General features: G+C 45.7%; 1 protein-coding gene and 1 long non-coding RNA gene across 3 annotated transcripts; one reads left to right on the forward strand and one right to left on the reverse strand.

Moving 5' to 3' along the window:
- Positions 1–15,434: 15,434 nt before the first annotated feature.
- Positions 15,435–45,631, reverse strand: LOC101733642 (up-regulator of cell proliferation-like). Of its 2 annotated transcripts, XM_031893541.1 has the most exons (15): positions 45,529–45,631; positions 43,394–43,441; positions 42,100–42,201; positions 40,772–40,870; positions 39,118–39,219; positions 38,708–38,806; positions 38,302–38,403; positions 37,200–37,301; positions 36,884–36,982; positions 36,478–36,579; positions 35,752–35,853; positions 35,436–35,534; positions 35,056–35,157; positions 25,458–25,559; positions 15,435–20,977 (listed from the first exon to the last, which is right to left on the reverse strand). In XM_031893541.1, the coding sequence occupies exons 1-15, from the start codon at positions 45,596–45,598 to the stop codon at positions 16,233–16,235; spliced, it is 6,075 nt and encodes a 2,024-aa protein (XP_031749401.1). In that variant the 5' UTR covers positions 45,599–45,631; the 3' UTR covers positions 15,435–16,232. The 2 variants fall into 2 exon arrangements, with proteins under 2 accessions (XP_031749401.1, XP_031749402.1); XM_031893542.1 differs by lacking the exons at positions 35,436–35,534; positions 35,752–35,853; positions 36,478–36,579; ... (5 more) ...; positions 40,772–40,870; positions 42,100–42,201.
- On the forward strand, positions 35,783–39,226 carry LOC116407695. Its single transcript, XR_004220504.1, has 6 exons — positions 35,783–35,903; positions 36,496–36,629; positions 37,218–37,351; positions 38,320–38,453; positions 38,726–38,856; positions 39,136–39,226. It is a non-coding gene; the product is annotated as an uncharacterized LOC116407695 (long non-coding RNA).
- Positions 45,632–71,290: the final 25,659 nt, after the last annotated feature.

The following is a 71,290-nucleotide window of genomic DNA, read 5'->3' on the forward strand; positions in this document are numbered from 1 at the left end:
CCCAGAGCTCTTTCCCCAGGTAGCGCTACCTGCCCCAAAGTCCATTCCCCAGAGCTCTTTCCCCAGGTAGCGCTACCTGCCCCAAAGTCCCTTCCCCAGAGCTCTTTCAGTTTCCCCAGGTAGCGCTACCTGCCCCAAAGTCCCTTCCCCAGAGCTCTTTCCCCAGGTAGCACTACCTGCCCCAAAGTCCCTTCCCCAGAGCTCTTTCCCCAGGTAGCGCTACCTGCCCCAAAGTCCCTTCCCCAGAGCTCTTTCAGTTTCCCCAGGTAGCGCTACCTGCCCCAAAGTCCCTTCCCCAGAGCTCTTTCAGTTTCCCCAGGTAGCGCTACCTGCCCCAAAGTCCCTTCCCCAGAGCTCTTTCAGTTTCCCCAGGTAGCGCTACCTGCCCCAAAGTCCCTTCCCCAGAGCTCTCTCCCCAGGTAGCGCTACCTGCCCCAAAGTCCCTTCCCCAGAGCTCTTTCCCCAGGTAGCGCTACCTGCCCCAAAGTCCCTTCCCCAGAGCTCTTTCAGTTTCCCCAGGTAGCGCTACCTGCCCCAAAGTCCCTTCCCCAGAGCTCTTTCCCCAGGTAGCGCTACCTGCCCCAAAGTCCCTTCCCCAGAGCTCTTTCAGTTTCCCCAGGTAGCGCTACCTGCCACAAAGTCCCTTCCCCAGAGCTCTTTCCCCAGGTAGCACTACCTGCCCCAAAGTCCCTTCCCCAGAGCTCTTTCCCCAGGTAGCGCTACCTGCCCCAAAGTCCCTTCCCCAGAGCTCTTTCCCCAGGTAGCGCTACCTTCCCCAAAGTCCCTTCCCCAGAGCTCTTTCAGTTTCCCCAGGTAGCGCTACCTGCCCCAAAGTCACTTCCCCAGAGCTCTTTCAGTTTCCCCAGGTAGCGCTACCTGCCCCAAAGTCCCTTCCCCAGAGCTCTTTCCCCAGGTAGCGCTACCTGCCCCAAAGTCCCTTCCCCAGAGCTCTTTCAGTTTCCCCAGGTAGCGCTACCTGCCCCAAAGTCCCTTCCCCAGAGCTCTCTCCCCAGGTAGCGCTACCTGCCCCAAAGTCCCTTCCCCAGAGCTCTTTCCCCAGGTAGCGCTACCTGCCCCAAAGTCCCTTCCCCAGAGCTCTTTCAGTTTCCCCCAGGTAGCGCTACCTGCCCCAAAGTCCCTTCCCCAGAGCTCTTTCCCCAGGTAGCGCTACCTGCCCCAAAGTCCCTTCCCCAGAGCTCTTTCCCCAGGTAGCGCTACCTGCCCCAAAGTCCCTTCCCCAGAGCTCTTTCAGTTCCCCCAGGGGGCGCTACCTTCCCCAGTCCCTTCCCCAGAGCTCTTTCCCCAGGTAGCGCTACCTGCCCCAAAGTCCCTTCCCCAGAGCTCTTTCAGTTCCCCCAGGTAGCGCTACCTGCCCCAAAGTCCCTTCCCCAAAGCTCTTTCAGTTCCCCCAGGTAGCGCTACCTGCCCCAAAGTCCCTTCCCCAGAGCTCTTTCCCCAGGTAGCGCTACCTGCCCCAAAGTCCCTTCCCCAGAGCTCTTTCAGTTTCCCCAGGTAGCGCTACCTGCCCCAAAGTCCCTTCCCCAGAGCTCTTTCAGTTTCCCCAGGTAGCGCTACCTGCCCCAAAGTCCCTTCCCCAGAGCTCTTTCCCCAGGTAGCACTCCCTGCCCCAAAGTCCCTTCCCCAGAGCTCTTTCCCCAGGTAGCGCTACCTGCCCCAAAGTCCCTTCCCCAGAGCTCTTTCAGTTTCCCCAGGTAGCGCTACCTGCCCCAAAGTCCCTTCCCCAGAGCTCTTTCCCCAGGTAGCACTACCTGCCCCAAAGTCCCTTCCCCAGAGCTCTTTCCCAGGTAGCGCTACCTGCCCCAAAGTCCCTTCCCCAGAGCTCTTTCAGTTTCCCCAGGTAGCGCTACCTGCCCCAAAGTCCCTTCCCCAGAGCTCTTTCCCCAGGTAGCGCTACCTGCCCCAAAGTCCCTTCCCCAGAGCTCTTTCAGTTTCCCCAGGTAGCGCTACCTGCCCCAAAGTCCCTTCCCCAGAGCTCTCTCCCCAGGTAGCGCTACCTGCCCCAAAGTCCCTTCCCCAGAGCTCTTTCCCCAGGTAGCGCTACCTGCCCCAAAGTCCCTTCCCCAGAGCTCTTTCAGTTTCCCCAGGTAGCGCTACCTGCCCCAAAGTCCCTTCCCCAGAGCTCTTTCCCCAGGTAGCGCTACCTGCCCCAAAGTCCCTTCCCCAGAGCTCTTTCCCCAGGTAGCGCTACCTGCCCCAAAGTCCCTTCCCCAGAGCTCTTTCCCCAGGTAGCGCTACCTGCCCCAAAGTCCCTTCCCAGAGCTCTTTCCCCAGGTAGCGCTACCTGCCCCAAAGTCCCTTCCCCAGAGCTCTTTCAGTTCCCCCAGGGGGCGCTACCTTCCCCAAAGTCACTTCCCCAGAGCTCTTTCCCCAGGTAGTGCTACCTGCCCCAAAGTCCCTTCCCCAGAGCTCTTTCAGTTCCCCCAGGGGGCGCTACCTTCCCCAAAGTCACTTCCCCAGAGCTCTTTCCCCAGGTAGGGCTACCTGCCCCAAAGTCCCTTCCCCAGAGCTCTTTCAGTTCCCCCAGGGGGCGCTACCTTCCCCAGTCCCTTCCCCAGAGCTCTTTCCCCAGGTAGCGCTACCTGCCCCAAAGTCCCTTCCCCAGAGCTCTTTCAGTTCCCCCAGGTAGCGCTACCTGTCCCAAAGTCCCTTCCCCAAAGCTCTTTCAGTTTCCCCAGGTAGCGCTACCTGCCCCAAAGTCCCTTCCCAGAGCTCTTTCAGTTTCCCCAGGTAGCGCTACCTGCCCCAAAGTCCCTTCCCCAGAGCTTTCAGTTTCCCCAGGTAGCGCTACCTGCCCCAAAGTCCCTTCCCCAGAGCTCTTTCAGTTTCCCCAGGTAGCGCTACCTGCCCCAAAGTCCCTTCCCCAGAGCTCTTTCAGTTTCCCCAGGTAGCGCTACGTGCCCCAAAGTCCCTTCCCCAAAGCTCTTTCCCCAGGTAGCGCTACCTGGCCCAAAGTCTCTTCCCCAGAGCTCTTTCAGTTCCCCCAGGGGGCGCTACCTTCCCCAAAGTCACTTCCCCAGAGCTCTTTCCCCAGGTAGCGCTACCTGCCCCAAAGTCCCTTCCCCAGAGCTCTTTCAGTTCCCCCAGGGGGCGCTACCTTCCCCAGTCCCTTCCCAAGAGCTCTTTCCCCAGGTAGCGCTACCTGCCCCAAAGTCCCTTCCCCAGAGCTCTTTCAGTTCCCCCAGGTAGCGCTACCTGCCCCAAAGTCCCTTCCCCAAAGCTCTTTCAGTTCCCCCAGGTAGCGCTACCTGCCCCAAAGTCCCTTCCCCAGAGCTCTTTCCCCAGGTAGCGCTACCTGCCCCAAAGTCCCTTCCCCAGAGCTCTTTCAGTTTCCCCAGGTAGCGCTACCTGCCCCAAAGTCCCTTCCCCAGAGCTCTTTCAGTTTCCCCAGGTAGCGCTACCTGCCCCAAAGTCCCTTCCCCAGAGCTCTTTCCCCAGGTAGCACTACCTGCCCCAAAGTCCCTTCCCCAGAGCTCTTTCCCCAGGTAGCGCTACCTGCCCCAAAGTCCCTTCCCCAGAGCTCTTTCAGTTTCCCCAGGTAGCGCTACCTGCCCCAAAGTCCCTTCCCCAGAGCTCTTTCCCCAGGTAGCACTACCTGCCCCAAAGTCCCTTCCCCAGAGCTCTTTCCCCAGGTAGCGCTACCTGCCCCAAAGTCCCTTCCCCAGAGCTCTTTCAGTTTCCCCAGGTAGCGCTACCTGCCCCAAAGTCCCTTCCCCAGAGCTCTTTCCCCAGGTAGCGCTACCTGCCCCAAAGTCCCTTCCCCAGAGCTCTTTCAGTTTCCCCAGGTAGCGCTACCTGCCCCAAAGTCCCTTCCCCAGAGCTCTCTCCCCAGGTAGCGCTACCTGCCCCAAAGTCCCTTCCCCAGAGCTCTTTCCCCAGGTAGCGCTACCTGCCCCAAAGTCCCTTCCCCAGAGCTCTTTCAGTTTCCCCAGGTAGCGCTACCTGCCCCAAAGTCCCTTCCCCAGAGCTCTTTCCCCAGGTAGCGCTACCTGCCCCAAAGTCCCTTCCCCAGAGCTCTTTCCCCAGGTAGCGCTACCTGCCCCAAAGTCCCTTCCCCAGAGCTCTTCCCCAGGTAGCGCTACCTGCCCCAAAGTCCCTTCCCCAGAGCTCTTTCCCCAGGTAGCGCTACCTGCCCCAAAGTCCCTTCCCCAGAGCTCTTTCAGTTTCCCCAGGTAGCGCTACCTGCCCCAAAGTCCCTTCCCCAGAGCTCTTTCAGTTCCCCCAGGGGGCGCTACCTTCCCCAAAGTCACTTCCCCAGAGCTCTTTCCCCAGGTAGTGCTACCTGCCCCAAAGTCCCTTCCCCAGAGCTCTTTCAGTTCCCCCAGGGGGGCGCTACCTTCCCCAAAGTCACTTCCCCAGAGCTCTTTCCCCAGGTAGGGCTACCTGCCCCAAAGTCCCTTCCCCAGAGCTCTTTCAGTTCCCCCAGGGGGCGCTACCTTCCCCAGTCCCTTCCCCAGAGCTCTTTCCCCAGGTAGCGCTACCTGCCCCAAAGTCCCTTCCCAGAGCTCTTTCAGTTCCCCCAGGTAGCGCTACCTGTCCCAAAGTCCCTTCCCCAAAGCTCTTGCAGTTCCCCCAGGTAGCGCTACCTGCCCCAAAGTCCCTTCCCCAGAGCTCTTTCCCCAGGTAGCGCTACCTGCCCCAAAGTCCCTTCCCCAGAGCTCTTTCAGTTTCCCCAGGTAGCGCTACCTGCCCCAAAGTCCCTTCCCCAGAGCTCTTTCCCCAGGTAGCGCTACCTGCCCCAAAGTCCCTTCCCCAGAGCTCTTTCCCCAGGTAGCGCTACCTGCCCCAAAGTCCCTTCCCCAGAGCTCTTTCAGTTTCCCCAGGTAGCGCTACCTGCCCCAAAGTCCCTTCCCCAGAGCTCTTTCCCCAGGTAGCGCTACCTGCCCCAAAGTCCCTTCCCCAGAGCTCTTTCAGTTTCCCCAGGTAGCGCTACCTGCCCCAAAGTCCCTTCCCCAGAGCTCTCTCCCCAGGTAGCGCTACCTGCCCCAAAGTCCCTTCCCCAGAGCTCTTTCCCCAGGTAGCGCTACCTGCCCCAAAGTCCCTTCCCCAGAGCTCTTTCAGTTTCCCCAGGTAGCGCTACCTGCCCCAAAGTCCCTTCCCCAGAGCTCTTTCCCCAGGTAGCGCTACCTGCCCCAAAGTCCCTTCCCCAGAGCTCTTTCCCCAGGTAGCGCTACCTGCCCCAAAGTCCCTTCCCCAGAGCTCTTTCCCCAGGTAGCGCTACCTGCCCCAAAGTCCCTTCCCCAGAGCTCTTTCCCCAGGTAGCGCTACCTGCCCCAAAGTCCCTTCCCCAGAGCTCTTTCCCCAGGTAGCGCTACCTGCCCCAAAGTCCCTTCCCCAGAGCTCTTTCAGTTTCCCCAGGTAGCGCTACCTGCCCCAAAGTCCCTTCCCCAGAGCTCTTTCCCCAGGTAGCACTACCTGCCCCAAAGTCCCTTCCCCAGAGCTCTTTCCCCAGGTAGCGCTACCTGCCCCAAAGTCCCTTCCCCAGAGCTCTTTCAGTTTCCCCAGGTAGCGCTACCTGCCCCAAAGTCCCTTCCCCAGAGCTCTTTCCCCAGGTAGCGCTACCTGCCCCAAAGTCCCTTCCCCAGAGCTCTTTCAGTTTCCCCAGGTAGCGCTACCTGCCCCAAAGTCCCTTCCCCAGAGCTCTCTCCCCAGGTAGCGCTACCTGCCCCAAAGTCCCTTCCCCAGAGCTCTTTCCCCAGGTAGCGCTACCTGCCCCAAAGTCCCTTCCCCAGAGCTCTTTCAGTTTCCCCAGGTAGCGCTACCTGCCCCAAAGTCCCTTCCCCAGAGCTCTTTCCCCAGGTAGCGCTACCTGCCCCAAAGTCCCTTCCCCAGAGCTCTTTCCCCAGGTAGCGCTACCTCCCCCGAAGTCCCTTCCCCAGAGCTCTTTCCCCAGGTAGCGCTACCTGCCCCAAAGTCCCTTCCCCAGAGCTCTTTCCCCAGGTAGCGCTACCTGCCCCAAAGTCCCTTCCCCAGAGCTCTTTCAGTTCCCCCAGGGGGCGCTACCTTCCCCAAAGTCACTTCCCCAGAGCTCTTTCCCCAGGTAGTGCTACCTGCCCCAAAGTCCCTTCCCCAGAGCTCTTTCAGTTCCCCCAGGGGGCGCTACCTTCCCCAAAGTCCCTTCCCCAGAGCTCTTTCCCCAGGTAGCACTACCTGCCCCAAAGTCCCTTCCCCAGAACTCTTTCAGTTCCCCCAGGTAGCACTACCTGCCCCAAAGTCCCTTCCCCAGAGCTCTTTCAGTTCCCCCAGGTAGCGCTACCTGCCCCAAAGTCCCTTCCCCAGAGCTCTTTCAGTTCCCCAGGTAGTGCTACCTGCCCCAAAGTCCCTTCCCCAGAGCTCTTTCCCCAGGTAGCGCTACCTGCCCCAAAGTCCCTTCCCCAGAGCTTTCAGTTTCCCCAGGTAGCGCTACCTGCCCCAAAGTCCCTTCCCCAGAGCTCTTTCAGTTTCCCCAGGTAGCGCTACCTGCCCCAAAGTCCCTTCCCCAGAGCTCTTTCCCCAGGTAGCGCTACCTGGCCCAAAGTCCCTTCCCCAGAGCTCTTTCAGTTCCCCCAGGGGGCGCTACCTTCCCAAAGTCACTTCCCAGAGCTCTTTCCCCAGGTAGGGCTACCTGCCCCAAAGTCCCTTCCCCAGAGCTCTTTCAGTTCCCCCAGGGGGCGCTACCTTCCCCAGTCCCTTCCCCAGAGCTCTTTCCCCAGGTAGCGCTACCTGCCCCAAAGTCCCTTCCCCAGAGCTCTTTCAGTTCCCCCAGGTAGCGCTACCTGTCCCAAAGTCCCTTCCCCAAAGCTCTTTCAGTTCCCCCAGGTAGCGCTACCTGCCCCAAAGTCCCTTCCCCAGAGCTCTTTCCCCAGGTAGCGCTACCTGCCCCAAAGTCCCTTCCCCAGAGCTCTTTCAGTTTCCCCAGGTAGCGCTACCTGCCCCAAAGTCCCTTCCCCAGAGCTCTTTCCCCAGGTAGCACTACCTGCCCCAAAGTCCCTTCCCCAGAGCTCTTTCCCCAGGTAGCGCTACCTGCCCCAAAGTCCCTTCCCCAGAGCTCTTTCAGTTTCCCCAGGTAGCGCTACCTGCCCCAAAGTCCCTTCCCCAGAGCTCTTTCCCCAGGTAGCGCTACCTGCCCCAAAGTCCCTTCCTCAGAGCTCTTTCAGTTTCCCCAGGTAGCGCTACCTGCCCCAAAGTCCCTTCCCCAGAGCTCTCTCCCCAGGTAGCGCTACCTGCCCCAAAGTCCCTTCCCCAGAGCTCTTTCCCCAGGTAGCGCTACCTGCCCCAAAGTCCCTTCCCCAGAGCTCTTTCAGTTTCCCCAGGTAGCGCTACCTGCCCCAAAGTCCCTTCCCCAGAGCTCTTTCCCCAGGTAGCGCTACCTGCCCCAAAGTCCCTTCCCCAGAGCTCTTTCCCCAGGTAGCGCTACCTGCCCCAAAGTCCCTTCCCCAGAGCTCTTTCCCCAGTTAGCGCTACCTGCCCCAAAGTCCCTTCCCCAGAGCTCTTTCCCCAGGTAGCGCTACCTGCCCCAAAGTCCATTCCCCAGAGCTCTTTCCCCAGGTAGCGCTACCTGCCCCAAAGTCCCTTCCCCAGAGCTCTTTCAGTTTCCCCAGGTAGCGCTACCTGCCCCAAAGTCCCTTCCCCAGAGCTCTTTCCCCAGGTAGCACTACCTGCCCCAAAGTCCCTTCCCCAGAGCTCTTTCCCCAGGTAGCGCTACCTGCCCCAAAGTCCCTTCCCCAGAGCTCTTTCAGTTTCCCCAGGTAGCGCTACCTGCCCCAAAGTCCCTTCCCCAGAGCTCTTTCAGTTTCCCCAGGTAGCGCTACCTGCCCCAAAGTCCCTTCCCCAGAGCTCTTTCAGTTTCCCCAGGTAGCGCTACCTGCCCCAAAGTCCCTTCCCCAGAGCTCTCTCCCCAGGTAGCGCTACCTGCCCCAAAGTCCCTTCCCCAGAGCTCTTTCCCCAGGTAGCGCTACCTGCCCCAAAGTCCCTTCCCCAGAGCTCTTTCAGTTTCCCCAGGTAGCGCTACCTGCCCCAAAGTCCCTTCCCCAGAGCTCTTTCCCCAGGTAGCGCTACCTGCCCCAAAGTCCCTTCCCCAGAGCTCTTTCCCCAGGTAGCGCTACCTGCCCCAAAGTCCCTTCCCCAGAGCTCTTTCAGTTTCCCCAGGTAGCGCTACCTGCCACAAAGTCCCTTCCCCAGAGCTCTTTCCCCAGGTAGCACTACCTGCCCCAAAGTCCCTTCCCCAGAGCTCTTTCCCCAGGTAGCGCTACCTGCCCCAAAGTCCCTTCCCCAGAGCTCTTTCCCCAGGTAGCGCTACCTGCCCCAAAGTCCCTTCCCCAGAGCTCTTTCAGTTTCCCCAGGTAGCGCTACCTGCCCCAAAGTCACTTCCCAGAGCTCTTTCAGTTTCCCCAGGTAGCGCTACCTGCCCCAAAGTCCCTTCCCCAGAGCTCTTTCCCCAGGTAGCGCTACCTGCCCCAAAGTCCCTTCCCCAGAGCTCTTTCAGTTTCCCCAGGTAGCGCTACCTGCCCCAAAGTCCCTTCCCCAGAGCTCTCTCCCCAGGTAGCGCTACCTGCCCCAAAGTCCCTTCCCCAGAGCTCTTTCCCCAGGTAGCGCTACCTGCCCCAAAGTCCCTTCCCCAGAGCTCTTTCAGTTTCCCCAGGTAGCGCTACCTGCCCCAAAGTCCCTTCCCCAGAGCTCTTTCCCCAGGTAGCGCTACCTGCCCCAAAGTCCCTTCCCCAGAGCTCTTTCCCCAGGTAGCGCTACCTGCCCCAAAGTCCCTTCCCCAGAGCTCTTTCCCCAGGTAGCGCTACCTGCCCCAAAGTCCCTTCCCCAGAGCTCTTTCAGTTTCCCCAGGTAGCGCTACCTGCCCCAAAGTCCCTTCCCCAGAGCTCTTTCCCCAGGTAGCGCTACCTGCCCCAAAGTCCCTTCCCCAGAGCTCTTTCAGTTTCCCCAGGTAGCGCTACCTGCCCCAAAGTCCCTTCCCCAGAGCTCTTTCAGTTTCCCCAGGTAGCGCTACCTGCCCCAAAGTACCTTCCCCAGAGCTCTTTCCCCAGGTAGCGCTACCTGCCCCAAAGTCCCTTCCCCAGAGCTCTTTCCCCAGGTAGCGCTACCTGCCCCAAAGTCCCTTCCCCAGAGCTCTTTCCCCAGGTAGCGCTACCTGCCCCAAAGTACCTCTCCCTTTGGAATAGGCAGTTGCTCCCACATAGCAGGCCTCAAGAAACACCTGTCCTCACACAGGGGACACACACAGGAGACTTTCATTCCATTACATTATATTTTAGAATAATAGTTTTGGAGGCACTTAAATACTAGTAAATACATAGGATCTAAGGCTTTTTATTGGACACAGTAGATTGAGAAGTGATTTGTTTATCAGCAGATAAAAGATGGCTGCGCACGGCCGCCATCTTGACATGGGCAGCGTCAAGTCTTGACTCTTCCTTCCCCAAAACCCTCACCTCCTTTTCACTAACACTCAGACTCTGTGTGGGTTGAAAAGGCTGCAGCCAAGTTTAGGAGATCCCTTGTTAACCAGAATAACAAATCCCAGAGACCCCTCCCCTTATCTTTTTTCCCTCCCCTTTAATCATTGGCTAATCACCACCACCCCTATCCTCTGACCTGCACATCTTCCGCCATGGCTCCTACTGCCTAGTCTTCCCCTTATTCCTCACCACTAGCTGTGACTAGTTCCTCTCAATAGGGTGGGAGGGCAGGGCTGTTCATTAAAATTGGCGCCAAACCCCCTTCCACTCGCCCTTTTTATTACCTCCCATACCATCTATCAATCACTGCCTGGACTACAAGCCCCATGAGCCCTTGCGCCTAAAACTTCCTGGGTCCTCATCCATGCCCTGTCATGGCCGTCTCCCTTCACCTTCCTCTGGTCCTAAAGGGCCTCCTTTTCCACTGGATGGAAATGGTCAGAACACCTTGAGTGCTAGTAACCTAAAAACAAAGTTAATGTGAATTTCAAAATGTCATTTAATAGTTTTTGTATTTCAAGGGATATTGTCAGTGCATAAGTATCCCTTTTATTCCAATAGCTCTTAATTATTTACACAAGCTTTAATAACATTCCTTTATTATCTGTCATATTAGAGGTTCAGATTTCATTAACTGATATTGTGGTGTAAACTGCCAATGTAACTTAATTGCCAGTGGAAAAAATATAAAAATGATCTGCTAGATGTTCCCTCAATGGGTACTTTGCATTAGTAATAATGTAACAGGTAGGCAAATGAGGACTGTGCAAACGCCACCTCCAGCCTGCAGATGGCAGCCTTAGACAATCTGGAAACAGTAAGGCTGATACCATGTGACTTTGCAAGGAGAGATGGGAAAGAGGAAGTCAAGATAATAAGGCAAGGAGAGAGCATGCACAGAGCTGGCTGCAGGGAGAGAGAGAGACCCCCTGGGGTGCATGGTTGGAAGAAGTGCAGGAAAGGCTGCACCAACTGCAGGTTCCCCTTAGTGTGCCAGTAAGTGTCAGTCAGGGAAGGATTTTACTCTCCTTGCACCTTAGGACCATTAGGTTCCAGTTCCAATAGGCCCTCACTGTAACTAGTGCAGACTTAGGGCCCAGTTAGGGATTTAGGGAATTGTTTTATAAGAGCCAGAAGGTTCAGTAGTCAGGTCCCTTCTCTGATCAGAGTAGGTTAGAGCCCCAGGTTCTGGTGCCCGTTAGAGTCAGTCACCCCTGCTTAGTTAGTGGCCCAGTTCTACCCAAGAGGAGAACCAGGACTAAATATTGGGAACACTGAATAGATTTCCATCACCGGATTATAAATCTAATGTACTGGATCTTCTGGATGTCACACCTTGGGTTACAGATAAGTGGCACCAACATAAAGTGTACACAACAAGCAGGCCTGAACTCTCAGTTATATGTGGTCAGGGCCGCCATCAGGGGGGCACACGGGGTACAGTTGTACCGGGCCCGGACGATGATCGCTTTAAAGGGGGCCCAGCCGTGATACAGTTTTTTAGCTCAGGCCCCCTTTGAAGAACTCCGGGCCATGCCATTGCTTCACTGGTGACCAGCGGGAAATTTGATAGGTTGCGCCCCGTGCGTCCGTACGCACGGCGCGCAACCTTATCAAATGTTCAGATGCAGCGTGGAGCCGTCAACAGGACGCAGACGGAGGAAGTCACGGAGGAAGTCGCTGAGGCTGGAAGAAGTTGGTGGAGGGGTGGGGAAGCTGAGGGGAGCCGGAGGAATTCGCTGTGAGGCGGGGGGAGCTGAGGGGACCCGGAGAAACTCGCGGGGGAGCTGAGGGGAGCCGGAGAAAGTCGTGGGGGAGCTGGAGGAAGCCACTGGGGGTGGAGCTGGAGGCTACTTGGGGGGGAGCCGCAGGAGGATGCTGGGGGTAGCTGGGGCACATAGGAAGAGGGGGGAGCCGGAGGATACTTGGGGGGGAACTGAAGTATGCTGGGAAGGAGTCTGGGTGGGAGCTGGAGGATGCTGGGAAGGAGTCTGGGTGGGAGCTGGAGGATGCTGGGAAGGACTCTGGAGGGGAGCTGGAGGATTCTGGTGGGAGCTGGGGGGGAGCCGGAGGATACTTGGGGGGGGGAAGGTGGGATCTGGAGGATGCTGGCAAGGACTGGGGGGGGGAGAGCTGGAGGATTCTGGTGGGAGCCTTAGGGTGCTTGGGTGGGTGGGAGCTGAAGGTTGCTGGGAAGGACTCTGGGGGGAGCTGGAGGATGCTGTGGGGGGGGGGAACTGGAGGATGCTGGGGGGCCCTGGCTACCAATTTTTTAGGGGGGCCCTGGCTACCAATGTTATAGGGGGCCCTGGCTACCAATGTTATAGGGGGCCCTACCAATGTCTGTGTATCCTATGTACTGATGGGAGGGGCAGGGAGTGGGAGGAGGGGGCCCAGAAAGTTTTGGTGTGAGGCGCCCCGTGATTTCTGATGGTGGCCCTGTATGTGGTGCACCACAGGGGTTAACAAATTGTATAACTGTATTGGTTTGTTCTTACTGATATTATTTGTACTTGTTCTCTTATGGTTTTCATTTACCTGTTCCAGTAAAATAGAGAGTCTGCATTCACTCTCACCATAAATTCAGCAAGTGTGTCATTTCTACTTTGTACCAGGCTATTAAAGGAACCCATACCTTGCCCGGCTACCCAGAAGGTAACATAATTTGGTACAATAAAACTAGAGAGATCTCCGTTACTTCAAAATGCTGCCAACTTGTACAGTAAGTATTTAAAATGCCCCATGTAAGTTCAGAAAACCTCAATGATCTTTGGGACAATAATAGTGTAACCTGCTTTCTGTTATTTCAAAAGAAATATTTCTTTTAGGCTTTGAAAAGCCTGTTCCTCTGTTATCAGGAGCCATGTTACAGGCAGATCAGCTGGTTTTGCCTCATATTCTTCTGCAAAGTCTTTATTGAACTGCTTAAAAATATATTTCCAGTAGTCGGAGGCTGTGATGCTGGGGTCAGGCTGAATGGCCCAGTCTGGGTAGAATTTGCGGTATTCTTTGTATGGGTGGGGTTTCCATTCTGTATCTGAATTCCTAAATGTCTTCTCAGTAAAAACACTTGTTGAACATATTCTAGTAACTAACTTGCGGCTAGAGGATTTTCTGTATTGTCCCAAACCTTGAGGCCGTTGCACAGAGGCAAAGTGCTCCTTATGGTCAGTACCTTTGATTTCATTTCTATTAACCGTTTTAACAACAGAGAATAGCTCCTTCTGTCCTGACCTCTATGGGTTGTGCTGGTCAGTTTGGGATTGCAGCTGTTGCCAGTCTGTATACCAGAGTCACATCTTTGGGAATCCCTATTTATCCAACCTTCTTCTTTCCTCATAGAATTATTATTAATTCTTTTTGTATGCCGACGTAACCGGAAGCACTTGCAAGTTATGTGCCCTATTTTCTTGCAAAAATTACAGACCAAAAATTCATGAGAATCGGCCTTCTTTAAACCTTCTCCTCTCAGGGATCATCTCTGCTTGTCAGTAGATTCTGAGCTGCGTGACAGAAGTTCCAATCTATATTTCTCAATAAAAGCTATTGTTTCTTGGAATGAACTGCAACTGGATGCATGCACAATAACTACAGGATTAAGAAATATACATTTTTGCACAAATTCATTGATCATGGCCTTGGGTGCTGGTTGATTTGCATCAGTTAATTCCATGACCAATCTGTAGGCTTTTTCAAACATTGCTGAAAATGCAAAAACATCATCCTGCAACTTGCATGTCTCAAATCTACTGATCAATTCTGCAGAAGGAATCTCACCATTAGTGATTAAAAACAGCTGTTCATTTCAAACTCATTGCACTCACCATCAATACTGGTCTGGCAACCAACTTGTTATAGAAACAGGCAGCCATCTTTTAAACATGGTATTTTTTGTGCTTCTAAGAGATCCTATTTGGAGCAGTAAGTCTCAAATATGTGACTGTTTCCTATTAAAGTGATACTGACATGAAAAAAACAACTTTTTAAAATATATAAATCTACATAAAAAGTTGCCTATAGGTCGTGTTGATAATTTTTTACTGAGAGGGCTGCTTTTGTAAGTAACAACTAACTCTATGCCCCCATAAGACTGTGCCCCCAATTGCCCCCATACACAGGGCCCCCCTAACTCTATGCCCCCATAAGACAGCGCCCCCGTTAGACAGTGCTTCCTCCAGGGTCATCTTTCTCCAGATCTTCTTCGGCTTCTCCGGTGACTTTGTGCACCTCCGCTGATAATTCCCAAATGCCTTCTCACTTGTGTCTCCACGAGAAAGGAGACAGGCCCTGTCCCCCCTTGTGCCCCCCTGATGGTGGCCCTGAGTATGTCCCTACCCCCAAGTATCTATAAAAGGCAAGAGCTTATGTTAAAAGGTGTACTCAGTGCTTTCCCAAATTAACTTACAAGTATGAATGAATGATAGGTGTACATTTCATATGCTGTATGAATATATTTTTCAGTTTCGGACTAATTTATTAAAAAATTCCCCCCAAACCCTACTAGTCCCACCCATCTGTTCCACTTCCTGCTGCCTCCTGTGCAGGGGAGCCAGCGGCACTCAGGACACAGCACTGTAGGATAGGAACCAATCAGCAGCTAGGCTGACCCCTGTGAGTGCAGGGCTGTGATTGGCTCTCCCGCTCCTACTGTGCTTCTGGCAGGGACCGTTAGGACACGCCCACCCCTCATGTGAAACCCAGACAGGGACCTGAGAGGATCTATAGGGAGCTTCAATAAAGGGGCTATTGTTACAGATAGGGTTAATGTTTAGCCCAAAGGGAAACCAGCACCGGATATTATTCATAATTGCCTACAGGATTAGGGGATTTTCATTTTTCATTTTCATTACATCTCCTTTAAAGGGACACTAAACCCAACCGTAAAGCTGTCCCACTGTGACCCCTACTACTCTATAGAGAAGGGATCCCCAACCAGTGGCTCGGGGGCAATAAGTTGCTCCCCAACTCCTTGGATGTTGCTCCCAGTGGCCTCATGCAGGAACTTATTTTTGAATTTCTGGTAAGGAGGCAAGTTTTGGTTGCATAAAAACCAGGTGTACTGACAAGCAGAGCCTCCTGTAGGCTGCCAGTCCCATAGGGGCTACCAAATGGCCAATTATAGCTCTTATTGGCACCCCAGGAAGCTTTTTCATGCTTGTGTTGCTCCCCAACACTTTTTTCATTTAAATGTGGCTCACAGGTATAAAAGGTTGGGGATCCCTGCTATAGAGGTTGATAAAAAAACGTAATTACACATAGAAACCAATTGGCCAATGAGAATTCTACTGACCCAAAACTTCATTATAGATGCAAGAGAAGTGACCAATGAGAATGCTGATTCCCAGCACTGTGTCAGGCCCCTTGCTGGTACCTTACATATAGAGATAATGATGTCATTTTCCCGTCATTATATGGCACAGGAATCAGACATGGGGATAAAGGGACAGACTTGTTCAGTGCTGGGAAACTGTGCTTAATGCTCCCAACTCCAATTGCAGGAACAGAGAACAGGGAGCCAGATTTATACAGATCAGCTGGGATTCTCATTGGAGGATTCTTTTGCATTTCAATGCTGCCAATGCGGGCCCTAGAGAGCTGGGAAAGTTTTATTGTGCAATATTGCTTTAAGAATACAACCCTGATGTTGCTGGACTACAGCTCCCAGCATGCCTCACCCTTCATTATATGTTACATTATTCTGGGATTTGTAGTCCAGCAACAGCTGAGTAACGTTTGGTTGAGTTGTGCTGTGCAGCAGGGTTTAGTGCCCCTTTAATTGCATTTATTAGCCATTTCTATATAAAATTAGGGGTACTGTGGGACAGCATTACAGTTGGGTTAACAGCCCCATTACTGTAATAATACATTACAAATCAAAATTACTGCTCATTTAAAAGCTTGTATAATAAGAGATTATCAAGGGATGATAGATCGTTTCTAAGTAACAACATGATGCTTTTTTTTAACAATTCAATTTTATTGAACATTGTGTATCATAAAGCAGTACATAGAGCTGTTATCTAATATTTCTAATTACATTGACAAGTGAGAGTATCAAACAGTTTTAGTACAGGTCCCATTAAGATATATATGTACAGCACCCTTACCCCTTGGTACCTGCAAGAAAGTGTTGCCCATGGAATATACCTACTTCCTGCAAACTGCAGTAAAAGCTGACATTAACCTGTATTATCATGTAACTAACAGAGAGAGAGGGGAGAGGAACCATCTGTAAGTAAGGCCATGTGTTGGCTACAAAGTTGATTTTTAAAGAGAACAAATTGGGGGAATATTTTTACCCCAGTGGAAGTGCAGGTTAATAGAGCCCACACTCTGGTTGGGGAAACAATACCATTTTGTGCAAAAAATGTAAATGGTACTTAGTGCCCCAGTTCGCTCATTATGTGCCTGTGTGTGAGACCCAGCCCTCCAGGGCCAATTAATATGCAACATAATCCTTTACTGGGAATTCTGCATGGGAATTAACACATTTCTGGAACTTTTAACTGAATTAAAACAATTAGTCATATGGACCCAAGAAAAGTGATTATAAAAAGTGATTCAAATACCATAAGTGTCCAGACAATTAAAGCTGCCAATGTTACTGAATTTCAAGTGAAAAAAATGTTGAAGTAAAACATACCCCTATTCCAGCTAAAGAATCCCCTAAATGCATTTTGTATTTGTAAAACATCACTCTTACGTTAACCGCCAATAGTAAATGTTATGAACTTTGGGAATATAATACTGTAACCTGTTTAATTTCTGTTATTTCAAATTAAATATTTTTTTTAGGCTTTGCATAGCCTGTTCCTTTGTTATCAGGAGCCATGTTACAGGCAGATCAGCTGGTTTTGCCTTGTATTCTTCTGCAAATTCTTTATTGAAATGTTTAAAAATATATTTCCAGTAGTTGGAGGCTGTGATGCTGGGGTCAGGCTGAATGGCCCAGTCTGGGTAGAATTTGCGGTATTCTTTGTAAGGGTGGGGTTTCCACTCTGTGTCTGAATTACTGAATCTACAGTCACTGACAACATGAGTTGAACATAATTCTATAGCCAACTTGTCACTAGAGGTCCATCGATATCTTCCCAAACCTTGAGGCCGATGGACAGAGGCAAAGTGCTCCTTATGGTCAGTACCTCCAGCCTCACAGGGGACCCCACAGAAGGGACACTGCTTCCCACAGCCAAACACCTTCTTAAACAGCTCTTCCTCTGGTTTCATTGTGAGTTTGGCAAGTACTGATTCTGTGTTGGAAGATCCAATCTCTGAGCTGATCTGTTTCTCTGTTTCTTCTAGAAAAAACTCAATGTCCTTTGAGAACTGTTTGACATCTGCTTTGTTTTGGAAACTGACCAACTGCAACTCCATCTGGGAAATGACTATTTCACTTTTTAACATCTCACAAAAGGCTTTTAAAAACTCTGAGACAGTAGGAGGGCCTTGTAGTTCTTTAAGCGCGCTCCTGATTTTTTTACAGATATCAGATAAAATGTTTGTTTGCAACTTTTCTAGACCTTTTTCATAAGTATTCAGAATGTATTGTTTCAGCCATTTCTTCACAAACCCCTCATAAGCATTAATGTAGGCTACATACTGAGAGAAATCCTGGTCTGTCAGCAGTTTCTCAAGTACATGTGCCTGAAAGAAAGTGCGGCTGCTCAATTCTTTAGAACCTTTATTAACCAGAATATCATCTACAATATCCTTCCCCAGATGCTCATAAATCTGCTTGGTTATTGCCGGCTTCAGGCAGAGCTCACAGAACTGTTTGGCTCGACTTTGTGTTTCATCCTTCTCCTGGAATAGATGTTTAAATGTTGTGAAATAATGAGGCTTTAGAGTTCCCAGACACAACATAGGATCCGTCTTCAGAAATCTCTCATGCATCATCTGGAACCTCCGAGCTGCATCCCCCAAGATATGGAGCTTTATATCCAAATCAAACTGATTATTAATGTGCAGGTTTTTTACATCTTTGTCCCGGAGCCTTTCATTGATTATATTGAGTAATTCTTGGCAATAAGTCCCATCATAGTCTCCTCCTGTATTATCCTTCTTTGTTACATAATCTGAACATTTTTTTATTAAACAGGAAGCAAGACTGTCTGTTTTAATATGACATTCATTGGTCCAGTATTCTTTGATACGTGAGAACCATTTCATGTCAACATGCTGTTCTTTAATCTGGAATTCACCCTTTCCAAACTCATCAAAACATTTTATATTAAGAATTTTCTCCATTATAGCGCTGCCTTTGTTGGACAAGTCATGTTTGAGCGCCAGTAGCATTTCTTTCGTAACATTAAATTTTTTAAAAAAATACTTTGGCAGCTCAGCGATTGTACTTCCCCACATATTCTCAAATTCCTTTTCTATGTCATCATCCCCAAGCCGACTTTCCCTTTCTCTGACCTGTTTTAGGAGATTAGTGACTTTCTTCTCAATAATTTTTTGATAACTGTCCTCTATATTCTTTATTTGATATTTACCTTTTTGGATTATGATGATCTCCTCAATCTTTGCTGTGACAGAATGTTCCAGTTCCTTCCGAAGAAAATTCACTCCTTTGGAGAAATCTTCTCTGTACTTTTCAATCAGATGAACATTATCCGTTTTACTTTCAAAATATTTTTTTAACAAATCTAACATATTTTTCTCTTCTTTGCAGAGTAAAGAAACCAAATCATCTTTAAACCCACTGCACATTTCAGGCTGCAGTTTATCTGCTGACTGATTCTTGATACTGTTCTCAGTGCTAATGAGCCAGGTATGAACCTGTTTGCGGAAGTCCCATTCCCACTGAGAGTATTTCATTGCTAACTGATTGTAAGCTTCAGCTACCAGGCTGTTTCTGAAACTGAAAATAAAATTTTCATACTTCACAGAATTCCATAAGCTTTTTATCCATTCAGTAAATTCAGGAATATTCTGGGGTGGCTGAAGACTTTCCTCTTTCTCCATGAATTCAAACAAATATTTTTTCAGTTCATACACATTCTCACTGTAGCCAGAGCTTACAGAAGCCATGGGTGGGACACCGTACCAAAGCCCAGGAATGTACCTGTTGTCTCTTTCAATGTTATAGGACATGATATCAGTAAAGCTGTTAAACCCATTTTTTTTTTCCATGTTGGCTGCTGTTCTTGTCATCTCATCCAGCTGCTCCAGGAGCTTCTTTCTGTCCCTCATGTTATTATCATCAGCAGAAACATCACTCACATTCTGATGCACAAACTGGCAGTTGGGTTTCTTCCCTATTTGCTTCATTCGGAGAAATGCATGAACCACAATCTGCAGTGTATCTTTCATTTCTGCTGTATTCTCCATGGCCATATTGATTATAGTGATATCACTGAGCCCAACCACTAGAGTCGCCAACTCATTGTCATGTTCATAGCTGCCCTCCAGAGAAGCCAGTTCTGGAGCCTTCAGACCTTCAGTGTCAATCACTAAAATAAACTCACAGCCCAGGTTCTTCAGGAAGTCTTTTTTCACTTTAATCAATGTTAAAAAGGCTCCCCGTGTGCATCGCCCACTGGACACTGAAAACTGCAGCCCAAACATGGTGTTCAGGAGGGTGGATTTCCCTGTGCTCTGCACTCCCAGCACTGTGATTACTCTCATTCTGCATTTCCCTCCTGTCTTCTTATCCAACTCAATCAAAAGATCAGTTACCCACTGTAGGGGGATATTAGAGGCATCTCCATCTATCAGCTCCAATGGGAACCCATCCAGCAATAGATCAGCAGCAATTCCTGGGAGATTACAGAATTGTATGTTATCTGGTTTGATTTTGCCTTGACTCACCATGGAACATTCTGCCTCATAAAACTGCCCCATCTCACGTAGGAAATGTTCGACTCCCAAAGAACTGTCAGATAGTTGCTGATCTAACTGTTTTAGTTCGTCTTGATTATTTTCTTTATTGTTACATGTTTTCTTGTATTTTGCTTTTAGCATGGAAAGACGGTTTCTAGCCACTGAGTCAAGTGCAAATTTCATCCATTTCAGAAAATAATGTTTTTCAGTTTGAGACAAATGTGTGATGGCAGAAATGAACTTACTCATAGAGTCAGGCAGGAAATGCTGGTTCTGTTCCTTGTGTAACTTGTTAAGTTTCTTGGTCAGCTGAGATCGGTATTCTTCTGGGTTTTTATCCCCTTGTTTTCTCATTCTGCACAATTCCTTCTCTATCTGGGCCACTTGCTTCCACAGATCCCCTTGTAGTTTCATTGTCTCTTTCTTATATTGTACCACATCTTGTATCTCTTTATTTATTTCTTCAGCATATGTCTTTGCTTTCTGACATTCCTGGGAATTTTCATCCACTTTGAATTGAAGTTCAGTGGCTGTGTTTGATAAATCTTCCAGTTTTACTCTCTTATCATTTTTTTCTAAAAATTTCTTGACTATACTTTGTATATTGCTCACTAGCCTTGCATCATTTGCTCTTTTGTCTTTTATTAGTATTTGTGATTTTCCAATATGTAGTGAACTCTTTTTTAAGGATTTCACAGTCTCTTTACTGACACCTTTGCCACTAGGAGTAATGATGAAATAGAAGTTGGGGTTGGATTTACTACACTGGGCTAATAGCTCACACTCTCTCTCATTAATGCTCTCAGCAAATACAAACACTGCTGATGAGACCTGGGTTAGGAAGCGGAATTGGGTCCAGTTAGACTCGATGTCTCCACGCATATTAGTAACAGCAACAGGTTCTGGGAAAATATCAGTATTTGTTCTTCCAGCAGGTAAAAACCAGGAGATTTCCACTAGGCCATCAGAGATTTCTCTTTTAATATTTCCACCCTCCATATTTTCATGAACAAAGAAGTCCTGGTACTGCTGAGCTGGGCTGAGCACTTGGTTGAGGATTTTAGATTTGGATAATTTGCTTTGCCCCAGTCTCACAAAGGAGAGCAATGGCATTTCTACTTGAACCAGGTTTTCTTCTACAAATCCTTTACTGTCTGCCAGAGTGTGGGGTCTCCATCTCTTGACAATGTCTCTCATAGCCCACAGCATGAAGGTGCATTCTGGGCCATCACCAGCAGGGAGCAGCAGTGGGACAGCAAACTGACAAAGGGACATTTTGGATAAGATGTTCTGCTGTAACAACATATCTGAGCAATGCAAGAGAGCACACAGACTGTCTAATGGATTAATGGAATTACATTTATCCTCTTTACTATAAAAACCCAAATTCTGAGATACATATTTTTCTGTGCTATCAGAATCTTCCATTGAATCCATTTGTAGAAAATGTTCTCCTTCCCCTACACTATCAGAGTCTGACCCCGAATTCTCAGAAATATCCTCAAGTTGAATAGTTCTTGCAGTCCTGTCCAGCGCCATCAGTTTCCTTAGGAGAGCCCAGGGCAGGTCTTGTACAGTCTGGGGGGCAACTTCATTTATATTCTCCTGCCCAACGTCCAGGATGTCCCTCAGGGAGAGCTTAGACTCTTTATAGGATTCTATCATTTCATTCAGGGTGTTTCTGTTTTCTTAAAAAGAAAAGAAAATATTCATATAATCTGTTATTTTCCAGCATGTGTGTGCATATGTACATTTAGGTATGTTATGAACAGAAAGAAAAAAAAAGTCAGCACACATGTGAGAGTGATATATATCTATGTCTCTGAAAAAGAGAAAGATGTGACACTGATAATGAGAATTAGAGAATTCCCTGAGGGATCCACTACAGGGTGTGTCGCAGAGGTGAAGGGAGATTCCTGCCAGTCTGCCCGCAGGAGAGTGTGAGTCTGAATATACACTCGGTATGTGTTGCATGTACCAATGGCCTCTGAAGCTGTATTGTGAGTAACCCTGTGGCTGCAGAGACAGCGCTATAAGGGAGTAACTAAAACACTCAATTTTAGACGTGCAGACTTTGCCAGTATAAGGGCATCTCTGCAATGTGTCAACTGGGAAAGGCTTTTCATGGGGTTAGGCACAGAAGGAAAATGGAACATCTTTAAAACATTGCTTTGTAGGTATACACAACAGTATATCCCCCTTGTAAGCAAGGAGAGGCATCGCAAAGCAAAACCTTTATGGCTGAATAAAAGTGTTATTGTCGAGGTTGGTAAGAAAAAACGTGCTTTTAGGGCATTCAAGTTAGCTGGGACAGCGGAAACTTTCATCAGGTACAAGGGGGCAAATAAAGCATGCAAAAAAGCTATCAGGCAAGCTAAAATAGAGATGGAAAGGGATATTGCAGCTAGGAGTAAAAAGAATCCAAAATTATTTTTTAATTATGTGAATAGTAAAAAAATGAAGCAAGAAGGGGTGGGAACTTTATTATCACGGGGGGGTAAGTTGGTTGATGAGAATGGGGAAAAAGCTGAAATTTTGAACTCTTATTTTTCATCTGTCTATACATCTGAGGAGCCAGATAATGAAGGCTTCCCTTGTAATATGCCCAGTGCTAGTAATTTAGCTACTGGCGCATGGGTCACTCGGGAGGGAATTCAAAAGAGACTTGAACATGTAAAGGTAAACAAAGGTCCAGGGCCGGATGGGATTCATCCCAGGGTATTAAATGAGCTGAGCGCTGTGATTGCCAAACCTCTTCACTTAATTTTTCAGGATTCATTGAGGTCTGGCATGGTGCAGAGAGACTGGCGGATTGCTAATGTGGTGCCATTATTTAAAAAGGGATCCCGTTCTCAGCCTGAAAACTATAGGCCTGTTAGTCTGACATCAGTAGTAGGAAAACTTTTGGAAGGGGTAATAAGGGATAGGGTACTTGAATACATTGCAGTTCACAATACTATTAGTTTGTGCCAGCATGGTTTTATGTGTAACAGATCTTGCCAGACTAATTTAGTCGCCTTTTATGAGGAGGTGAGCAGGAACCTTGATGCTGGAATGGCAGTTGATGTCATCTACTTGGACTTTGCTAAAGCGTTTGATACAGTACCTCACAGAAGGTTAATGATCAAATAAAGGAATATTGGCCTAGAACATAATATTTGTAATTGGATAGAGAACTGGCTGAAGGATAGAGTACAAAGAGTGGTTGTAAATGGAACATTTTCTAATTGGACCAGTGTGGTTAGTGGAGTACCGCAGGGGTCAGTCCTTGGGCCTTTGCTGTTTAACTTGTTTATTAATGACCTGGGGGGGGGCATAGACAGTATTGTTTCTATTTTTGCTGATGATACTAAATTGTGCAAAACTATAAGTTCCATGCAGGATGCTGCCGCTTTGCAGAGCGATTTGACAAAATTAGATAACTGGGCAGCAAACTGGAAAATGAGGTTCAATGTTGATAAGTGCAAAGTTATGCACTTTGGTAGAAATAATATAAACGCAAACTATCTACTGAATGGTAGTGTGTTGGGGGTTTCCTTAATGGAGAAGGATCTGGGGGTTTTTGTTGATAACAAGTTGTCTAATGCCAGGCAGTGTCATTCTGTGGCTACTAAAGCAAATAAAGTGCTGTCTTGTATAAAAAAGGGCATTGACTCAAGGGATGAAACTTAATTTTGCCCCTTTATAGGTCCCTGGTAAGGCCTCACCTTGAGTATGCAGTGCAGTTTTGGGCTCCAGTCCTTAAGAAGGATATTAATGAGCTGGAGAGAGTGCAGAGACTGCAACTAAACTGGTTAAGGGGATGGAAGGGTTAAACTATGAGGTGAGACTGTCGAGGTTGGGGTTGTTTTCTCTGGAAAAGAGGCGCTTGCGAGGGGACATGATTACTCTGTACAAGTACATTAGAGGGGATTATAGGCAGATGGGGGGGTTCTTTTTTCCCTTAAAAATGATCAACGCACCAGAGGCCCCCCCTTTAGATTAGAGGAACGGAGCTTCCATTTGAAGCAGCGTAGGTGGTTTTTCACAGTGAGGGCAGTGAGGTTGGGGAATGCCCTTCCTAGTGATGGGGTAATGGCAGATTCTGTTAATGCCTATAAGAGGGGCCTGGATGAGTTCTTGAATAAGCAGAGTATCCAAGGCTATTGTGATACTAATATCTACAGTTAGTACTAGTGGGTGTATTTATAGATATGGTAGGTGTGGGTTGTGTGTGTTGGGTTTACTTGGATGGGTTGAACTTGATGGACTCTGGTCTTTTTTCAACCCTATGTAACTATGTAACTATGTTCTTCCCCCAATAAGGGGTAATTATATCTTAGTTGGGATCAAGTACAGGTACTGTTTTATAATTACAGAGAAAAGGGAATCATTTAACCATGAAATAAACCCAATAGGGCTGTTCTGCCCCCAATAAGGGGTAATTATATCTTAGTTGGGATCAAGTACAGGTACTGTTTTATTATTACAGAGAAAAGGGAATCATTTAACCATTAAATAAACCCAATAGGGCTGTTCTGTCCCCAATAAGGGGTAATTATATCTTAGTTGGGATCAAGTACAGGTACTGTTTTATTATTACAGAGAAAAGGGAATCATTTAACCATGAAATAAACCCAATAGGGCTGTTCTGTCCCCAATAAGGGGTAATTATATCTTAGTTGGGATCAAGTACAGGTACTGTTTTATTATTACAGAGAAAAGGGAATCATTACCCATGAAATAAACCCAATAGGGCTGTTCTGTCCCAATAAGGGGTAATTATATCTTAGTTGGGATCAAGTACAGGTACTGTTTTATAATTACAGAGAAAAGGGAATCATTTAACCATGAAATAAACCCAATAGGGCTGTTCTGCCCCCAATAAGGGGTAATTATATCTTAGTTGGGATCAAGTACAGGTACTTTTTTATTATTACAGAGAAAAGGGAATCATTTAACCATTAAATAAACCCAATAGGGCTGTTCTGCCCCCAATAAGGGGTATTTATATCTTAGTTGGGATCAAGTACAGGTACTTTTTTATTATTACAGAGAAAAGGGAATCATTTAACCATTAAATAAACCCAATAGGGCTGTTCTGCCCCCAATAAGGGGTATTTATATCTTAGTTGGGATCAAGTACAGGTACTGCTTTATTATTACAGAGAAAAGGGAATCATTTAACCATGAAATAAACCCAATAGGGCTGTTCTGCCCCCAATAAGGGGTAATTATATCTTAGTTGGGATCAAGTACAGGTACTGTTTTATTATTACAGAGAAAAGGGAATCATTTAACCATGAAATAAACCCAATAGGACTGTTCTGCCCCCAATAAGGGGTAATTATATCTTAGTTGGGATCAAGTACAGGTACTGCTTTATTATTACAGAGAAAAGGGAATCATTTAACCATGAAATAAACCCAATAGGGCTGTTCTGCCCCCAATAAGGGGTAATTATATCTTAGTTGGGATCAAGTACAGGTACTGTTTTATTATTACAGAGAAAAGGGAATCATTTAACCATGAAATAAACCCAATAGGGCTGTTCTGCCCCAATAAGGGGTAATTATATCTTAGTTGGGATCAAGTACAGGTACTGTTTTATAATTACAGAGAAAAGGAAATCATTTTTAAAAATTAAAATTATTTACTTGTAATGGAGTCTATGGGGCACATTTACTAATCCACAAACGTCCGAAAAGCGTCCGAATGCGTTTTTTTCATAATGATCAGTATTTTGCAACTTCTTCGTGAATTGTTGCAAATTTTTCGAGCGCTCAATACAAAAAAGGCGCGACAATTCGCAAAAGTCGGAATGGCTATGCAAAAGTCCCGACAATTCACGAAATTTGTAATGGCTATGACAAAGTCACGACAATTCGCTCAAGTCGTAATGGTTACGAAAAAGTCGCAACAATTTACGAAAAAGTCGTAACGGCGACAAAAAAAACGCAAAAAATACGAAAAAGTCGCAAAATGTTTGTTTTCCAATCCGAATTTTTCTCATTCGGATTCGGATTCATGCATTAGTAAATCAGCCCCTATGGGAGATGGCATTTCCATAATTTTGAACGTTCCTGATATGGGTTTTCTTGATAAGGAATCCCATACCTGTATTCATTTTTTGGGGAAGGTTTTCTTTTTTGGGGCAACTGTATATTTAATTTACGCTTCTGACAATACCTTTTTCTTCTTCCTCAGATAGGCCAGTAGCTTCTTCTTCCTGCCCAATAGCCGTCTCTGAATCCTGTGCTGTTGCTGGCCCCTCCATGCCTTTAATGGTGCCTGAAAGCAGAATGTGAATATCAGAAGGCATCTAACACATACGTATTGGGGTATGATATTGTGCTACACTCTTAGTAACTGCTCTGGAAATCACCAACTAATCTGCCTTGGCCTCTAGATGTATCTTAGAAATCCCTGTCCTTAACCCTTTTACTGCCAGCTGTTTTGGTCAAAGCGGAACTTGTATTGCCAGACAGTTTTTGAACATTTTGCACTGTTTCACTTTAGGGGCCTTTCCTCGGGGGAATTTTAGTTTACCAAGGAAAACAATATATCGTTTTTTTCAGAACAACCTAAGCTTTCAAAATATGGTAGAATTTTTGTGTAATTCCAATTCTGTAACAAGATATAGGCTTCTAAATATCTAAAAATGCAAAAAAAATATCAAATTTTCCATAATATAATCACATATACTAGAAACAAAAATTATTTTATGCACGAATATACAACTGATTTGGAAAGTCCCATGTCTCCTGAAGGTGCCAATACCAAATATATATAGTTTTATGGAGATTTCTCACTTGTATAGGTCAAAAACTCCCAGCAGTACACTACCAAATTTCCAAAGCACTGCTCCAGAAAGCTGCATACTTTAGATTTCAAGGCCAAAAATTCCACTAACAGAAGGTTTATCCCAGAAAATTGTACATTTTTGGAAAGAACAGATTCTGGGGAATGCAGAATAGGCACAACTGTCTGTCTGCTCCAAACTATCAAGTCACAATGCTTTCCTAAAGTTATTGGTTTTTATCAAAATTTGTGATTTTTTTTAAAAATCGCTTCAAAGCTTCCAGTCTATAGTATCTTATCTCCTACAGGTCATAAAGTAACCAAATAAAACACCCTAAATATGAACGCCAGGGGTCCACTGAACAGTTTGATGCCCAATATGTATAGGTTTACCTAAGTATGTGGCATGTAGGGGCCCCAATGTGAACATACCCCCATATGTACTGTCATTTCTATCATTTAAGCTTCTGCAAAATCAACACATTTACATCATTATATGTGGGATAAAGCTAGTAAAAAGTACGCTCACCCCAGAAAGTCATATATTTTTGGAAAGTACACATTCCCCCGAATCTAAAATGGGTACCCATGTCTTTCTACTCCAAAGTACCAAGCCACACAGCTTTTCTAAAGTTAGCAATTTTGATGACATTTCCAAAAATCCCCTCAAAGCTTCCACTTTGCAGCACCTTATCTCCCACATAGCATTAGGTACCAAGATAAAACACCCAAAATTTGAACGCCAGGGGTCCACTGAACAGTTTGATGCCCAATATGTATAGGTTTACCTAAGTATGTGGCATGTAGGGGCCCCAATGGGAACATACCCCCATATGATCTATCATTCCAGCTCCTGCGAAATCAACACATTTACATCCTTTATGTGGGATAATGCTACAAAAAAAGTACACTCACCCCAGAAAGCCATATATTTTTGGAAAGTACACATCCCCCCGAATCTATAATGGGTAAACATTTCTTTTTGCTCCAAAGTACCAAGCTGTAAAGCTTTCCTAAGTTTGCAGATTTATATGACATTTAGAAAATCGCATAAAAATGTTGCAATTTGCCGCATTTATCTCACACAATTTCTTGATAAAGATCAGATAAAGGCAAGTCACCCCAAATAGGAACACCTATGGTCTACTGAACAGTTTGATGCCCAATATGCATAGATATATGAAAGTCTGCGGTGTGTACTGAACCGAAAATGAAAATAGCGCATAAGGATTTCTCGCCTGCCAGCTCAGCTTTTGCACACAGAGCCCCCTGTCAGTGTATTATGTGCCGAAACTTCCCCTAACTATACAGAGACCCCCAGAAAACCATATATTTTTGGAAAGTACACATTCTGACAAATCCAACATGGGTAAAGAGTCCTTTCTACACCAAAGTACCAATCTGCAGAGCTTTCCTAAAGTTATTGGTTTTTATGACATTTCAGGAAATCGCCTAAAAATGTTGCAATTTGCCACATTTATCTCAAACAATTTCTTGCTTACAAAGGCAAGTCACCCCAAATAGGACCACCTAAGGTCTACTGAACAGTTTGATGCCCAATATGCATAGATATACCAAAGTCTACGGTATGTACTGACCCCAAAATGAAAATAGCGCATAAGGATTTCTCGCCTGCCAACTCAGCTTTTGCACAGAGCCCCCTGACAGCGTATTATGTGCAGTAACCCCCCCTAACTATACAGAGACCCCCAGAAAACCATATATTTTTGGAAAGTACACATTCTAATGAATTCAAAATAGGTAAAGTTATTTTTGTACACCAAAGTTACACCTGGCAAAGCTATGCTAAAAACAGATTAGGAATACTTACCGTATATACTCGAGTATAAGCCGAGTTTTCCAGCACTCAAAATGTGCTAAAAAAGGAACCCTAGGCTTATACTCGAGGCAAGCAGCAAGTTACCTATCCATCCGGTGTGCACACACAGCTGTCACGTCGCGCACGCACCCCCCCCCACCGTGCGACGTGCGCCATGCGCCATCTCCAGCCATCGGGTGGGCACTGGCCAAATAATCCTCTCCAGCGCTCGGGTGCGCACCGGCCATCCCGGTCATGACGTGACGTGCGCACCCGATTACAAGAGAGGATGAATTGGCCAGTACGCGCCCGATGCCTGGAGATGGCGCACGTCACGTCGCACGGGGGGAGGGGTGGTGCGAGCGAAGTCTTAAACCGAAGTCTGACCATCTCCCTCATTTAAAAGAAAGCAACATAGAGCTTGGCAACATAACTGTGGCATCATTAAGATGCACCCACAACAAGACCCTTAGAAAATGGTTCATCAGGTCTATAGCCATCAAAGTCAGCCTTTACAACATACCTTCAGCGGGTTTGCCAGTAGCATGACCTGTGTGATGGCTGCGTGGGGTTGGATAGGATTAAATGGTGACAGGTCTGTCCCAGATGGAGGCTGCAGTTTTACTTTCATGGTCTAAAAGTGAAGAAGAGTGAAAGCCATTTACCTGAACCCTTTTTACAAAAGGGTAAAAAGGCGGACCCTCCTTGGCAAAGTGCAGGAGGACTCGGAAGCCATTTTTGTCATAGGCGGTGACAGAAAGAAGTGAGCCTGTAATGTTAGATGGACCTGAATTTTTTTTTGCCCTATTGATTTTAACTCAAGGGGCCCGATTCACTAAAGTGCGATAAAATGCGCGCTATTTATCACGTCTTAATTTTCGCGACATGATTCACTATAAGCCTACTTGCGCTATTTTACGCGCGGTATTTCATGCGATATGTTTGTCGCGATAAATAGCGTGCGTGGTATTTTCCACATGCACGCTATTTATCGCATGCGCTAATTGTCGGCAGCATAAAAATGGCGACATTTTGCCCTGGGAGAGCACAGAGTGCTAGAGAGGTGCTGTATAAAAGTTTATTTGCAAAAAAACCCCAAAAAACTATAAAAATATAAGTAAGAAAAAAAAAAGAAGTGCTAGAGATAATAAAATGGGGGGGGGGCATTTAAGAATATTTAGCCAAATACTTAGGGGTCTGTTTGCTAAAGTGGCTTAAATTAAGTGGGGGATTTTAGACACAGAATAAATGGCAAATATGTTATGGGCACTTTATTAAACGGGGACAAATATAATATTGCAATTATTCTGGCAACAAAACATTGGATTGGCAGTTATCCCACTCGCCAGAAAATACGCTACGTACTAATTAGCGCAAGTTTTACTATTCAGCAAAATGGGCTAAAGGCTAAATTGTTGGCAGAATATTTGCAAACATTTAACCCATATAGCATATTGATGTGTTACTGATAAATGTAAGAGTGTAGGGGAAACTACATGAAAGTATAGAATACCATATCAAGGAAGGATAAATAATTAGACATTACTCAGTTCAAAAGTAGAAAAATCTTACTTAAAAATTTTACTTAAGCAATAAAATATTAAAATAAAAATAAAAAAGGGGGAAGGAAAAAAAAACTTAGGGCTTGCTGCCCTTGAGTTCCTCAAAGTCCCTCCTCAGTTGTGCCACTTCCCCCCAGAGCTGGGCCAGCTCGGCCTTCATTTTGTCCAGGTCCTCCTGCATGGACCGATGTGATTGGCCTTCATTGCCAGGAGAACCTGGTGGCTGTGATCCGGGGGGCTGGGGGGGGGAACTGAAGGGCCGGGGAAACTGGGGGCAAAATGGGGGAGGAGTAAAGGGGGGGTGTCCGGGGCCTCCATGGCCTCGGGGGCCTCCTCCGCCTCCTCTGCCTCCTCCTCAGCCTCTGGGCCTCGGGGGCCTTGCTTAGTCCTGGGGCCTGGATAGGTCCTTGGGCCTCGGGGGCCTGGCTGGGTCCTGGGGCCTCTGGTGGTGGGGCCAATGCTGGGGCCTCTGGGGCTGGTGCAGGTCGGGCCTCGGGCCTCGGGGGCCGGTGAGCCACAGGAGGCTGATTTGCCTGGGGTTGGGCCTGGGGAGGAGGCGCCAGCTGAAGTTCTGTGAGATAGTATTGCAAGATGTTATTTTGTGTAATATATTATACATATATATATATATATATATATACATTCATACACCATCATAAATAACGGGGCCCCTCACAACAAAATTTTTTGGGCCCCCCTCCTCCCACGCCCCCAATGGCCCCCCAATGGCCCCGCCCCTCACATCAATACAAAGGACACACAGACATTGTTAGCCAGGGCCCCCTAAAACATTCGTGGCCCTTCCCCAAATGACTCACACTATGGGCCGCTCCCTGCTGCTTCCCCCCTGCTTTAAACTCATTTATGCATATGTATTTGAAAATAGATGTGTATATATATATATATATACAATACAAAGTGCTGGGAAGCTGCACACCATAAGAAACAATAATACCCGGGTGCCTGGGGCAAAACAAAATCTAGACAGGCATGGGGTGACGGCACACACAGGATTTTCACAAGGAGTCACAAAGATGTGAAATAATATTCAGAGGTTTATTGTGACCAACGTTTCAGTTCCTCACTGGCATTATGGTTGAATGTGATGGACGTATGTCTTTTTTCAACCCAACTTACTATGTTACTATGTTACTTTCATCATCCCTGACATTTCTTACATTTGTACCTTTAGTTCAAATTACTTGCTAAATCTTTTACTGAACGTATACTGTAACAGCATAATAAAGTACAATAATTACCTTCTCTAATTTCAGCCACCAGGTCTGGACTCCTGCGCTTCAGGTCAGACCACAGATGCTGGAGCAGGCGGGGGTCCACATCAATTCCGAAGCCCCCGTGCAACCCGGCTTGGAGGTTGCGCAGGATGGCTCTCTTCCTTTCGTGGACCCCTAAGTCCCCCAGCGGTGGGTCATCATATCCTGCACGCAGGAGCATGCTGATGATATAGCGCCTCTCCCCTGGTAGCAGGTCAGAAACCCCAGGCATGGTCCTCTCTGTAGTGTGGCTGCAGGCTCAATGACACAAAATGGCCCCAAGTCGCACATGTCATGAGATTACAAAATCGTCACAAAATGTCCGCAAGTTGCGAGATTACAAAATTGCGATAAAAAAAAATTGCCAAAATATACATAGTAATGTATTTTGCGCAACAAAATATTCACCGCTACAGTACAGTACATTATCGCGACAAAATATTCACCGCTATAGTACTGTATATTAGTAGCGAAATTCCATACATGCCAAGACTTTAGTAAAATTGAGTAAAAAGACACAGACTGAATAAATAACACTGTAAGTCCATATTTTATTGCCAAAAACTCATTTACTGTACTTTTCTATAATTTTTCGCCTGCCTGTAGTAGGTGTTAATTTTCGCATAGCCGAATGAGATATTTAGCGCACAAAAGTTATAGTGAATCATGCGATCGTATTCTTTTCAGCGCGGAAATTAACGCATGCGCTAAAACTAGCACGAGAAATACTGCATGCGAAAATGGCGACTTATCACGTGTGATAATACTATGGTGAATCACGCGCTAATTACCGCGACTTATTTAACGCAAAAAAGCGTGCGATAATTTTTATCGCACTTTAGTGAATCAGGCCCAATGTCTGTTATTTTTCCTGCTCTAGAAGCCTATAGCACAGAATTAATTTTAAATACCCAAAGAAGTCAAACACATGTTAATGAATAGAGACATTGATCAAAGAAACTAATACTTTAATAAATGTGCACATTTAAAAAATGTTTCCTGACAGTGAGCAAAGTGTTAATAACAACAGAAAATATTTGGAACAGCTGGGAATCCCTCAGTATTTCCCAGTTCGATGGTTAGTATATCTATCTCTGTGTTTCTGCCATTGGGCATTTAGATGGATGGCCGGTTGGACAAGTAATCCGGCACTGCCCTTACTACTCTGCCCTTACTACTCGGACACAAGCTAGTGTGCAGGTCTGTTAAAAGAAATGGATGCCTAGGCTTATACTCGAGTCAATAAGTTTTTCCAGTTTTCTTAAGTAAAATTAGGTACCTCGGCTTATACTCGGATCGGCTTATACTCGAGTATATACGGTATACAGGGAGAAAATGCGATAAAACCACAAAAATTGTGCAAATCAGTGAAACAACAAAATAAGTCACATGCCAGTGTAATTAGTGGTCAGAATATCTGATCTAATAGTCACGCTGTCAAAATAAACAGTTTTTAGGTAAAAGAAACTAAAAACAAAGTGGTAAAATGAAAAAAACAAAACAAAAAACAAAGTGTTTGTGTATACATGTGTGTACATGTGTAAAAGTTGTGTGATAGTGTGTAAGTGTGTATATGAGTGTAAATAAGTGTATATAAATGTGAAAAATGAAAAAAAAATGCTAAATTGTGTGCTGTAAGTGTATGTAAGTGTGTATAAATGTATGTAAGTGTGTGTGTAAGTGCAGAAAAAAAACCCTTACCTGTCCTGAAGCACCCAATCCTCCATGCTGCAGTGGGCCGGTGCTGGGGGGGGAAGCAGGAAGCAGCAGACGCAATGCGATCGCGTCTGCTGCTTCCAGGAGGGTCCTGCGCCGATCGCGTCGCAGGACCCTCATGACAGCCCCCTGGCTCGTTGCCCAGGGGGGCTGTCATTGCTAGAAACTCTCTGCAGCGGTGGCACATGCCGCCGCTGCAGAGAGAAGCCTTTAAATGCCAATGACGTATGGGACACGTTGTTGGCATTTAAGCCCTTTTACTGCCACGACGTATCTCATACGTCATTGGCAGTAAAAAGGTTAAAGGCAAAAATATTTTTTATTCTGTTTTAAAAATTTTAAAACCATGGATACATGGTATAGTATCACATTCTCACTATCTGTCCCGGTTATTAAAGACAAAGCATTTGTACCCATGGGGCTAATATGCAGCCCCAGTAAATAATCCTAACCAAGTCCAATGCAAATAGGGTTGCCACCTAACCGGTATTTCACCAGCCTAGTTGGTAAATTACTAGCCAGGGCCAGGACTGGCATTACAGATTTACAAGCATCTTTGTTCCCTCTCAGCCTTGTTCCTTCTATTATTGGTCAGAACAGCCAAGAAGAAAAGGCAGCAAACATTCACGCAAATAAGCAGGTCCAGTTTGTTGAAAAGCAATAAAATACCCTAATCCTAATGGTGACTGGGGGTGTCTGTTTATCAATATCTACTAACATAACCTTTTTATTTATTCCCCAGAAAGACCAGCAGCTTCTGCTTCCTGTACAACAGCTCTCCCTAAATCCTGTGCTACTTTATGGATGCCTGAAAGCAAAACATAAATGTTAGATGATGTTCAACACATATAAATTGGTGCTTGGTATAGTGATACACCCTTGATACCCGTACTGGTGAGTGGAGAACACAGCATATGCACTTATGCAGCTAATATGGATTGATCCCAATAAGCCCACATCTTTGTGAATTGGAATAATCTGCATTCTTTTGGGAAAAAAAGGGGTTGTAAATGAAACTCGGAGACTACTTTGGGTAAGTAGTCCGGAATGGGCCTGAGGACTGCCTTGTCCTTGTGGAAGATCAAGAATGGAGATTTGCAAGACAGAGCCACTATCTCTGAAACCCTCCTGGCCGAGGTGATCGCCAGAAGAAATACTGACCTACAAGTCAATGTAGAAAGGGGTATGACATTAAATGGCTCTAATGGTTCTTGAAGAACTGTCAGCACTAGGTTGAGGTCCCAGGGAGGTACTGGATGGCAGTAAGGAGGTACCAACCGAGTTACCCCCTATAGGAGGGTTTGGATGCATAATGATTTGGTGCTTATAAAGTTTGGACAGCGCAGATACCTGAACTTTGATTGAACTGAGGGCTAGGCCTTTATCCATTCCCTACTGCAGGAAAGAAAGAAGACCTGTGAGTTCCTGTCTAAAGACTCTGATCATGCAATAAATGTACACCATACCCCATGAAAATTCCTGGCAGAGACTGGTTTTTGGGCACGTAACATATTGGGAACAGTCTCTGATGAAGCCCCTTTTCTGGCTAGGATTAGAGCTTCAAGAGCCATGCTGTTAAAGTCAGCCACCATAAATTCAGGTGGATGATTGGTCTTTGAGAAATTAGATCTTCCTGTAAAGTTAGTTGCAGAGGTTCACCCACTGCCATTAACACAATGTCCAGAATGGACTTTGTGCCCTCCTGCTTGATCTTCTCTAGTACTCTGGGAAGTAGTGCCAGTGGTGGGAATATGTAGACTAGTTTGAACTGCCATGGAATCACCAGAGCATCTGTACCTAGTGCCTGTGGGTCCCTGCTTCTTGACACAAACAGAGGAAGCTTGTGGTTTTGGCAAGGCGCCATGATGTCCACTTGGGGGAGTCCCCATTTCTGGACCAGGGAGAGGAACACCTGTTTATATAGGCTCCATTCCCCTTGATCTAGAGTATCACAACTCATGAATATGCCTGCAAATTTTTGAACCCTGGGATGTGTACCACTGACAGAGCCATCAAGTCGTCCTCTATAGTAGTCCACTGCTCCCCATATCACCAAGCAGTGATTGGACAAAACAGCACACACATATATGAAAGTAATATGTATTTGTTGTGAAAAAGTTTTTGTATATGAGGATTATATGCATTCATTTGGAAAACTAAAGGGACATAGTTAAATAAGTTAAAAAATTACTAGGCCCAGTTTCTTGTAAAATGATCAAATAGTATTAACCATATGGTAAATGTTATGGGAGGTCTCTATATTTGAGAAATTCTACAGTCAACACTACCTGTCTGTTCTTCCAAAGATTTGACTGAAGCCTCTCCTTCCCTTACATGAGTTCCCTCTATATCCTCTGCTCCTGCTGCTGCAGGGCTGTCCCTATCTGTGCCGGTGCCTGAAAGCAGAATGTGAATATCAGAAGGCGTCTAACACATACGTATTGGGGTATGATATTGTGCTACACTCTTAGTAACTGCTCTGGAAATCACTGATTAATCTCCCTTGGCCTCTAGATGAATCCAAAACTCCTTCTTAAAAGTCTTGTTTTCATTTTTTTCAGGAAGGTCTTTTTTTTGGAAGAAACTGTATATTTAAATTACTCTTCTGACATTACCTTTTTCTTCTTCCTCAAATAGGCCAGTAGCTTCTTCTTCCTGCCCAATGGCCGTCACTGAATCCTGTGCTGTTGCTGGCCCCTCCATGTCTTTAATGGTGCCTGAAAGCAGAATGTGAATATCAGAAGGCATCTAACACATACGTATTGGGGTATGATATTGTGCTACACTCTTAGTAACTGCTCTGGAAATCACTGATTAATCTCTCTTGGCCTCTAGATCAGTACTGTCCAACTGGTGGCCTGCGGGACCCCCCTCTGTGTGGCCCCCCAACTGTCTGGCTGCTTTGATGGCTTACTCTTGTTGAAGCTTTAATTTCTTTTATTCATTCTGGATAATGGGTCCTATACCTGTATTTAATTTCATCTTCTGACATTACCTTTGTTTTCTTTTTCAGATAAGTCCTTAGCTTCTTCCTGCCCAATAGCTGTCACTGAATCCTGTGCTGTTGCTGGCCCCTCCATGCCTTTAATGGTGCCTGAAAGCAGAATGTGAATATCAGAAGGCGTCTAACAGATACATATTGCGGTATGATATTGTGCTACACTCTTAGTAACTGCTCTGGAAATCACCAACTAATCTGCCTTGGCCTCTAGATGAATCCTAAAACTCCTTCTTAAAAGTCTTGTTTTCATTTTTTTGGAAAGGTCTTTTTGGGGGGCAACTGTATATTTAAATTACTCTTCTGACATTACCTTTTTCTTCTTCCTCAGATAGGCCAGTAGCTTCTTCTTCCTGCCCAATAGCTGTCACCGAATCCTGTGCTGTTGCTGGCCCCTCCATGCCTTTAATGGTGCCTGAAAGCAGAATGTGAATATCAGAAGGCGTCTAACACATACGTATTGGGGTATGATATTGTGCTACACTCTTAGTAACTACCTTATTAATCCCGTTTGGGATTTGCTTGTTTCTCAATGATTATTGTACTTGTCTAATAAAATAAAAAAATTTTAAAAAAAAGGAACTGCTCTGGAAATCACCGATTAATCTCCCTTTTCCTCTAGATGAATCCAAAACTCCTTCTCAAAAGTCTTCTTTTAATTTTTTTGGGAAGGTCTTTTGGGGGGGCAACTGTATATTTAATTTACTCTTCTGACATTACCTTTGTTTTCTTTTTCAGATAAGTCCTTAGCTTCTTCCTGCCCAATAGCCGTTACTGAATCCTGTGCTGTTGCTGGCCCCTCCATGCCTTTAATGGTGCCTGAAAGCAGAATGTGAATATTAGAAGGCATCTAACACATACGTATTGGGGTATGATATTGTGCTACACTCTTAGTAACTGCTCTGGAAATCACCAACTAATCTGCCTTGGCCTCTAGATGAATCCTAAAACTCCTTCTTAAAAGTCTTGTTTTCATTTTTTTCAGGAAGGTCTTTTTTTTGGAAGAAACTGTATATTTAATTTACTCTTCTGACATTACCTTTTTCTTCTTCCTCAGATAGGCCAGTAGCTTCTTCTTCCTGCCCAATAGCCGTCACTGAATCCTGTGCTGTTGCTGGCCCCTCCATGCCTTTAATGGTGCCTGAAAGCAGAATGTGAATATCAGAAGGCGTCTAACACATACGTATTGGGGTATGATATTGTGCTACACTCTTAGTAACTACCTTATTAATCCCGTTTGGGATTTGCTTGTTTCTCAATGATTATTGTACTTGTCTAATCTAATAAAATTAAAAAAAAAAAAAAGTAACTGCTCAGGAAATCACCAACTAATCTCCCTTTTCCTCTAGATGAATCCAAAACTCCTTCTCAAAGTCATCTTTTAATTTTTTTTGGAAGGTCTTTTTGGAAGCAACTGTATATTTAATTTACTCTTCTGACATTACCTTTGTTTTCTTTTTCAGATAAGTCCTTAGCTTCCTCCTGCCCAATAGCCGTCACTGAATCCTGTGCTGTTGCTGGCCCCTCCATGCCTTTAATGGTGCCTGAAAGCAGAATGTGAATATCAGAAGGCGTCTAACAGATACATATTGGGGTATGATATTGTGCTACACTCTTAGTAACTGCTCTGGAAATCACCAACTAATCTGCATTGGCCTCTAGATGAATCCTAAAACTCCTTCTTAAAAGTCTTGTTTTCATTTTTTTGGAAAGGTCTTTTTGGGGGGCAACTGTATATTTAAATTACTCTTCTGACATTACCTTTTTCTTCTTCCTCAGATAGGCCAGTAGCTTCTTCTTCCTGCCCAATAGCTGTCACTGAATCCTGTGCTGTTGCTGGCCCCTCCATGCCTTTAATGGTGCCTGAAAGCAGAATGTGAATATCAGAAGGCATCTAACACATACGTATTGGGGTATGATATTGTAACCCTTTCTTGGCACATTCACTTATATATATGGGCTGTTTGTTCAGGAGATGTGTGTTCTCAAAGAATTTGATACTGGGAACTGGGAACAGCGCAGTGCCTCCACCTAGTGGACACTGAGGAACACACCTCTAGGGGATTTCCACTAGGAAATAATCACACACAGGTTTGGCAGAAATGTTAAACTTTATATAACTGTTGGAGTTGGAAGTTAACACTTTATGTATAACTGATTTTCCTGCTCTGAGGAACCCATGTAGTTTATCCACAGCTGGCACAGACAGTCTCTATAGATGCCCAATCCCCACTTGGATCCGGATAAACCACAACCCTTAGGTTAGTTCAGTCCCTTCCCCAAGAGCTCTTTAGTCCCCCCAGGTAGCGCTACCTGCCCCAGAGTACCTTCCCTTTATAAAGGTGGCTGCTCCCACGTAGCAGGCAAACGAGCAATACCTGTTCACAGCAGGGGACACACACTAGAGATACCACAGAGGACTGATTCCTTCCTGGCAGCCCAGCAGACTTTTTCCTTTCAAGTCTAACACACAATATGGCTGCTCACACTGTATCTCTTTCAACTCTGGCAAACAACAGCAGGGGCTCCCTTTATAAACTGCTGGGCCCGCCCCTAGATTTTTGGCTCCAAAGCTTAGGCACACCTCTCCCAGACGTGCACTGGGGCAGCCAGCCAACCGGATCCCTCCCCAGGCTGTAGCTAGGCTGGATGAGATCACAGACTGAGAAACAGGGGACAGGGTTCTCTGATCCCCTACAATATTGTGCTACACTCTTAGTAACTGCTCTGGAAATCACTGATTAATCTCTCTTGGCCTCTAGATGAATCCAAAACTCCTTCTCAAAAGTCTTGTTTTCATTTTTTTTGGGAAGGTCTTTTTTTTGGAAGAAACTGTATATTTAATTTACTCTTCTGACATTACCTTTTTCTTCTTCCTCAGATAGGCCAGTAGCTTCTTCTTCCTGCCCAATGGCCGTCACTGAATCCTGTGCTGTTGCTGGCCCCTCCATGCCTTTAATGGTGCCTGAAAGCAGAATGTGAATATCAGAAGGCGTCTAACACATACGTATTGGGGTATGATACTGTGCTACACTTTTAGTAACTACCTTATTAATCCCGTTTGGGATTTGCTTGTTTCTCAATGATTATTGTACTTGTCTAATAAAATAAAAAAAATTAAAAAAAAAGGAACTGCTCTGGAAATCACTGATTAATCTCCCTTTTCCTCTAGATGAATCCAAAACTCCTTCTCAAAAGTCTTCTTTTAATTTTTTTGGGAAGGTCTTTTGGGGGGCAACTGTATATTTAAATTACTCTTCTGACATTACCTTTGTTTTCTTTTTCAGATAAGTCCTTAGCTTCTTCCTGCCCAATAGCCGTCACTGAATCCTGTGCTGTTGCTGGCCCCTCCATGCCTTTAATGGTGCCTGAAAGCAGAATGTGAATATCAGAAGGCATCTAACACATACGTATTGGGGTATGATATTGTGCTACACTCTTAGTAACTACCCTATTAATCCCGTTTGGGATTTGCTTGTTTCTCAATGATTATTGTACTTGTCTAATCTAATAAAATAAAAAAATTAAAAAAAAAGTAACTGCTCTGGAAATCACTGATTAATCTCCCTTTTCCTCTAGATGAATCCAAAACTCCTTCTCAAAAGCCTTGTTTTCATTTTTTTGGGAAGGTCTTTTTTTTGGGGGCAACTGTATATTTAATTTACCCTTCTGACATTACCTTTTTCTTCTTCCTCAGATAGGCCAGAAGCTTCTTCTTCCTGCCCAATAGCTGTCTCTGAATCCTGTGCTGTTGCTGGCCCCTCCATGCCTTTAATGGTGCCTGAAAGCAGAATGTGAATATCAGAAGGCATCTAACACATACGTATTGGGGTATGATATTGTGCTACACTCTTAGTAACTGCTCTGGAAATCACTGATTAATCTCTCTTGGCCTCTTGATCAGTACTGTCCAACTGGCGGCCCGCGAACCCTCTCTGTGTGGCCCCCCAACTGTCTGGCTGCTTTGATGGCTTACTCTTGTTGAAGCTTTAAATAGTATCACTACAGTGATTAACTGCCCCCCTGCATGGTTCTCACCTCAGATTCAGGTAAAACCTCTGTATTGTTTAAAAATGTAATCCCCTGTGTTGTTCACACCTTTTAATCTCTGCATTGTTCACCCCCTGCAGTGTTCACACCTCAGGCTCAGGCTGTAATCACCCACATTGTTCCCCTGTTCACACCTCAGACTGTAGGAGCAGTAGAAACCCATAAATAATCCCTGCACACTACAAAAAGAACATATACTGAGGTGGTACTGCAATTAAAAAGTTTTTAATATATAGTTATTGTGCAGACTGCAGGAGCAGTGCCAGCATTGTGTCACTGGCAAGCAGAGTATGGCACACACAGGCAGCATAGGGCAGGCAGAGTATGGCACACACAAGCAGGGTAGGGCAGGCAGAGTATGGCATACACAGGCCAAGTATGGCACAAACCAGCCAAGAATGGCACACACAGTCAAAGTATGGCACACGCAGGCAGGGTAGGGAAGGCAGAGTATGACACACACAGGCAGGGTAGGGAAGGCAGAGTATGGCACACACAGGCAGCATAGGGCAGGCAGAGTATGGCACACACAGGCAGGGTAGGGCAGGCAGAGTATGGCACACACAGGCAGGGTAGGCAGGCAGAGTATGGCACACACAGGCAGGGTAGGGCAGGCAGAGTATGGCACACAGAGGCAGGGTAGGGAAGGCAGAGTAAGGCACACACAGGCAGGGTAGGGAAGGCAGAGTAAGGCACACACGGGCAGGGTAGGGAAGGCAGAGTATGGCACACACAGGCAGGGTAGGGAAGGCAGAGTATTGCACACACAGCCCAAGTATGACACAAACCAGCCAAGTATGGCACAAACCAGCCAAGAATGGCACACACAGTTAAAATATGGCACACGCAGGCAGGGTAGGGAAGGCAGAGTATGGCACACACAGGCAGGGTAGGGCAGGCAGAGTATGGCACACACAGGCAGGGTAGGGAAGGCAGAGTATGGCACACACAGGCAGGGTAGGGCAGGCAGAGTATGGCACACACAGGCAGGGTAGGGAAGGCAGAGTATGGCACACACAGGCAGGGTAGGGAAGGCACAGTATGGCACACACTGGCAGGGTAGGGAAGGCAGAGTATGACAGGTTTTTGCTGTATTACAACCATTAATATGGGTATGGTCATGTGTGTGGTTTCAAGTGGGTGCGGTTTCAAAAAGGGGAGTAGTCAAAACTGGCTTCCATTATCGGCCCTCCACCACGTAGGTTGGAAAAATTCCGGCCCTGGGTACCACAGAAGTTGGACAGCACTGCTCTAGATGAAGCCAAAACTCCTTCTGACATTACCTTTGTTTTCTTTTTCAGATAAGTCCTTAGCTTCTTCCTGCCCAATAGCCGTTACTGAATCCTGTGCTGTTTCTGGCCCCTCCATGCCTTTAATGGTGCCTGAAAGCAGAATGTGAATATCAGAAGGCGTCTAACACATACGTATTGGGGTATGATATTGTGCTACACTCTTAGGAGCTTATTTACTAACCCACGATTGGAAAACGAACATTTTGCGACTTTTTCGTATGTTTTGCGATTTTTTTCGTCGCGCTCGTAAGCGGCGGGCGAAACTTTCAGACTTAGCATGATTTTGGAAGCCTCCCATGGGGCTCAATGGCACTCTGCAGCTCCAACCCTGCCCAAGGAAAGCCTCCCATAGGGCTCAATGGCACTCTGCAGTTCCAACCCGGCCCAAGGAAAGCCTCCCATAGGGCTCAATGGCACTCTGCAGCTCCAACCCGGCCCAAGGAAAGCCTCCCATAGGGCTCAATGGCACTCTGCAGCTCCAACCCGGCCCAAGGAAAGCCTCCCATAGGGCTCAATGGCACTCTGCAGCTCCAACCCGGCCCAAGGAAAGTCTCCCATAGGGCTCAATGGCACTCTGCAGCTCCAACCCGGCCCAAGGAAAGTCTCCCATAGGGCTCAATGGCACTCTGCAGCTCCAACCCGGCCCAAGGAAAGCCTCCCATAGGGCTCAATGGCACTCTGCAGCTCCAACCCGGCCCAAGGAAAGCCTCCCATAGGGCTCAATGGCACTCTGCAGCTCCAACCTGGCCCAAGGAAAGTCTCCCATAGGGCTCAATGGCACTCTGCAGCTCCAACCCGGCCCAAGGAAAGTCTCCCATAGGGCTCAATGGCACTCTGCAGCTCCAACCCGGCCCAAGGAAAGTCTCCCATAGGGCTCAATGGCACTCTGCAGCTCCAACCTGGCCCAAGGAAAGCCTCCCATGGGGCTCAATGGCACTCTGCAGCTCCAACCCGGCCCAAGGAAAGTCTCCCATAGGGCTCAATGGCACTCTGCAGCTCCAACCCGGCCCAAGAAAAGTCTCCATACTGAAGCTTGAATGAATCCGAAACTTTCGTACGCGGCGAGAAAGCTGCGAAAAAGTCGCGACTTTTTGCGCAAGTCGTAACGCTACGAAAAAGTACCGATCATTACGAAAAAAAACGCATTCGGACACCGTTGGACGATTCGTGGGTTAGTAAATCAGCCCCTTGGTAACTGCTCTGGAAATCACTGATTAATCTCTCTTGGCCTCTAGATGAATCCAAAACTCCTTCTCAAAATTCTTGTATTCATTTTTTTGGGAAGCAAATGTATATTTAATTTACCCTTCTGACATTACCTTTTTCTTCTTCCTCAGATAGGCCAGTAGCTTCTTCTTCCTGCCCAATGGCCGTCACTGAATCCTGTGCTGTTTCTGGCCCCTCCATGCCTTTAATGGTGCCTGAAAGCAGAATGTGAATGTGAGACAGCACCCAACACATAAGCACTGGCACATGTTATACCAACTCACTCTTGCTATCTATCCCTGTGATTGCAACCTGCAGCCCAGCTTCTCCCTCATCTTCCCCTTCCATTCATGCTTCCACCTGCCCCAAATTGGTGCCATGTCCCTGGCACAAAGAAATGGGGTGTAACAATAGGAAGGGGCTCAGGGAGGTTACTCACACTGGCATGTTGAAATAGAATGCGGATAAAGAAATTACTTTTAAAGGACGTGTCTACCCCAAAAGTACTTTTTGGCTGCTGCCTTGTGTTTCATATGCCGGAGCCCCCAGGACAGGGAATAGAAAGGGACAGGCAGACACTACTTTTATAGCAATTATATATCCAAATATGTAAAAAAACATTACAAATATGTAATGAATGTATATTGCAAAGTTGCTTTATTAGTAAAAAAAATATTTTTGGGGTTGACATGTCCTTTAAGGGAGTATACCACTGAAACCATATGATGTGCTTTGTTGTAAATTCTGCCATTGCCATGAAAGCGATGCCTTGAAAGGGGGAGCAAGAGAAAGGAGTGAGGAGAGAGCTGCACAAACTCATACCCTAAAAGATTTTTCTTAAAGTCTGACACAGAAGAACATGTGTACACAAAAGTAGACAAGAAATCATGTGTTTCTTTTGATAGAGGACTCAGTGCAGCGTTTATGTGCTTATGGCTGTATTTACATAGACCTGTCTGATAAAGTTTACCATACCATCTTCTTTAACATTTATTTTCTAGTCATCTTTGTTCTATATCTGTGTCAGTTCCCCTGCAAAATATCAGATGGGTTGAATGGTGCAAACCTCCCAAATTGGCCCTAAATGTCACAAACATGGTTTATCTGCCCTTTGCTACAGTTTATCTATTCAGGCCCACACTTTGCATTTGTAGGACCTCGGAGGAACCCCGTGACTGTGGGTACCAGTGATTAGGAATTTGTGTGGAATAGGTGCTTCAACTTTTACATTACAATGGCGCAAGCTGAGTGACCTATTGCTAATACATATCACCCCTATGGTGCTGTAAGTAAAATCTCTGTGCCCCCTTCTATCTCTACTGTGATCTGCAATGTGGGCCCCTGATTTTTCCTGGATGCCAGCAAATACCAATGCTGAGTGGTTTTGGTCCCCCTGGGCTGCCTTACCTTTCTCTACAGCACACGGATTCCTTTTCTTTTTATTAAACCAGTGACCTGAAACATATAAACACATAACAATTGATTATGATTAAACCTGGAAGAGAGATCATTTGTGGTTTAATTTCTATTTTCCCTGATAAAGGAGACAGAGATAAGGAATAGTATGGGTGTATTTCCCATAGAGGCCAAAGAGTCTCAGCCTGTCAATCATTTTGCCAAAATAATTTGGGAAATGGAAGCCAATGTAGCCTTTTTTAATTTAAACTAGGAATTTCATTTTATATACTGTAAATATATTCATATATGTCTAGTAGCTGAAGGAGAACCCATTGCTGCCTCATAGGCATATTTCTGGGTGTCTGGATTTTACACTATTATTAATACATGTAAGGGACCCATTATCCATAATGCTTAGGACCTGGGACTTTTCTGGATAAGGGGTCTCTTTGTAATTTGGATCTCCTACCTTAAGTCTGCTAATAAAATTATTTAAACAGTAAACCCAATAGGGCTGTTCTGCCCCCAATAAGGGGTAATTATATCTTAGTTGGGATCAAGTACAGGTACTGTTTTATTATTACAGAGAAAAGGGAATCATTTAACCATTAAATAAACCCAATAGGGCTGTTCTGCCCCAATAAGGGGTAATTATATCTTAGTTGGGATCAAGTACAGGTACTGTTTTATTATTACAGAGAAAAGGGAATCATTTAACCATTAAATAAACCCAATAGGACTGTTCTGCCCCCAATAAGGGGTAATTATATCTTAGTTGGGATCAAGTACAGGTACTGTTTTATTATTACAGAGAAAAGGGAATCATTTAACCATTAAATAAACCCAATAGGGCTGTTCTGCCCCCAATAAGGGGTAATTATATCTTAGTTGGGATCAAGTACAGGTACTGTTTTATTATTACAGAGAAAAGGGAATCATTTAACCATGAAATAAACCCAATAGGGCTGTTCTGCCCCCAATAAGGGGTAATTATATCTTAGTTGGGATCAAGTACAGGTACTGTTTTATTATTACAGAGAAAAGGGAATCATTTAACCATGAAATAAACCCAATAGGGCTGTTCTGCCCCCAATAAGGGGTAATTATATCTTAGTTGGGATCAAGTACAGGTACTGTTTTATTATTACAGAGAAAAGGGAATCATTTAACCATGAAATAAACCCAATAGGGCTGTTCTGCCCCCAATAAGGGGTAATTATATCTTAGTTGGGATCAAGTACAGGTACTGTTTTATTATTACAGAGAAAAGGGAATCATTTAACCATTAAATAAACCCAATAGGGCTGTTCTGCCCCCAATAAGGGGTAATTATATCTTAGTTGGGATCAAGTACAGGTACTGTTTTATTATTACAGAGAAAAGGGAATCATTTAACCATTAAATAAACCCAATAGGGCTGTTCTGCCCCCAATAAGGGGTAATTATATCTTAGTTGGGATCAAGTACAGGTACTGTTTTATTATTACAGAGAAAAGGGAATCATTTAACCATTAAATAAACCCAATAGGGCTGTTCTGCCCCAATAAGGGGTAATTATATCTTAGTTGGGATCAAGTACAGGTACTGTTTTATTATTACAGAGAAAAGGGAATCATTTAACCATGAAATAAACCCAATAGGGCTGTTCTGCCCCCAATAAGGGGTAATTATATCTTAGTTGGGATCAAGTACAGGTACTGTTTTATTATTACAGAGAAAAGGGAATCATTTAACCATTAAATAAACCCAATAGGGCTGTTCTGCCCCAATAAGGGGTAATTATATCTTAGTTGGGATCAAGTACAGGTACTGTTTTATTATTACAGAGAAAAGGGAATCATTTAACCATGAAATAAACCCATTAGGGCTGTTCTGCCCCAATAAGGGGTAATTATATCTTAGTTGGGATCAAGTACAGGTACTGTTTTATTACTACAGAGAAAAAGGGAATAATTTTTAAATATGTGAATTATTTGATTAAAATGGAGGCTATGGGCCTTTCTGGAACTCTCTGGATAATGGGTTTCCGGACAAGGGGTCCGATACCTGCTCAGAAAACTTTTCAAGATTAGGTAATTTTACCCCCAGTAGTCAGTCTATATCCATTTGGTATAATGAAATCAATTATATAGTGATGTACTTACTGGATAATTTATAGATGCAGAAAATAACAAATGCAGATAAGACGTATTGCATGTATTGCAATTCCATCATGATGAGTTTTCTGCCTGTGAATAAAAGATTTCATATCAATACCATTATAGATTTTTTCAAAGTGCTACTAGAGCAATGCCTAGTGTGGTGTAACAGGTATGCTTACCTATTGCCCCCCCATTGAATTCAGCTTTACTTTTCCTTTAATATGAATAGGAAGTCAATGGGGCACATTTACTAATCCACGAACGTCCGAAAAGCGTTTTTTTCGTAATGATCGGTATTTTGCGACTTTTTCGAGCCCTCAATACGAAGAAGTTGTGAAAATTCGCGAAAATCGGAATGGCTATGAAAAAGTCGTGACAACTCACGAAAGTCATAATGCTATGAAAAAGTCGCAACAATTGACGGAATTTGTAATGGCTATGAAAAAATCGCGACAATTTGCACAAGTCATAACGGCTACGAAAAAGTTGCAAAAAAATACGAAAAAGTCGCAAAATGTTCATTTTCCAATCCGAATTTTTCCCATTTGGATTCGTGGATTAGTAAATCAGCCCCAGTGAGTAAAGTGTGAATGCAGTGGTATAAGGAGAAATAACATTAAAACCTATTCGGGGCTCCATTGATATATCACACACAATTATGCACAAAGTTCATAAATTACAAAAGATTCAATTAAATTGATAGCGAGATGTTTATAGAAACAAACAGTTACTTAGCAGCAACCAATGAAATCAATTTGTGTTAACAAAATGGAATTAGTCCTCAGAAAAGAAATTTTGTAAATGCATCAATGTTGTTTTGTAAGGGCATCTCTGCAATGTGTCAACTGGGAAAGGCTTTTCATGGGGTTAGACACAGAAGGGAAATGGAACATCTTTATAACGTTACTTTGCAGGTATACACAACAGTATATTCCCCTTGTAAGCAAGGAGAGGCATCGCAAAGCAAAATCTTTATGGCTGAATAAAAGTGTTAGTGTCGAGGTTGGTAAGAAAAAACGTGCTTTTAAAGCATTCAAGTTAGCTGGGACAGCGGAAACTTTCATCAGGTACAAGGAAGCAAATAAAGCATGCAAAAAAGCTATCAGGCAGCTAAAATAGAGATGGGAAGGGATATTGCTGCTAGGAGTAAAAAGAATCCTAAATTATTTTTTAATTATGTGAATAGTAAAAAAATGAAGCAAGAAGGGGTTGGAACTTTATTATCACGGGGGGGTACGTTGGTTGATGAGAACGGGGAAAAAGCTGAAATTTTGAACTCTTATTTTTCATCTGTCTATACATCTGAGGAGCCAGATAATGAAGGCTTCCCTTGTAATATGCCCAGTTCTAGTAATTTAGCTACTGACGCATGGGTCACTCAGGGGGGGAATTCAAAAGAGACTTGAACATGTAAAGGTAAACAAAGGTCCAGGGCCGGATGGGATTCATCCCAGGGTATTAAATGAGCTGAGCGCTGTGATTGCCAAACCTCTTAATTTTTCAGGATTCATTGAGGTCTGGCATGGTGCCGGGAGACTGGCGGATTGCTAATGTGTAGGGATGTAGCGAACATCAGCAAAAATGTTCGTGAACCCGTTCACGGACTTTCGGCAAAACTCGCGAATATTCGCGAACTTTGCGAACCCCATAGACTTCAATGGGAAGGCGAACTTTAAAACCTAGAAAAGCCATTTCTGGCCAGAAAACTGATTTTAAAGTTGTTTAAAGGGTGCCACGACCTGGGCAGGGGCATGCAGGAGGGGGATCAAGGGCAAAAATTTCTCTGAAAAATACTTTGTAAAAAAAACGCCAAAAAATAACGCCCAAAAAAAACCGCAACCTATTCCTATGTATACGCAAAGGCGAAAAACCGAAGCGAAAAAACGCGGCAGAAAAAACCGAGGCAAAAAAACGCGGCGGAAAAAACAGAGGCAAAAAAACGCGGCGCAAAAAAAAAAATACGCGGCGAACCCAAAATGGCGAACATCGCCAAAAGTTCGCGAATTTGCGGACTTGCGAACACCCGATGTTCGCGCGAATTAGTTCGCCGGCGAACAGTTCGCTACATCTCTACTAATGTGGTGCCGTTATTTAAAAAGGGATCCCGTTCTCAGCCTGAAAACTATGGGCCTGTTAGTCTGACATCAGTAGTAGGAAAGCTTCTGGAAGGGGTAATAAGGGATAGGGTACTTCAATACATTGCAGTTCACAATACTATAAGTTTGTGCCAGCATGGTTTTATGCGTAACAGATCTTGCCAGACTAATTTAGTCGCCTTTTATGAGGAGGTGAGCAGGAACCTTGATGCTGGAATGGCAGTGGATGGGATCTACTTGGACTTTGCTAAAGCGTTTGATACAGTACCTCACAGAAGGTTAATGATCAAATTAAGGAATATTGGCCTAGAACATAATATTTGTAATTGGATAGAGAACTGGCTGAAGGATCGAGTACAAAGAGTGGGGTAAATGGAACATTTTCTAATTGGGCCAGTGTGGTTAGTGGAGTACCGCAGGGGTCAGTCCTTGGTCCTTTGCTTTTTAACTTGTTTATTAATGACCTGGAGGTGGGCATAGACAGTACTGTTTCTATTGTTGCTGATGATACAAAATTGGGCAAAACTATAAGTTCCATGCAGGATGTGCCGCTTTGCAGAGCGATTTGACAAAACTGGAAAACTGGGCAGCAAACTGGGAAATGAGGTTCAATGTTGATAAGTGCAAAGTTATGCACTTTGGTAGAAATAATATAAACGCGAACTATCTACTGAATGGTAGTGTGTTGGGGGTATCTTTAATGGAGAAGGATCTAGGGGTTTTTGTAGATAACAAGTTGTCTAATTCCAGGCAGTGTCATTCTGTGGCTACTAAAGCAAATAAAGTGCTGTCTTGTATAAAAAAGGGCATTGACTCAAGGGATGAGAACATAATTTTGCCCCTTTATAGGTCCCTGGTAAGGCCTCACCCTGAGTATGGGGGGCAGTTTTGGGCTCCAGTCCTTAAGAAGGATATTAATGAGCTGGAGAGAGTGCAGAGACTGCAACTAAACTGGTTAAGGGGATGGAAGGGTTAAACTATGAGGTGCACCAGTGGCCCCCCCTTTAGATTAGAGGAACGGAGCTTCCATTTCAAGCAGAATAGCGGGTTCCTCACAGTGAGGGCAGTGAGGTTGGGGAATGCCCTGCCGGGGGATGTTGGGTAGGGGTTCCTCACGATGAGGGCAGTGAGGATGGGGAATGCCCTGCCCCCCCGGGCAGTGAGGAGGTTGGGGAATGCCCTGCCGGGGGATGTTGGGTAGGGGGTTCCTCACGATGAGGGCAGTGAGGGGGTTGGGGAATGCCCTGCCGGGGGATGTTGGGTAGGGGGTTCCTCACGGTGAGGGCAGTGAGGGGGTTGGGGAATGCCCTGCCGGGGGATGTTGGGTAGGGAGTTCCTCACGGTGAGGGCAGTGAGGGGGTTGGGGAATGCCCTGCCGGGGGATGTTGGGTAGGGGGTTCCTCACGGTGAGGGCAGTGAGGTTGGGGAATGCCCTGCCGGGGGATGTTGGGTAGGGGGTTCCTCACGGTGAGGGCAGTGAGGTTGGGAAATGCCCTGCCGGGGGATGTTGGGTAGGGGGTTCCTCATGGTGAGGGCAGGGAGGGGGTTGGGGAATGCCCTGCCGGGGGATGTTGGGTAGGGGGTTCCTCACGGTGAGGGCAGTGAGGTTGGGGAATGCCCTGCCGGGGGATGTTGGGTAGGTGGTTCCTCACTGTGAGGGCAGTGAGGTTGGGGAATGCCCTGCCGGGGGATGTTGGGTAGGTGGTTCCTCACGGTGAGGGCAGTGAGGTTGGGGAATGCCCTGCCGGGGGATGTTGGGTAGGGGGTACCTCACGGTGAGGGCAGTGAGGGGGTTGGGGAATGCCCTGCCGGGGGATGTTGGGTAGGGGGTTCCTCATGGTGAGGGCAGTGAGGGGGATGGGAAATGCCCTGCCGGGGGATGTTGGGTAGGGGGTTCCTCAGGGTGAGGGCAGTAAGGGGGTTGGGGAATGCCCTGCCGGGGGATGTTGGGTAGGGGGTTCCTCACGGTGAGGGCAGTGAGGGGGTTGGGGAATGCCCTGCCGGGGGATGTTGGGTAGGGGGTTCCTCACGATGAGGGCAGTGAGGTTGGGGAATGCCCTGCCGGGGGATGTTGGGTAGGGGGTTCCTCACGGTGAGGGCAGTGAGGTTGGGGAATGCCCTGCCGGGGGATGTTGGGTAGGGGGTTCCTCAGGGTGAGGGCAGTAAGGGGGTTGGGGAATGCCCTGCCGGGGGATGTTGGGTAGGGGGTTCCTCACGGTGAGGGCAGTGAGGGGGTTGGGGAATGCCCTGCCGGGGGATGTTGGGTAGGGGGTTCCTCACGATGAGGGCAGTGAGGTTGGGGAATGCCCTGCCGGGGGATGTTGGGTAGGGGGTTCCTCACGGTGAGGGCAGTGAGGTTGGGGAATGCCCTGCCGCGGGATGTTGGGTAGGGGGTTCCTCACGGTGAGGGCAGTGAGGTTGGGGAATGCCCTGCCGGGGGGTGTTGGGTGGGGGGTTCCTCACGGTGAGGGCAGTGAGGTTGGGGAATGCCCTGCCGGGGGATGTTGGGTAGGGGGTTCCTCACGGTGAGGGCAGTGAGGTTGGGGAATGCCCTGCCGAGGGATGTTGGGTAGGGGGTTCCTTACGGTGATGGCAGTGAGGGGGTTGGAGAATGCCCTGCCAGGGGATGTTGGGTAGGGGGTTCCTCACGGTGAGGGCAGTGAGGGGGTTGGGGAATGCCCTGCCGGGGGATTTTGAGTATGGGGTTCCTCATGGTGAGGGCACTGAGGTTGGGGAATGCCCTGCCGGGGGATGTTGGGTAGGGGGTTCCTCACAGTGAGGGCAGTGAGGGGGTTGGGGAATGCCCTGCCGGGGGATGTTGGGTAGGGGGTTCCTCATGGTGAGGGCAGTGAGGTTGGGGAATGCCCTGCCAGGGGATGTTGGGTAGGGGGTTCCTCACTGTGAGGGCAGTGAGGGGGTTGGGGAATGCCCTGCCGGGGGATGTTGGGTAGGGGGTTCCTCACGGTGAGGGCAGTGAGGGGGTTGGGGAATGCCCTGCCAGGGGATGTTGGGTAGGGGGTTCCTCACGCTGAGGGCAGTGAGGTTGGGGAATGCCCTGCCGGGGGATGTTGGGTAGGGGGTTCCTCACGGTGAGGGCACTGAGGTTGGGGAATGCCCTACTGGGGGATGTTGGGTAGGGGGTTCCTCACGGTGAGGGCACTGAGGTTGGGGAATGCCCTGCCGGGGGATGTTGGGTAGGGGGTTCCTCACGGTGAGGGCAATGAGGTTGGGGAATGCCCTGCCGGGGGATGTTGGGTAGGGGGTTCCTCACGATGAGGGCAGTGAGGGGGTTGGGGAATGCCCTGCTGGGGGATGTTGGGTAGGGGGTTCCTCATGGTGAGGGCAGTGAGGGGGTTGGGGAATGCCCTGCCGGGGGATGTTGGGTAGGGGGTTCCTCACGGTGAGGGCAGTGAGGTTGGAGAATGCCCTGCTGGGGGATGTTGGGTAGGGGGTTCCTCACGGTGAGGGCATTGAGGTTGGAGAATGCCCTGCCGGGGGATGTTGGGTAGGGGGTTCCTCATGGTGAGGGCAGTGAGGGGGTTGGAGAATGCCCTGCCGGGGGATGTTGGGTAGGGGGTTCCTCACTGTGAGGGGGTTGGGGAATGCCCTGCCGGGGGATGTTGGGTAGGGGTTTCCTTATGGTGAGGGCAGTGAGGGGGTTGGGGAATGCCCTGCCGGGGGATGTTGGGTAGGGGGTTCCTCATGGTGAGGGCAGTGAGGGGGTTGGGGAATGCCCTGCCGGGGGATGTTGGGTAGGGGGTTCCTCACGGTGAGGGCAGTGAGGTTGGAGAATGCCCTGCCGGGGGATGTTGGGTAGGGGTTCCTCACGGTGAGGGCAGTGAGGTTGGGGAATGCCCTGCCGGGGGATGTTGGGTAGGGGGTTCCTCACGGTGAGGGCAGTGAGGGGGTTGGGGAATGCCCTGCCGGGGGATGTTGGGTAGGGGGTTCCTCACGGTGAGGGCAGTGAGGTTGGAGAATGCCCTGCCGGGGGATGTTGGGTAGGGGGTTCCTCACGGTGAGGGCAGTGAGGGGGTTGGGGAATGCCCTGCCGGGGGATGTTGGGTAGGGGGTTCCTCACGGTGAGGGCAGTGAGGGGGTTGGGGAATGCCCTGCCGGGGGATGTTGGGTAGGGGGTTCCTCACGGTGAGGGCAGTGAGGGGGTTGGGGAATGCCCTTCCTAGTGATGGGGTAATGGCAGATTCTGTTAGTGCCTATAAGAGGGGCCTGGATGAGTTCTTGAACAAGCAGAATATCCAAGGCTATTGTGATACTAATATCTACAGTTAGTATTAGTGGTTGTATCTATAGTTTATGTATGTGAGTGTATAGATAGGTAAGTATAGGTTGTGGGTGCTGGGTTTTGAACTTGATGGACTCTGGTCTTTTTTCAACTCTATGTCACTATGTAACTACTGTACTTCCTGTTACCGTTAGAGCTGCATCACTTCCTGTCAGCTGATCTCTGAGGGAGCACACAGCCCATCACTAAATGGCGGCTCAAGGGAAAGGATGTAAAGGGCAATATTTACTGCTATATATATTCCAGTTTGGTGAGGTTCTAGAATAGGCCACTTAATATGATATAATCTGTTGGTTATGTATTCATTCTGGGGGTGTAGTTACATATATAACACATGTAACTCGCTCTACCAGGGAGTTGCCCAAAGCCAGCCTGGGTAAGACCTATACAAGTAGAAGCTACCAGTAAGCAACTTGTTATCTAAAAACCCTTTGCTGAGAGATTAGGCATGATTCCCTATCCCAGTGAAGTTTACAATCTGTAACATTTACAAGGGACAATTTTACCAGGATCCAGTTTACCTGCCTGTGTAAGAAACCAGAGTACCTGGAATACAGCCTACATCAGGGCTGCCAGATTTATTTTTCCAAACTAGGCAAAGTCAGTTCTAAAACCAGCCCAAAACTAGCCAAAAGCCACTTTGAAAGTAGCCCAAAAATAGCCAAATATGCGTGATGAATAAAAATTCTAAAAAAATAAAAGTATATATGGGAAAAACCTGCCTTTTTAAAGTGTATAATCACTCCCCATGCCCTGTGCCCCCTCTCCAGTTACTGGGATGGCTGATAATTCCCTCTGTGCCCAGTCCCGCTGGGAAGTCACTACAGAAATGGATTCCGAATGTTGCATTAACCCCAGACTTGATATACATATGGGTGCGTTTTCCAAACTACAAACCCACCAAGGCTCTAAAAAATAGCCCAAAACTGTACTTTGGAAGGTTTGTACTTTGGAAACCCACCAGGACTTTAAATTAGTAGCCCACCTGGCAACCTGGCCAACCTGGCAACCCTGGACTACATGGGAAACACACACTTCTTGCATATAGTGCCCAGGCTGGGATTGAACCAAGGACCCCAGTATGGTAGCAGTACCAACAGTACCAACCATTAAATCACTTTCCTGTCTACATCACTGTGGAGGTGAATTCACATTACCTTTATGTATCAGAGTGTCCCTCAAACCCCTGAACCGATGCAGCTCCCAGATATCCTTCTGCACCGCAGTCTCTCAGCAAACTGGGTGGGGAGGGTGCCGGCTCCCTGATTTTACATAGCAGCGAGACTTCATGGAAACTGTGCTGTATTTTCATTTTCATTTTATATCATCCATTTTCTGCAAACATTTACATGTTCCCTCACAAAATACAGTCTTTACTCCCCTTACTCTAATGTCTGGAAACATTACAGCCCATGTGCTGATTAACTGCCATGCACCCTGACAGTTAAAAGGAGCACTAAAGACACACATATCTGTTTTATTCTACATATTAGGCAAAATCATACCTCCCAACATTTTAAAAACGGAAAGAGGGCCAAAAAGAAATGGTGCGAGCAGCGCAGCAAATTTTTTGACCACGCCCATTTTTGCAGCCACACCCCTAAATACCACTCCCATTTTACAAAATTTGGCAGGTTATTTAAAGTTTGACACATTTCTGGGGGTTTTAGGGTCTTGTTTTATGTCTCAGTTCCCCCCAAGAGACCTGTTTAGCTTATTAGTTACAATTGTATCTCAGTGCAGGGGGGGCTTTTTACCTTTCTGGGATCGCTATTTATAGCATGCGTTAAAAATTTTATCGCTTCTTATTTTTCACAAATTAACACTTGATTCACTATAGGATACTTGTGTTAATTAAGACACGATTTTCTTTAACTCGCGATGAGTGTTTTTTTGCGTTATTTTCTGCGAGTGCGTTATTTCCCACTGCGAGCGATATATTTCGCCGCTTGCTATATTAGCGCACGATATTACGCATGTAACCATTACGGTCGCAAAACTACCTTTATGAAAATGCCCATTTCCCAGCAAACTGGCGGCTGCATCACTCTGGGGGTAACACAGACTTGAATAAATCCCACTGCAAAGTCCTTATTGTGTTGCCAAAAGCTCACGAACCACAATTTTCTTTAAAGGACAAGGAAAGGTTAATATAAATTAAAAGTAAGTCTAAAGGCATTCTTTTTAAGCACTTACTGCATATCTAAATTCCCAGATCCCTGCTTGCCTCTCTGAGATATGGTGCTGGCAGCCTACAGCAGTGTGAAGCCTACAGTGACATCACTGAAATCTCTCTCCCCTTCCTGTAGGTGCCAGCGGCAGCCTTCCTATTCTCTGAGCATGTGTGTAACTTGATCCTGTCTCCTGTTCTGAGCTACACATGCCCACCAGCCAATCAGAAGCGGATCTGGCAGAGGGGAGGGGGGGGGAATGAAACACATGTGCAGTATGAAGCAAGGAGGGAAAGGAAGGGAGAATAACTTTTTAGAGATGGCTGCCTGTTCTAGAAAATGTGCAGTAAGTGTGACTGAGTAAATATTTGATTAGGTGAGCCAAAAGTGTAGCGTTTCTACTAAACAATAGGAGGACTATTGGGCAGTATGCTTTTTACATTTTGACTTGCATTCCCCTTTAAGTACCGCCTGCCCCAAGTAGGGGTTAATCTTCGCACAGACTAATGCGATATTTAGCGCATCTAACGTTTCTTATGTGTTTGTGAATCATGCGTTAGTATTATTTCTATGCGCTAATTAACGCAATCCTTTAAAATTAATGCCTTGCAATGATGCATTATTTAGCACATGCGATATGTGGCTTAACGCATGCGAAAAGACTTTGATGAATCAGTACTTATTTATCGCGTCAATTTTAATGCAAAAAAGCATGCGATAAGCGTTATCGACCTTTAGTGAATCGGCCCCAATGTTTTGAAGTGCAGGTGATGCTTGTTAAGATTTCTGGGCTCTCTGCCAAAAGACACTTATTTAATTAAATGTGAGAAACAATGTATCTAAGTGCAGGTGATGGCTCGTTAAGATTTCTGGGCTCTCTGCCAAAAGCTACTTATTTAATTAAATGTGAGAAACAATGTATCTAAGTGCAGGTGATGCTCGTTAAGATTTCTGGGCTCTCTGCCAAAAGACAATTATTTAATTAAATGTGAGAAACAATGTATCTAAGTGCAGGTGATGGCTCGTTAAGATTTCTGGGCTCTCTGCCAAAAGCTACTTATTTAATTAAATGTGAGAAACAATGTATCTAAGTGCAGGTGATGGCTCGTTAAGATTTCTGGGCTCTCTGCCAAAAGCTACTTTTAATTAAATTTCTATCTTTTTTAGCATTAGTGCAGGAGATCTAAGGGAAATGAGGGACTTTTCAGAAAGAATCCGGGACTGCGGGTTGAGCTGTCAAAAGAGGGACTGTCCTGCGAAAATTGGGCCAGTTGGGAGGTATGCATACATGCTGCACTTTCCTAACACATTATTGCTAATTGCTATTATATTTTGTGTGCCTGGTATAGATTTACAGTTCCTTATGCCTCAACCTATTTGCTCTTTTCGCTGTCCAAGTCATAAGCAATTGGAGCCATGGTGCCATTGTTGTCAGGGTCGGACTGGGCTGGCGGGGGACTGGGGAAAAACCTGGTAAGCCCCCCAGCCAAGCCCCAATCCCACCAGGCTGCTGATCTATCTCTGACACGCTGAAGGTAAGCATTATGTATGCATGCTTGGATGGGGGACTCTGGAGGGTGTGGGGGCCCCAGAGGCAGCAAGCATGGTGTGCCTTGCACCCCAGTCCGATCCTGGGAGCTAATGTAGCTTTGCCAATTCTTGAAAATTAATGATTTTCATCATTATGTAATAGGGTTGAGAAAATCATAGAAGGAAAGTATATCCCTCCCAGAATCCTCTATGAAGCAACACAAAGGGCTGTTGGGGGATTTTGGGTAGGGGGTTCCTCACTGTGAGGGCAGTGAGGGGGTTGGGGAATGCCCTGCCGGGGGATGTTGGGTAGGGGGTTCCTCACGGTGAGGGCATTGAGGTTGGAGAATGCCCTGCCGGGGGATGTTGGGTAGGGGGTTCCTCATGGTGAGGGCAGTGAGGGGGTTGGGGAATGCCCTGCCGGGGGATGTTGGGTAGGGGGTTCCTCACGGTGAGGGCAGTGAGAGGGTTGGGGAATGCCCTGCCGGGGGATGTTGGGTAGGGGTTCCTCACGGTGAGGGCAGTGAGAGGGTTGGGGAATGCCCTGCCGGGGGATGTTGGGTAGGGGGTTCCTCACGGTGAGGGCAGTGAGGTTGGAGAATGCCCTGCCGGGGGATGTTGGGTAGGGGGTTCCTCACGGTGAGGGCAGTGAGGGGGTTGGGGAATGCCCTGCCGGGGGATGTTGAGTAGGGGGTTCCTCGCGGTGAGGGCAGTGAGGGGGTTGGAGAATGCCCTGCCGGGGGATGTTGGGTAGGGGGTTCCTCACGGTGAGGGCAGTGAGGTTGGGGAATGCCCTGCCGTGGGATGTTGGGTAGGGGGTTCCTCACGGTGAGGGCAGTGAGGGGGTTGGGGAATGCCCTGCCGGGGGATGTTGGGTAGGGGGTTCCTCACGGTGAGGGCAGTGAGGGGGTTGGGGAATGCCCTGCCGGGGGATGTTGGGTAGGGGGTTCCTCACGGTGAGGGTAGTGAGGGGGTTGGGGAATGCCCTGCCGGGGGATGTTGGGTAGGGGGTTCCTCATGGTGAGGGCAGTGAGGTTGGGGAATGCCCTGCCGGGGGATGTTGGGTAGGGGGTTCCTCACGGTGAGGGCAGTGAGGGGGTTTGGGAATGCCCTGCCGGGGGATGTTGGGTAGGGGGTTCCTCACGGTGAGGGCAGTGAGGAGGTTGGGGAATGCCCTGCCGGGGGATGTTGGGTAGGGGGTTCCTCACGGTGAGGGCAGTGAGGTTGGGGAATGCCCTGCCGGGGGATGTTGGGTAGGGGGTTCCTCACGGTGAGGGCAGTGAGGGGGTTGGGGAATGCCCTGCCGGGGGATGTTGGGTAGGGGGTTCCTCATGGTGAGGGCAGTGAGGTTGGGGAATGCCCTGCCGGAGGATGTTGGGTAGGGGGTTCCTCACGGTGAGGGCAGTGAGGTTGGGGAATGCCCTGCCGGGGGATGTTGGGTAGGGGGCTACTCACGGTGAGGGCAGTGAGGAGGTTGGGGAATGCCCTGCCGGGGGATGTTGGGTAGGGGGTTCCTCACGGTGAGGGCAGTGAGGGGGTTGGGGAATGCCCTGCCGGGGGATGTTGGGTAGGGGGTTCCTCACGGTGAGGGCAGTGAGGGGGTTGGGGAATGCCCTGCCGGGGGATGTTGGGTATGGGGTTCCTCACGGTGAGGGCAGTGAGGTTGGGGAATGCCCTGCCGGGGGATGTTGGGTAGGGGGTTCCTCACGGTGAGGGCAGTGAGGTTGGGGAATGCCCTGCCGGGGGATGTTGGGTAGGGGGCTCCTCACGGTGAGGGCAGTGAGGAGGTTGGGGAATGCCCTGCCGGGGGATGTTGGGTAGGGGGTTCCTCACGGTGAGGGCAGTGAGGTTGGGGAATGCCCTGCCGGGGGATGTTGGGTAGGGGGTTCCTCACGGTGAGGGCAGTGAGGTTGTGGAATGCCCTTCCTAGTGATGGGGTAATGGCAGATTCTGTTAATGCCTATAAGAGGGGCCTGGATGAGTTCTTGAACAAGCAGAGTATCCAAGGCTATTGTGATACTAATATCTACAGTTAGTATTAGTGGTTGTATATATTGTTTATGTATGTGAGTTTATAGATAGGTAAGTATAGGTTGTGGGTGCTGGGTTTTGAACTTGATGGACTCTGGTCTTTTTTCAACTCTATGTCACTATGTAACTACTGTACTTCCTGTTACCGTTAGAGCTGCATCACTTCCTGTCAGCTGATCTCTGAGGGAGCACACAGCCCATCACTAAATGGCGGCTCAAGGGAAAGGATGTAAAGGGCAATATTTACTGCTATATATATTCCAGTTTGGTGAGGTTCTAGAATAGGCCACTTAATATGATATAATCTGTTGGTTATGTATTCATTCTGGGGGTGTAGTTACATATATAACACATGTAACTCGCTCTACCAGGGAGTTGCCCAAAGCCAGCCTGGGTAAGACCTATACAAGTAGAAGCTACCAGTAAGCAACTTGTTATCTAAAAACCCTTTGCTGAGAGATTAGGCATGATTCCCTATCCCAGTGAAGTTTACAATCTGTAACATTTACAAGGGACAATTTTACCAGGATCCAGTTTACCTGCCTGTGTAAGAAACCAGAGTACCTGGAATACAGCCTACATCAGGGTTGCCAGATTTATTTTTCCAAACTAGGCAAAGTCAGTTCTAAAACCAGCCCAAAACTAGCCAAAAGCCACTTTGAAAGTAGCCCAAAAATAGCCAAATATGCGTGATGAATAAAAATTCTAAAAAAATAAAAGTATATATGGGAAAAACCTGCCTTTTTAAAGCGTATAATCACTCCCCAAGCCCTGTGCCCCCTCTCCTGTTACTGGGATGGCTGATAATTCCCTCTGTGCCCAGTCCCGCTGAGAAGTCACTACAGAAATAGATTCAGAATGTTGCATTAACCCCAGACGTGATATACATATGGGTGCGTTTTCCAAACTACAAACCCACCAAGGCTCTAAAAAATAGCCCAAAACTGTACTTTGGCAGGTTTGTACTTTGGAAACCCACCAGGACTTTAAATTAGTAGCCCACCTGCCAACCTGGCCAACCTGGCAACCCTGGACTACATGGGAAACACACACTTCTTGCATATAGGTCCGAGGCTGGGATTGAACCAAGGACCCCAGTATGGTAGCAGTACCAACAGTACCAACCATTAAATCACTTTCCTGTCTACATCACTGTGGAGGTGAATTCACATTACCTTTATGTATCAGAGTGTCCCTCAAACCCCTGAACCGATGCAGCTCCCAGATATCCTTCTGCACCGCAGTCTCTCAGCAAACTGGGTGGGGAGGTGCCACTCCCTGTTTTTACATAGCAGCGAGACTTCATGGAAACTGTGTTGTATTTTCACTTTCATTTTCATTTTATATCATCCATTTTCTGCAAACATTTACATGTTCCCTCACAAAATACAGTCTTTACTCCCCTTACTCTAATGTCTGGAAACATTACAGCCCATGTGCTGATTAACTCCCATGCACCCTCACAGTTTAAAGGAGCCCTAAAGACACACATATCTGTTTAATTCTATATATTAGGCAAAATCATACCTCCCAACATTTTAAAAATGGAAAGAGGGCCAAAAAGAAATGGTGCGAGCAGCACAGCAAATTTTTTGACCACGCCCATTTTTTGCAGCCACACCCCTAAATACCACTCCCATTTTACAAAATTTGGCAGGTTATTTAAAGTTTGACACATTTCTGGGGGTTTTAGGGTCTTGTTTTATGTGTTTTGCTGAAAAAAAGGTGAAATTGCCCTTTAAGCTGCGAGTCTCAGTTCCCCCCAAGAGACCTGTTTAGCTTATTAGTTACAATTGTATCTCAGTGCAGGGGGGGCTTTTTACCTTTCTGGGATCGCTATTTATAGCATGCGGTAAAAATTTTATCGCTTCTTATTTTTCACAAATTAACACTTGATTCACTATAGGATACTTGTGTTAATTAAGACACGATTTTCTTTAACTCGCGATGAGTGTTTTTTTGCGTTATTTTCTGCGAGTGCGTTATTTCCCACTGCGAGCGATATATTTCGCCGCTTGCTATATTAGCGCACGATATTACGCATGTAACCATTACGGTCGGAAAACTACCTTTAGGAAAATGCCCATTTCCCTGCAAACTGGCGGCTGCATCACTCTGGGGGTAACACAGACTTGAATAAATCCCACTGCAAAGTCCATATTGTGTTGCCAAAAGCTCACGAACCACAATTTTCTTTAAAGCACAATAAAAGGTTAATATAAATTAAAAGTAAGGCTAAAGGCATTCTTTTTAAGTACTTACTGCATATCTAAATTCCCAGATCCCTGCTTGCTTCTCTGAGATATGGTGCTGGCAGCCTACAGCAGTGTGAAGCCTACAGTGACATCACTGAAATCTCTCTCCCCTTCCTGTAGGTGCCAGCGGCAGCTTTCCTACTCTCTGAGCATGTGTGTAACTTGATCCTGTCTCCTGTTCTGAGCTACACATGCCCACCAGCCAATCAGAAGCGGATCTGGCAGAGGGGAGGGGGGAGGGAATGAAACACATGTGCAGTATGAAGCAAGGAGGGAAAGTACCGCCTGCCCCAAGTAGGGGTTAATCTTCGCACAGACTAATGCGATATTTAGCACATCTAACGCTTCTTATGTGTTTGTGAATCATGCGTTAGTATTATTTCTATGCGCTAATTAACGCAATCCTTTAAAATTAATGCCTTGCAATGATGCATTATTTAGCACATGCGATATGTGGCTTAACGCATGCGAAAAGACTTTGATGAATCAGTACTTATTTATCGCATCAATTTTAATGCAAAAAAGCATGCGATAAGCGTTATCGACCTTTAGTGAATCGGCCCCAATGTTTTGAAGTGCAGGTGATGCTCGTTAAGATTTCTGGGCTCTCTGCCAAAAGACACTTATTTAATTAAATGTGAGAAACAATGTATCTAAGTGCAGGTGATGGCTCGTTAAGATTTCTGGGCTCTCTGCCAAAAGCTACTTATTTAATTAAATGTGAGAAACAATGTATCTAAGTGCAGGTGATGCTCGTTAAGATTTCTGGGCTCTCTGCCAAAAGCTTCTTTTAATTAAATTTCTATCTTTTTTAGCATTAGTGCAGGAGATCTAAGGGAAATGAGGGACTTTTCAGTAAGAATCCGGGACTGCAGGTTGAGCTGTCAAAAGAGGGACTGTCCCGCGAAAATTGGGCCAGTTGGGAGGTATGCATACATGCTGCACTTTCCTAACACATTATTGCTAATTGCTATTATATTTTGTGTGCCTTGTATAGATTTACAGTTCCTTATGCCTCAACCTATTTGCTCTTTTCGCTGGATGGGGGACTCTGGAGGGTGTGGGGGCCCCAGAGGCAGCAAGCATGGTGTGCCTTGCACCCCAGTCCGATCCTGGGAGCTAATGTAGGTTTTCCAATTCTTGAAAATTAATGATTTTCATCATTATGTAATAGGGTTGAGAAAATCATAGAAGGAAAGTATATCCCTCCCAGAATCCTCTATGAAGCAGCACAAAGGGCTGTTGGGGGATGTTGGGTAGGGGGTTCCTCACTGTGAGGGCAGTGAGGGGGTTGGGGAATGCCCTGCCGGGGGATGTTGGGTAGGGGGTTCCTCATGGTGAGGGCAGTGAGGGGGTTGGGGAATGCCCTGCCGGGGGATGTTGGGTAGGGGGTTCCTCACGGTGAGGGCACTGAGGTTGGGGAATGCCCTGCCGGGGATGTTGGGTAGGGGGTTCCTCACGGTGAGGGCACTGAGGTTGGGGAATGCCCTGCCGGGGGATGTTGGGTAGGGGGTGCCTCACGGTGAGGGCAGTGAGGGGGTTGGGGAATGCCCTGCCGGGGGTTGGGGAATGCCCTGCCGGGGGATGTTGGGTAGGGGGTTCCTCATGGTGAGGGCAGTGAGGGGGTTGGGGAATGCCCTGCCAGGGGATGTTGGGTAGGGGGTTCCTCACGCTGAGGTTGGGGAATGCCCTGCCGGGGGTTGGGGAATGCCCTGCCGGGGGATGTTGGGTAGGGGGTTCCTCATGGTGAGGGCAGTGAGGGGGTTGGGGAATGCCCTGCCAGGGGATGTTGGGTAGGGGGTTCCTCACGCTGAGGGCAGTGAGGTTGGGGAATGCCCTGCCGGGGGATGTTGGGTAGGGGGTTCCTCACGGTGAGGGCACTGAGGTTGGGGAATGCCCTGCCGGGGGATGTTGGGTAGGGGTTCCTCACGGTGAGGGCACTGAGGTTGGGGAATGCCCTGCCGGGGGATGTTGGGTAGGGGGTTCCTCACGGTGAGGGCACTAAGGTTGGGGAATGCCCTGCCGGGGGGTGTAGGGTGGGGGGTTCCTCACGGTGAGGGCAGTGAGGGGGTTGGGGAATGCCCTGCCGGGGAATGTTGGGTAGGGGGGTTCCTCACGGTGAGGGCAGTGAGGTTGGGGAATGCCCTGCCGGGGGATGTTGGATAGGGGGTTCCTCACTGTGAGGGCATTGAGGTTGGAGAATGCCCTGCCGGGGGATGTTGGGTAGGGGGTTCCTCATTGTGAGGGCAGTGAGGGGGTTGGGGAATGTCAGTTCTAAAACCAGCCCAAAACTAGCCAAAAGCCACTTTGAAAGTAGCCCAAAAATAGCCAAATATGCGTGATGAATAAAAATTCTAAAAAAATAAAAGTATATATGGGAAAAACCTGCCTTTTTAAAGTGTATAATCACTACCCATGCCCTGTGCCCCCTCTCCTGTTACTGGGATGGCTGATAATTCCCTCTGTGCCCAGTCCCGCTGGGAAGTCACTACAGAAATAGATTCAGAATGTTGCATAAACCCCAGACGTGATATACATATGGGTGCGTTTTCCAAACTACAAACCCACCAAGGCTCTAAAAAATAGCCCAAAACTGTACTTTGGCAGGTTTGTACTTTGGAAACCCACCAGGACTTTAAATTAGTAGCCCACCTGCCAACCTGGCAACCCTGGACTACATGGGAAACACACACTTCTTGCATATAGGTCCGAGGCTGGGATTGAACCAAGGACCCCAGTATGGTAGCAGTACCAACAGTACCAACCATTAAATCACTTTCCTGTCTACATCACTGTGGAGGTGAATTCACATTACCTTTATGTATCAGAGTGTCCCTCAAACCCCTGAACCGATGCAGCTCCCAGATATCCTTCTGCACCGCAGTCTCTCAGCAAACTGGGTGGGGAGGTGCCGGCTCCCTGATTTTACATAGCAGCGAGACTTCATGGAAACTGTGCTGTATTTTCACTTTCATTTTCATTTTATATCATCCATTTTCTGCAAACATTTACATGTTCCCTCACAAAATACAGTCTTTACTCCCCTTACTCTAATGTCTGGAAACATTACAGCCCATGTGCTGATTAACTCCCATGCACCCTCACAGTTTAAAGGAGCACTAAAGACACACATATCTGTTTTATTCTACATATTAGGCAAAATCATACCTCCCAACATTTTAAAAACGGAAAGAGGGCCAAAAAGAAATGGTGCGAGCAGCGCAGCAAATTTTTTTGACCACGCCCATTTTTGCAGCCACATCCCTAAATACCACTCCCATTTTACAAAATTTGGCAGGTTATTTAAAGTTTGACACATTTCTGGGGGTTTTAGGGTCTTGTTTTATGTGTTTTGCTGAAAAAAAGGTGAAATTGCCCTTTAAGCTGCGAGTCTCAGTTCCCCCCAAGAGACCTGTTTAGCTTATTAGTTGTGTTATAATTATCTTTTCTCTAATATATTTGTGTAAGTACTATGGTCAACAAACACCACTCACCAAGGTGATATTGAAAGTATATTTAATGTGTGGGAAAGAGTTACAGAAGTTACATACAAGTTACCAATGATTAAGCCAGTCACAAACAATATTGACAGCTTCCCAATACAATACAAAGTATGTATGTATTAATTTAAAGTGGTAAAAATGTATGTATGCATGTGTGTTAGAGTGAATGTGTGTAAGTGAGAGCTTGTATGTGTGTGTAAGGGTGTGTGTGTCTGTATATCTGTGAGACCAGCCTTTTGTTGCTGATATATATCCCTGTTGGAAAACCCTCCCCCACTGTATTACCCCTAAGACCATATGTTTCCTGTCAATCACATTCCAGACTTAAGGAACAATGGTATATGTGAGGGATATTATGAATTGTCGTCAGTTTGCACATTTGAACCATGTCAACCCATTCAGGCCTGGGATACAACTTATTTTCCAATACCCAATATTTAACATTTCCCCCTTTGCACACTGACTTGACAAGAACATAATATTTGTACACAACTGGAAAAGAACTTTGAAGAGAGAGTCCTTGAAAACCCAGTCTACAAATTTCCAGTAATTCTTTGCAATACACCAAATGTTCATTGTACAAATGACAACTTATGTAATATTATGTAATGAGATGGTAAACAGTGATAATTTAGAAGAATTAAAATAATCTATTATCTATAGGCGGTTCCATCCTCTGCTCATCCATTCACGGTTTCCTGGTTTGACTTTACATTACAGTCTTTGATCATAGCCCTGTGTTTCACTGCAATTGAAACTGTAACTGCCACTGCACTGCCAATTAATTTCTTACCACACCTCTCATGGTCTTGCATTAAAATGTGTCAGCAAACATCAAAAGTGGCAAATGAAAGTACGGTACTCAATTATGGGAGTCAGTTATACCAAAATACAGTCTCTGGCATTCCTTGTTACATTGTGTTATTCCATATTCATCAAACATTTCTCCTGTGAATGAATCCAGATGGGCTCCCTGTAGCTTGGGTAAATCCCCGGCATCCTGCAACCCTTTGTCCTGTAGGGCCCAATGGATTTAGGCCTTGGCTCTTATAGCAGATCAGCCACTAAGCACCTGTATAGAATCAGGGAGTTGTACCAGTACCGGCATCACCAATGCCCCTCTGGGGTTCTTGGCATTTTTGCAGCCATAACATAGGCCGTACGCAATGAAAGGATGGTGGGACTTGAATAAGCAGTAATAACACAGTCTTTAGCAGGATCTTAGAAAAACAGTCTGTTAGAGACTGAACCCGACACAGACAGAATCAGGAGGGATAAGACAGTCACTTTGTGAACAGTTCATAAAGTTCAGAATCAAATAATTTCTCCGGTAACCCTTATGAATGTTATCTTTCAAGTATAATTTCACCCTGAGTCACAGTCTGTGTTGCAAATCACTTTACTCCAAAACCTGCACTTCTCTTCAAAGGATGTTGTTCCTCTTCTGTTGTTTTGCAGAGTCTTGTCCAGCGCGGCCTATAGCTACTGCTAAACTGCACATTTATACTAATCTAAAACTCTATCACTGTATTACCATGCCATTCTCATGAATATGATGTTATGCATTTCATGATTAATAATGTCCTTCATATTGAAAATCATTAATATGATATGTAATATGTAAATGTATGAAAAAACATAAATAGGAAAATAATTATAAAGAAAAATGAAAACATGTAAAAATGATGCCTTCTTCCCAATACTTAAAACATGTTTAAGGCATAGACATAAAAATAATTATTGTCCATTCATTTCTTTAACCTTTTAAAATGTTGTAAGTAATAACTATTTCCCTGGTCCCAACATAATTGCATATTAAGGAAAACATTCTTAAGCTGTATAATCTGTTATCTATCGCAGGATGTTTTTATCCATGTGATACTTTTCCCCATGATCAACATATTTAATATTTCCTATGAAATATAAAAGAAATATTTCAGCAGCTGATGTTATTCAGATGTTTCTTCTCATCCAGATCAGTGTCTAAGATGTATTACCTGTACAATGAAATGTTAAATCCCCAACTTTGCTTAATTTTGCTAAGCTGGCCCATTAGCCATGACACACTTTACTCTTATTTATACAAATAATGATACCACATATACATGTTGTTAAACCAAGAATGAGTTCTTTGTTCTTTGCTTTGGAAAGTATTTGTCACTGGAGCCTTATGGTCTTATCATTTTCATTAGTGTTAATATAACTATTGAGGAAAAACAGAATCAAAATCCTAACACGTACACTTATACCCTGTATTGACTATATCATATATAGATCAGTAGTATGTGTGTATAGTATGGAACCACATGTGACCCCATGCCATAGGATACCAAAGCCCATCTGTTTGAAAGACCCTTAAAAACCGAGGTTCTCAACCAATTACCCAGACTCCATGTTAAAACAAATAACCTTACATAGTGGAAAGGACCACTATTCCTGTTAATTGAAACCTTAGCAAAACATAATTCTATCCATACCAGCAGTTGTCTCATACATTAATATTCCTGCCTGCATTAAAATTGGTCATCACTCTTACATCATATCTTAATATGTGGTCCATAGTAACATTTCTATAATGACATCTTCTTTCATAGATTTAAAAATAGTATCTAGATAACATTTCATATTTATATTAATGTGAGTTAACCTCTTGCAATAATGCACCTCTCTACTGGAAACCAGTTCAATAGTTTGACTAATATCATACAGGTTAAACTAATTAACCTGTGCAATCTAAACTTTGATGGACATTATATTTTACATTACACGTATAAAAAATTAACACTGAGTATGACTTTATACCTCCAAACAAAACTAAAACATATGTATATACAGTTGATGATCTTGCAAGAAAAAATATTGGATCCATAATCATAACTTCCATAGTTAATAAACATAAACATCTTATAATCATCTTTGATAGGTTTAAACATGTTATCACATAACTGGCCAGGTCATATGATAATCCAAACCATCAAAGGTCCATGAGATGTATATAGAGTACTCTTCCAACATATTCATAATATCAGTGGATTAAAACGTATGTTATCAATTTAAAAAAAACAATTTATTAACCTGCGCAGGACTTCAGTATGTGCACCTTTAAATTTCACATTTAAACACATAAAAATTACTTGGATCAAGTACAGTGTAGTTAACAGAGAGCAGATTAATCAATGTTAATTAGGATTTTCCTGCATTGGAACCATGCAATCATGCTCCTGTTACTCACTACGAACAAACATATAACAGACTTATGAGACAAAGGATTAACAGACAGTCCTTAAACAATGTCACATAAAACCACACTGCATGCATTGTCTGTCCATGGACTACCAGAAGACAATACATTCCCTTTATTATCCTTGGTCTGTTCAGTAGAGGAAGAAACCCATCTGAAAAAATCACAAAAACTTGGCAAATTTCACAATTAGTAAACAATTTATAACTTAGTATGCTTTCATTTTACTAATTTTACAAGGTCCCAACATTCTTTAAACCTTCAGGAATTTCATCTATTTAACTTTTACATATCCTTACGTATCACTCAGGGCCTAAGCCTACTTTTTACTCTCTGTGACTCCCCCTAACAGATGTCAGTGTATTCAAGCTTTCTAGCTCACATATCAACTTTCCCATCTTTCCCTGTTACCCTTTATCTAAATATAAACCAAAAATTGGGTGGTACTAATGCAATTATAAATTAGAAATGTATTTACTCTCTTATTCCTTGTACTTATTTGATAAAGGTTAGTAAAACTATTCCCTTGGCAAATATGCCAACATTTCCTATAATAATAATTTCCCTCCGTTTATGAAACAATTTACATGGAAATACAATGCAATCTTCACAAAATAAGCTTTGTTTAACTGTCCCAACTTATATACTGTAGAAGTATGCTCATTCTATGAGCACAATACCTATGACTGAGCAATTCTACACATCACTCCCTGGTGTAACCTGAATGTTACCAGTGTGCCCCTTGGAACCAAAGACTGCTATAATAAGGCCCCTGTATGAATGGGAATGACCATATGGCATTTTGGAGAACCAGATGAAACAACACAATGAAGATAAGGGATCTACACACAAAAGGGTTCTCAGGGCCTGAGTTAGGGGCCCCAACAGCTGAAAAAACAAAGGGAAACTAGACAAAGTCTTAAGAATTTATGGGCCCCCACATCCGTCAAAGATCATGCTCCATGCCTACCTTCCACCTCTGAATTCACAATGTGCCTGCCATATACCTTGTATTATATGTTTCAAGACAAGATTTAGCTCCATATTGTTAATCAATCACTGGGTATATGTTTCTTCAAATCACTTCAGATTTTGTTAGAGACAATATCTTCCTAACATATTGATCAGTGGAAACACAACATTCTCCTGGTTCTAGTAAAACAGACTAGAAAAACATGACCCTCTGGCATGGGGGGTGGATAGATTTTTTTGTACAATGTTCCTAACAGCCTTGTTTAAACAGGAAAACAGTGCTGATACCTTTTAACTACACTGAGTCTTAAAAATCCTCCAAAATAATTCCCAACCTAGTCATTCACCCAGCCTTAGAAATCTGAACCAATCAACACAAGCCTCCTTTATTTAATCCTCACAAGCAAACTTTAGATGCCTTTGAGCAATAGATTAATAAATGCTGCTCCACAACTTTTGGGTGAGATCATTCTATTTCCTTTAATATTCCCTGTCTCCCTTATACCCATTATAATATCTGGGCTGCATAATCTGAAGAATAATTTCCTGACATTTGGGCTACAGACAGTATATGGCTTCAGAACCCATAATACAGAGACACTTTATGCTACAAATAAAACAATACAATTCTGATGTTTATGATTCCACTGCCAAAATAGCTTTTCAACAAACCTAACTTGGCATTTGGCTAAATAGGGGATTATCATTTGCAGCAATTCTACAGTATAAAACTTTTAACACACATTAAACTTTCCTGCTTCTGCAGTTCAATGAAAAAACATTACAATTACAATAACACTGCTACATATTTCCATGTAAAAGTTTTCCTCAATAGGTATGCCCAATTATATTCATTTACACAATGTTTACAAACCTTTAAGAAATAAGTACTAACATTTCTTTATCACTAACCCTATAATGTGCATATTCCTTTTCTCAGTAACAATGAGTAACTTCTTTTCTCTTCAGTCCTGGGTCTTTTATACCAACAGACTGGTCTGTTCATGGGACCCTGGGAGTGGCCATTCTGTGCATCAGGCTCCCTTGCCTGTGTAACAGCACAGACCTGAGCTTGCTCATGCCTCATTTCACAATCTTTATCAACTTTAATTTGCTTTTTGATTAAATTACGTCTCTTAAAACATCTCTTAAAGAAGTGACCTGGCTTTCTGCAAAAATGGCAGATTGCATGGGTATATGCCTTTATATTTGCTTTATTTGATTGGCATATTTCCCTTATCATGTGAATGATTGAGGGGCCTGAGTTCTGCAGTATAAGCTGTCTCCTGTACTTATCTATATATGAGGCTGCTTTCTGAAGAGTATCCAGACTGCAAGCAAAAATATTAGCACCAGGATCTAGATACTTAAACTTGTTCACAAAAGCTTTTATCATTTGCTGTGTAACTTGATCTTCTCCAATACCCATTGCTCAAACAAACCCAGAAATGTAAAGGGGTCATCATCTATAGAGGTCTCTAGATTATTAAGCACCTCTATATCAAGCACATTCTCACCATTAATTATATAATTAAGCATTAATAGCCTGTCCCTTCGTGTGCCGTGTATTAGATTCCCATCTGTATCAGTGCCGGGAGCACTCACAGGGATTGATAACCACTGGGAAATATGTGCTGGCACCCACAGTTTGAACACTTTATTCTTCTGTTCTTCACTCATATCTCGCTATATGAGACTCGAACAGATCACAATTCATTAAAACACTCTTATTTGCATTAAAATGTGGAATATTTTTCACAATTTTTAAAAGTTGTTTATTAACTTTTAACTGTAGTTTTGCCCTGTCATAATCTAATTCTGGATCACTGAGATCCGGAATAAACATAGATCTCTGTTCTTTTGTAATAACCGAAACCTGGTTATTCCTTTGCAAAGCTGATTCTACTTCTGCCAATCTCAGTTCATGCTCAGCAATCTCCTTAGCCAGACAGTCAGTACTAACTGTCACATTCCACTTTTTCCTCACCAGAATGAGAATTAGTCTTTCCTACATCATTTCCCTTCCTACCTGAGCACATAAACATATTAAATGTTTTCACCATTAACATAACATTGTTAATCTTGTGCTTCATCTTAGAAAATTACATTCCTTCTTCTAACTTTACATTTGCCTCCACACACTGACTATACATATCTGCCCATATCTCTGCATCAGACATAATTCTATGAGGAATTTTAAACTCAAATTTGCTTTTCCTAGCCAAATTATCAAGAAAATCCATACTCACCGGAAAGCAGAAAATTCCTCCTGCGCCCGCTATGAATACTTACACAAGTGTCTTCTAGGTTCTTTTACTCATATAGACATCTGGAAGCTTCAGTTCAGCTACACCCTCCTGTCCCCCTTTGAAGCTGACAGAGTGTGTATATGTGTAGTGTCCAGGTCTATATTTTGGTTGGACTCGCCATCTGTTATAATGATCTTTTCTCTAATATATTTGTGTAAGTACTATGGTCAACAAACACCACTCACCAAGGTGATATTTAAAGTATATTTAATGTGTGGAAAAGAGTTACAGAAGTTACATACAAATTACCAATGATTAAGCCAGTCACAAACAATATTGACAGCTTCCCAATACAATACAAAGTATGTATGTATTAATTTAAAATAGTAACAATGTATGCATGTGTGTTAGAGTGAATTGAGAGCGTGTGTGTGTGTGTGTGTGTGTGTGTATATCTCATAACAGGATTCTGGGAAGAAATTCCTTAAGGCTCCTAGAAAAGTCCATTTACATGGGCTTTATCCCATTTACATGGGTTTATCCTATAGGCTAAAGCTCACCCACTGGGTGAGCAGAAGCCAGGATGACATTTGCATACGTATGAGGCGGTCTCCTCAATCCCTTTAGCTTGTTTGTGTGTATATCTGTGAGACCAGCCTTTTGTTGCTGATATATATCCCTGTTGGAAAATCCTCCCCCACTGTTTTACCCCTAAGACCATATGTTTCCTATCAATCACATTCCAGACTCAAGGAACAATGGGGTATGTATAGTGTATGTATAGAGATATAGTGTAAATTCAGTGTGTCAGTGTGCACATTTGAACCATATTAACTCATTCAGGCCTGGGATACAACTTATTTTCCAATACCCAATATTTAACACCTTGAGAGGCGCCGCGTATGCCAAAAATGTAAATCGCCGGTGGGACTGTATTTTGGGGAGATTTGTCGCGGGCGACTAGTCTCCCCGTGTGCCAGAGACCTTAGATTCAGCTCCCATGTAAATGTAGATACATGTTTGCAATACAGTTACACACTGTTTGTACAGTTGTGCAGACTTTTGCTATAGTTCCTGCATTCTGTAGATTTTACTGCACACATTCCCTACAGACTTGACCCCCTAGGTGTGCCACCCCAGGCCAATACCCAAGAGAGCAGATACATGACAAAATGGGAGTGTTACAAGGAAAAAACAAAGTTTTAATCAAAGTTGATTAAAATTAGAAGTCTTCCATCTCAGCAAGATGCTTCTGTCCAAAGTTATACCAGATGAAATGTCTGCGGGCGGTTCCCCTGTCCTTGTGGGCCCTGGACAAATGCCCCCTTTGGCTGTTTATTAAAATGGCCCTGCTTCTTGTGGTAAGTAATCTACACCTATAACTGTCAGATCTTTTGAGCAGGCCTTCATCAAGTTT

The sequence above is a fragment of the Xenopus tropicalis genome, chromosome 9 (assembly GCF_000004195.4).
Source record: "Xenopus tropicalis strain Nigerian chromosome 9, UCB_Xtro_10.0, whole genome shotgun sequence".
Lineage (NCBI taxonomy): Eukaryota > Metazoa > Chordata > Amphibia > Anura > Pipidae > Xenopus > Xenopus tropicalis.

Bases quoted from the DNA above. Each gene is read 5' to 3' on its own strand.
- LOC101733642 (XM_031893541.1), bottom strand. From the start codon at position 45,598: ATGATGGAATTGCAATACATGCAATACGTCTTATCTGCATTTGTTATT. The intron at 35,158-35,435 runs GTAATGTCAGAA...TTCTGCTTTCAG, and splicing joins ATCTGAAAAAGAAAACAAAG to GCACCATTAAAGACATGGAG. The intron at 25,560-35,055 runs GTAATGTCAGAA...TTCTGCTTTCAG, and splicing joins ATTTGAGGAAGAAGAAAAAG to GCACCATTAAAGGCATGGAG.